At 45.9% G+C, this 72,089-nt stretch overlaps 1 protein-coding gene and 1 long non-coding RNA gene across 4 annotated transcripts; both read left to right on the top strand.

Moving 5' to 3' along the window:
- The first annotated feature begins 36,184 nt into the window (after positions 1-36,184).
- On the top strand, positions 36,185-49,788 carry VCAM1 (vascular cell adhesion molecule 1). 3 transcript variants are annotated; one of them, XM_075003171.1, is made up of 8 exons: positions 36,185-36,342; positions 37,082-37,357; positions 38,747-39,067; positions 40,013-40,285; positions 42,516-42,782; positions 43,952-44,218; positions 47,210-47,464; positions 48,770-49,788. In XM_075003171.1, exons 1-8 carry the CDS (start codon positions 36,291-36,293, stop codon positions 48,928-48,930), a joined length of 1,872 nt encoding a protein of 623 aa, XP_074859272.1. In that variant the 5' UTR covers positions 36,185-36,290; the 3' UTR covers positions 48,931-49,788. The 3 variants fall into 3 exon arrangements, with proteins under 3 accessions (XP_074859272.1, XP_074859274.1, XP_074859273.1); XM_075003173.1 differs by lacking the exon at positions 40,013-40,285; XM_075003172.1 differs by lacking the exon at positions 47,210-47,464.
- Positions 49,789-63,338: 13,550 nt separating this feature from the next.
- On the top strand, positions 63,339-68,294 carry LOC142018032 (uncharacterized). The gene is made up of 4 exons (XR_012646664.1): positions 63,339-63,474; positions 64,676-64,750; positions 67,437-67,558; positions 68,162-68,294. It is a non-coding gene; the product is annotated as an uncharacterized LOC142018032 (long non-coding RNA).
- Positions 68,295-72,089: the final 3,795 nt, after the last annotated feature.

Genomic DNA, 72,089 nt, shown 5'->3' with positions numbered 1-72,089 from the left:
GGAGACCGGGGAGGCAGGGGAAGTTGGAGATGAGAGGGCTGGCCAAGGGACCAGGGAGGCAGGGGAGGTCAGAGGTGAGGGGGCTGACCTGGGGGACAAGGGAGGCAGGGGAGGTCGGAGGAGGGGAGGCTGACCGGGGGACCGGGGAGGTGGGGAAGGTTGGAGGAGTGGGGAAGGGCGGGCAGCTGGGTGACGGAGGGATGGGGGGGTGTTGGGCAGGGTGGGCATAGGAGTGGCTTGTGATGGAGTGGTGGCTGGGTCCAGGCGGCCCACCACAGCCCGGGTCAGGGCTTCCATGTTCACCATGACCTGGTCCCAGGCCTGCCACTCCATGGCGAGCCACTCCGACAGCATGCCAGTAAGGTCCCGCAGTGCAGCATCCCCCACCCTGGTGGCGCCAGCAGATGGTCCAGTGGCAGCTCCGTGCTCGGGATCTGGGCCGCTCCCCCTCGCCCTGGGTCACGGGGCTGGTCTGGCTGCTGGCTGCAGGAGCTGTGGAGCCAGAAGGGAATGGGACATTAGTCCCAGGTGCAGGTCCCCTTGTCCCCACCCACCCCTACCGGGGTCCCTGCGGTGTCCATGCCCCTGGCTGCCCCGCCTGGGTGCCGAGTATGCCAGTAAGTGGTGCTGGCCCATCCGTGTGGTGCTGAGTGCCGCACATAGCCCCCACCCAGGCCTGGGGAACATAGCCGTCTGGGGTCCACTTGCATCAGGGCTGGTGGCCATGTGGGATGCCTGTGACCAACCCGGTCAGGTCCCAACACTCCCTCCCTGGGCACTGTTGTGATGGGGCTGGTGTGCACACCACCTACCTATGGGTCCCTCCAGGAGGTCGGGCAAGGCACGGGAGGAAGGGGTTTGGGTGGACAGCCCAGATGGGTTGTCAATGACAAGGACCCCTCACTTGAGCCCTCGTCATCACTGGTGGGGTCAGATTGCTGTACTGTCCGCAGGCTGCTGGTGCTGGATGATGGACCTGGGTTCTCCTTGGCTGCCATCTCTGGCTCAGTGTCTGCCATGGCCATGTCAACCACAGCAATGGGGGGTCTGGCCTCCTTCGTCCCCAGGAGGCAGTGGAGCTCCTTGTAATAGGGGCAGCTTGTGGGCACTGCCCCATAGCTTCTGGCTGCAACCCGGGCCCTGCAATACCCCTGCTGCAGTTCTTTCCCTTTTGACCATACTTGTTCCGGGGTGCAGGTGGGGTGGCTCGAAGGCCATGGTGTTGCGGCAATGAACCCCCATTTGTTGGCGCTCCTCCTCATCCTCCCATAGGGAGAGGAGGTCCTGGAGCTCGGTTTCTGTCCAGGAGGGGGCCTGGCACTTCAGGGCCTGGCTTTCCTCCTGGGACAACTCCTCACTGTCCTTGGAGGGCCCCTGGGGTGAGCAGGGGCCTGAGTGGCTGGCCATGGGTCCAGGTAGTGCGAGGGACTGGCTTTCCATCGTGGGGGGCTGGTGAGCTGGAGAACAGTGTGGGCTCCCTGCTGCCTGCACGCTCTCAGCTTCCTGCCTGAGGCTTTATGGGAGTCGGCATCCTCAAGCACGGCCAGATGCTGGAGCCATAGAGCTCCGCCTGTGCTGTGAGCGACACGCCGCCTGCCAAATGATCATGGCCATGGATAATTCCCTCTTTTGAAAGAGGGAGCCATGGAGCATCTACATTTTGGAAAGATGGGCTTAGTCAAGAAGACTGGCTAGAATGGGGTTTTAAATTCTGTAGGATGAAAATTCCTCAGGCAGGCCATGGTTTGTGCTAAAGACCCCCTATTCGATTCTTAAAGTCTGGAGTAGACCTATAACATAGAAACCCAGCAAGCGCAAGTGGAAACATACCTCACTGGGCCCCCTTCTCCCTTATGTCTCTCACAAGACCCAGAGAAGGACATCCCAGCTCAGGCAGGAAGGACCTTGAAGTCTGAAGGGAGGAACAGCTGCCTTAGCTAATACATTCCAAGGAGAGGCCCTGCATGTGGAAACCAATTGTTAGTGCTGTGTGCTGTTAATGTCTTGTGCTTTAAATCTTCCAGATCCCCACCCCAACCAGTGTGGAGGCATCACCACATCCTCTATCCTATCTTGACATGAACCCGTCATTGTGTATCTGTTTTGTTTAACATGTTGAGGAAACCACCTGTACTAGAGATAAGATGTGCTATAAACTATGGCTGGGGATACTCTGTAACCTTTTCATATTATTGGCTTATTGTTGCCATTTCATCTTGCTGCTAGAACCTATCCAGGCATGGGTGGCACCTATGTCATAGTTTCCCCCTGCCCATCACTAATCTATATAATCAATTGTAATCTATTGTCTGGCAGTGTTTTACTGAGTCCTGATGGGCGAAGTGACACTCCACCAGTGCTGTGTGTAATAAACCCTCCTGCTTGCTTCAGACACTGTGTCCAGACTTTGTTCCAACAATTCTAATTGGAAAACAAAATCATACAAGAGTCTAACAGTGACTGATAATAAACCATTCACCTGACTAAAATCTGTTTGAAGTTGTAGATTATGAATATGTTGTCTTCTGTGTTTATGTTTCATTATGTATTTCAGCGTCTGCTGTTTTGAATGTATTAACTATAATTTACTAACATATTTATATCTAATTTTCTATCATTTTATGCCTCCTTTTATTGACAGAGGCTCTTCTTTTGTTAGCTGTTCAATAATACTTCTCTAGACTTCTGACATTAATTGAAACTATAGCATTCAAGAAGATCATTAGTTTCTGCATTGCAGTCATTCCAACTTTTAGGTTGGTACAAACCTTAACCCTTCATTGGAGCTATGTTTTTCTTTTCCATCATTCTTCTTGGCAATCACTGATTCAAAAAGTCATACATTTAGGTCATATTCAAAGTACAGAATATTCCAACATGAACTAAATGCAGCCAGAGATGCATTTTTGTCAGATAAAGAAAAGCACACATTTTAATTCTGCAAAAGAAACCTCTCTCTCATTTCCAGTAAGTTTTATTCCTTGAATGAAATAAATTCTGTTTCATAACATCAGAATTTGTTTCCAGTAATCTCTCCCTTGTTAGTGATGTTTTTACTAATGGACAGATTTCATCCCACATTGGGAGAATTCCAGATTCTTTTAAGAAGAAATTGTGGAGCTTTGTGGAGAAGTACTTACTCCTATATTTAATACTCTCGGTAATTAATTCTGATTGTGCACATCTTTTACATTATTGAAGAAAGAAATCAATAGCAAAATAAACTAAGGAATGGGAAAAAAATCAGATCTCATGCTCAGGGACATATTCCTGTCTCCTTAGGAGATAATTTGTAGCATTGCACAGTAAACAAAGTCCTTTGTGTGGGGCTTCGCTTCCCTCTGAAGCAGCAGCTGTTGACTATTGCTAGAAGCAGGATATGGGTTGAATGGTCATTGTACTGGTATGACAAACCACCTATTCCTCAGACAAACCCTGCCAGATAGGGTATCTCTTTGTCTCAGTGATCAATATTTGTCAAGATAACAAACTGATGTTCTTTCTTCACTGCCTTGAGGAAGCATGTGTAGGGAAGGGGGGGGTGGTCTCTCTTCCAAAGGATAATCACCTTCTGGCATAAATATGTCTAGTGACAGATAATGCAGAAGAATAAATCAACCAGGGAAACATAACAGGAGGGTCAGAAATATGATGGCAAAGGAAAAAAAAACAATGAGAATATTGTATATGTCAGGATTTTGATTGCACTTTCATAAACAAACTTCTTCCCATTGTATATTTTACTTGGACATCCTGTCTCTTTCATTGTGCCCTGTGTAACAGTAAGATTTTTGAAAAGGACAAAAAGCTTTCACTTATGATATATTTGGAAAACAAAAAGACTTCTGCTGAAGTCTAGAAATGCCTAAATGTCATAATGGATCCCATTGAAATACTACCTGGCATCTTTGGCCATATGTGCAAAGCAGCAAGAAATATAGAGAAGGGAGAATGTCTCCTTAGACATTCTTTAAACAATTCAACAGTCCAGCTAAAAGTTCTCTGTATTCTGTGTGATTGGTTGTAAACAGGCCAGGGCAGGAGGAAGTAGGGGAAGGCAGGGGGCAGTTGCCCTGGGCCCAGCAATTCAAAAGCTGCATGGTGCTCCCAGCTACTGCCACTGCTACTGCAGGAATGGTGGTGGCTGGAGTCACGGGCCCTTTAAATTGCAAGTGGAGTACCATGCGGTGGGCTCCAGGCAGCTCCCATGGCTTGCTGAAGGGATGGGAGGCTAGTGTGATGCCTGTTCAAGCCTCTTCCCCTTTTGTCCAAGGCCCTGCCTCTTCCACCATGAGCCTACTCCTTCTAGAACTGCGAAGCCAGGCCTACCCTCCATCTTGCATAGGGGCATGCCAAGTCTGTCTCCCCGCCACAGTTATACACATTATACACATTACCTAGTTTTCTTGTAAATGCCCCTTTCACAGCTAATCTAAAGATTTAAGTTCCTCATGTAACGTGGTACACAAGCCTTCTTCACTATGTGAGAGACTCTCCTGGATTAAAAATATACGTTCCTAGAACGAATCTCAAGTGTTAGGTAGTGAAATGTGTTGAGAGACCACAACTGCTTTTTACAGACATCAGTTCCTCATCCTGCTCCTAATCTAGTCACATGGATCCCTGGGAACATAACTGTTATCAATTAGATGAGCATATTGTGATGGGGCAGTCCATATGCTTTCTGAAAATATGCCTATGAATATGACATAACTGGATATGCTTTATGTGAAATACTTCATGTGAGGTAACAGTGGAAAAATTATAACCTGTTCAATAAGATGTTCCCATTTGTATGCATGTATCTTCTTTGCATAACAAGTTGGGAATATGTTGCATAAACATGAGTTACTAATGTAGACACGCTAAGTGGGGGCTATTAGTGGTAGTGAAAGAATTTCATGGCCCAATACTCAGAGCTATGGTCTGTGATTAGACTTGTTTTTCCTATAAGCCTGTGAGGAGGGGCTATGATAGGTCCTGTGATGCATGTGATCTTATTACTTGATACTGGTATCCATTTTAAACCACGTACTTTTCCATGAAATGCTGGGAGAAAGTTTAAATGTAACACAAAGGATTCCTGCCTTTTGCAAAAACCTATATAGAAAACCAGACAATAACGGTTGCTGCCACTTTTCAGGACACTCCTGCTTACTACCCACTATGCCTACTGGAAACAACTGACACAGAACATATGGAAAGAACTCAGCCCAGACTGGAAGTGAGTCTAATCTGTAAAAATGATTATTAGAACAATTGTTAGTTTAAGATATTACATGTAACAAGTTTCTTTGTGTATCAAGCTTAGCTTGCATGTTCTCTTTTATTCTGTTTAGTAACATACCTTGTTCTATGTGCCAGCCCTTGTAACCACTTATTTCCTGCCTTTTATATTTACTAAAATAACTTTGTTTATTAACAAGCCCAGTATAAGTAATTGTTATATGGAGGTGTGTTATTTGGATGTGTGGTGTGGAGGTGTGGCAAGGAGACTGTACATGTTTCTCTTTATCCTGAGACAGCAGGAGAGCATGAGCTTACCTTGTATAAAACTTGTATAAAGACAGATTTAGCTGAGGTTCAGGTCCCATTGGGGCTGTGCATTTCAGTGCTGATGCAAGTCTCTATGTCTGTGCCTTCCCAGAGATGAGCTGATCTCAGGGTCTGTATTATACTTCAGAGAGCTGAGAGCCCTTCTCTATATCAGTGCTGGAAGAGGCCTGACAGCCTGGCTCAGCAGAACAGAGTTGAGGGATGCCCATGGGGGGCAAGAAGGTGGACTCAGTGGTAATTCAGCACATCAAGAGACCACCTCAATGGGATCCCAGTGACCAAATCCACACACACATTTCTAGTCTTTGCAGCTTGTCTGGAGGCATGTTAGCTGAGATTCATCTGGAAATCCACTAACCAGGATAGCTGACTTCTACTACTTGAGCCAGTTAAGGAAATCTATGAAATATGGCTTGTTATCAGAATGGGGCAAGCAAGATGCAGAATCCCAGTGCGAGAAAGATGATTTCTGTGACAGGGACACACATTAGTGGAAAGGAACCTCTTTGAACCCAGAGCTTCACCTCAAGCTTCACTATGAGTTGAGAACTAGAGAGCTTGAATGGGTTTACGACCTCTGAGATTTTAAACAAAATCACTAATGCTCTGGAAATCACTGGCAAAGTACACACTTTAGGGCTGGTCAGCAATAATCTATCAAAATTGTCAACAGAAAAAGGTTTTCAACAGAATGACAAAGTATTTGCCTTCAGTGGAAAATGCAGTTTTTGTCTCTAGATTTTGTTAGAAAATTATCCCCATCCCTACTCTTGAAGAGAATTGTAATGACTTTTCCATTGACAATTGTGACAAGAGTTATTTTTTTCCCCACATTGGCTAACTCTACATGCGAACGCTACATCGAAATAGCTTATTTCAATGTAGCGACATCGAAATAAGCTATTTCGATGAATAACGTCTACATGTCCTCCAGGACTGGTGCCGTCGACGTTCAACGTCGACGTTGGGCAGCACCACATTGAAGTAGGCGCTGCAGGGGAGCGTCTATACACCGAAGTAGCACACATCGAAATAAGGGTGCCAGGAACAGCTGCAGACAGGGTCACAGGGCGGACTAGCACTTCCAGGGCAACAGCTAGCTGCTCCCTTAAAGGGCCCCTCCCAGACACACTCAGCCTGCACAACACGCGGTCTGCAGAGCCATAGGCACTCACACCTCGGGCGACGCAGTCATGGACCCCCAGCAGCAGCAGCAGCAGCAGCCAGAGGTCCACCCAGCTGCCCCTGTAGAAGCGGTGCTCGCCCTGCTCAATGCCATGCAAAAGGCAGCTGATCACATCCTAGCCACAGAGGAGGAGCTGCCCGCAGGGGAGGAGGACTCAACCCCCAACCCTGCAGCCCCCCGCCCCCCACCCCCGCCTCACACACCGCCGGCTGTGGAGCTACCCCACGAGCACCTGGTGGGAGCGGCTGGTGCTCAGAGAGTGGGACGACGACTGCTGGCTCCAGAACTTTCGCATGAGCTGGCAGACATTTCTGAAGCGATGCCAGTGGCTCACCCCCACACTGAGGCACCAGGACACCGCCATGCGGCGTGCCCTCAGCATCGAGAAATGGGTCGGCATTGCTGTCTGGAAGCTGGCCACTCCAGACAGCTACCGATCCGTGGGCCAGCAGTTTGGCGTCGGCAAGGCCACCGTCGGGGCTGTCCTCATGGAGGTAAGAGGACCCACGGGGGCAGGGGGAGGCAGCCCTGGCAGGGCAGGAGAGGGGAGGGGAGGGGAGCCCTGGCAGGGGAGGGCCACACACACCCTGCACACCCCTCATTGGTGGTCTCCCATGTGCTTCCCCTGCAGGTCGTCCACGCCTTCAATGCCCTGCTCCTCCACAGGCTCATGTGGCTTGGGGACCCGGATGCTGCCATCGCAGGGTTTGCCACCCTGGGCTTCCCCAGTTGCTTCGGGGCTCTGGATGGGACCCACATCCCCATCCATGCCCCGGAGCACAGTGGAGGACACTACTTAAACAGGAAGGGCTACCACTCAGTGGTCCTCCAGGCCTTGGTGGACAGCCAGGGCCGCTTCCTGGACATATATATGGGCTGGCCTGGCAGCACCCACGACGCCCGGGTATTCCGGAATTCAAGCCTGTGCCGCTGGCTGGAGGCGGGGACCTACATCCCCCAGCGGGAGAACCCTGTGGGGGACAACACCATCCCCCTCTGCATCATCGCAGACGCGGCATACCCCCTCCGGCCCTGGCTCATGCACCCTTACATGCGCCACCTGTCAGCCAGCCAGGAGCACTTCAACATGCTCCTGAACCATGCGCACCAGGTGGTGGAGCGCACATTTGGCCGCCTCAAAGGGCGCTGGAGGTGTCTCCTCAACCACCTTGATGCGGGCCCCACCAACATCCCCCAGATTGTGGGCACGTGCAGCACCCTCCACAACCTCGGCGAGAGCAAGGGGGAGGCATTCTTTCAGGGCTGGGCTGTGGAGGCTGGCAGGGCCGATGTGCAGCCACCCGCTGGCCCCAGTCGCCAGGTGGACCCCGAAGGGACCCGGGTCCGGGAGGCCCTGCGGGCCCAGTTTAACGAGACTGCAGGGTGAATGCTGGCAGGCCCCCCACTGCACCCCCCCATCCTCCACAACACTCCCTGCCCCTACGCCCACACCTCAGAGCACCCAAGAGCACACCCTCCCCAACTTTTCCTGTAAATAAAAACAGACATGCTGTTCGTCAAACCAGAATATATGTTGAACTCTTATTATTATTATCATAACTATTTACAGGCAAAATAAATATTTTTATATATACATATATATATATATATATATGTATGTATGTATTATAAATAAGATAAGATGACAGGAAAAAAAAGGGGAAGACAAGGAAGGGGAGAACTATTTACATGGGGGGGCAGGTATCATCATAACAACATAACAGGGGTCTAATACAAACTATTTACAAAAGAGAACTGAAGGGGATATATACAAAGGGCGGGGGGCCACGTCCTGGGCCCCACACCCCCTAATGTCCAGCGCTGGGGGTGGGCGGCTGCGCCCCGCGCCTCAGCCTCAGTCCTGGCCAGGGCTGGCTGGGGGCCGGGCGGACCGGTAGATATGGCCGACGGGTGTCAGCTGGCCCCAGGTCCCCCTCGGCGGAAGGGCCCTCGGTGGCAGATGGCGGTGCGACAGCGGGTGGAGCGGCAGGTGGAGCAGGCAGGGTGGGCAGAGCGGCAGCCGGCGCGGCATGGGGGGGGCCAGGTAGTCCGCGACACGCTCAAACCTGCACATAAAGGCCCCCTATGCCTCCTGGCGCCACGCCAGCACCCGCTCCTGTAGGTCGAGGCACCACTCCTCCACCCTCAGGCGCTGCTCGGAGACCTCCAGCTGCCGACGGAGGATCGCCAGCAGCTGGGGGTCCGTCGCCGTCCTGGAGTGCTGGCTCCGCCGTCGTCCCCCCCCGGGGCCGGTCAGTGCTCTGCCGAGGGGCTGGCCTGGACTGATGGCCCCGGTGGGCTCTCTGGGACCACTGACACCTCACTGGCGCTCTCCGGTCCTTGCGATGGTGCAGCTGCGGAACACGGGGGGGAAGAAGAGTGGAGACAGCCGTTAGTGTGGGCCCCGAGCCGTGGCCCTTGTCCCCCCACCCCTCTGCTGCTGGTTCACCATCCCCGTCCCCGGGAGATGCTGCTGATGATGATGGGTGTCCCACCCCCTCCCCCTGGGGGACCCTAGGTTCCGCTCCCCCCATCCCCAGGGATGGGGCATGGCACTGTCGTGCTGGGGGGGGCAGGGGCTGATGCACTCCTGTGAGAGACATGCCACTGCTGTCCTTGGGGCCATGGTCATCTGGGCATGTGGAGGGCCCTGGTCATGTCTGTTACCCCTGCCCCTCAACCCCAGGGGTGTGCACTGGGGGGGTACATACCTGATGGTCCGCTCCCACGGTCGGGGGAGAGCCGGTGGGCGGACGCCCTGCTGGAGCTCTGGGACGGCAGGATTATTTGGAGCCCCCCATCGCTGGAGGAGGGGGGAAGGTTAACACATGATTTAAATCATGATGGGAACTTTCTGGGTCACTATAGGGGCTTGTCTGCATACTTGGCTCAGTCTAATTCTTGACCTTCCCCCCCACCCCTCCACTCTCCGATTTGCTCACCTTGATTATCTTTTTCTGATTTGTCCTCCTTGCTTACTGTTTTTGGTTCTCTGTGCCTTAAATATTGAGTCTGTTCTGGTCTGGCTATGGTCTGAAGAAGTGGGTCTGTCCCACGAAAGCTCACCTAATAAACCATTTTGCTAGTCTTTAAAGTGCTACTTGACTGCTTTTTGTTTCGATTGCTTTAAAAATATCTGAAAGAAATACAACTGAACTTCAGACATACCTAAAACCAAAGCAAACCAGCCCAGAGAAATGCCCACTGTGGTTTTCCTTTTTACCTTTCAGAATACGTCTCCTCTCAATCTACCATTTCTCAGACTTGTCTGAAGTCCTTGGAAACTGGGCACAGTGCTAAGAAGCCACATCAGCGGACAGGCAATGGTACTTTGAACTACTCCTCTTTAATATTATAGTGGGAGGGGAATTCCACTCCTGGGCACAGGGCATCCTGGGGTTCTCTCTCGATGGCTCTTAAAAGCACACTTTTGCTTTAAATCAAAGTTACTTTGTTTTTATTAAAATACCCAAGTTCCCATGCAGAGTATGATGTTATAAAGAGATCATTCTAAATTCAGAGCAGAAGTAGGCAGATAGCAACAGTAAAACCCATAAGGAACCAAGATCCCTTTTTGATGCAAGTAGCCAGAATCATCTTCTGTATACTTCAGTTTGTGCACCTGTCTGTGTGTCTGTCCATCCATCTGTGAGTCCATTTATTCAAAGACTCCTCCTAAATGGTTAAAGTGAGGACCACCAAATATGGCATACAGCTTCCACTTATTATAACTTAAAGCAAGGTCATGGTTTGCTTGTGCCAGAACAATGGGAGGTACCTGGAATGCAATTGTTTCTCCTCAAACAGAAAGGGAGGGCTCTGGTAGCAGGGACAGTTATACTCCAGCATGACCACAGGGGGCAGCAAGCCTGACAGCCCAGGAGAGCCTCCACCACCCGGGCCTGGCCCAGGGCAACAGCCTTCAGCCAGCCAGCATGGCTTGCACTGTCCTGGGTTAGCCCCAGGGAGCAACACCTGCCCCTGGGATGCATGGCCCCACCTTTCCAAGCTGACCCTGGGAATCAATAGCTCTGGATGCCCTCCACCCCCTGCCCTGACTCCTGCACCCCCACCTCCCCCTGTCATGCAGGACCTGAGCAATGCTGGGTAAATCTTCTAGTAATAAATGAGGGAAGAACTGCAGCCCTAGAATATATTTGACCTATTAGAAGAAATGTTTTAAAATATGCTTTCCATCATCAGGTTTTTAAATTTGAAGTGGCAGCAACTTTTGATCTTCCAGAGTTTTAAAGACAACAAGACTTCTTGTGGCACCTTATAGACAAACAAATATTTTGGAACATAAGCTTTCGTGGGCGAAGACCTGCTTCAACAGAAATAGCTATTAGTCTATAAGGTGCCATAGGACTTCTTGTTTTTGCAGACACAGACTAACATGCAGATTTTTAAAAAAATTTCTGATTGGTTTTCAGCCCAAGTGTTAGTCAATTTCCACAAAATATCCCTTCTCTCATCTCTTCCTCCCTTAGCATGATTTATCGTGACGTGGAGTGTTTGTAAATGATATTTCTATCCACCAACCTGAGATTTGTCTGGAAACATCTGGAGCAGTTGTGGAAGAGGGAATCACTCTGGCTGTACACTCACTTTTCTTGAGATTTTCTCCAGCCTTTCTCCATGAACCATGAACCGTACTACAAAGACTGAGCCAAATATCATACTCCTGACCCAAGCAGAAGGTCTATGTGCTTCAGGGGGAATGTTGCCTGAGTCACTGGCAATGAGCAGAATTGGCTCCCTCACATGTCCTTCGGGCCAACTTTTGACTCAGGTGAAGCATCTATTCAGGAAAGTCAGAGGATGTAAGAACCCCTCTGTGTTCTTACACAGGCTATTCAGACATTGCTATGGACAAGGACTAAACAGAGCGATGTGCCGTTTAGTCTGGAGCAGGCAGGCAAGGAAATGTCAGAAATGGGCAGGGGCTTGGCTCCACCTTGAGCTGTTGCTGGCCACAGTAGGGCTGTGTCTACACTATGAGATAACGCTGGGTTTTATCCTTTCAATTTTGAGCACCTTCATCTTCCCACTTGCTCCCCACAAAATCGAGTTACTGCTGCCACACACAAGTAGCTTAAATCAAGTGCTGCTGCAGTGTATTGTGGCAACCTATCTCACAGTTCCCTGAGCCCCATTGCATTCTAGCCCCACAAGTAGATGTGGGTATATGACACCATCTTCCCCCATTTAATTCCCTCTTTCTCTTGTCATGTTAAGTATGTTTAAGTAGAGACAGCGTGCCTAGGCTTTATTTTGGGCTTGGATGTTGATTTACATCTCCTGGGAAAGAGGACTCTTAAGTAGACATAGGTGCTACACTGAAACTTGAATGAATCATCAGTAATGGGCCAGGGGACCTAAAAGCTGCACTGTTGTTAGCCACGAAAATTGTGACCGCCCATGGAGGGCCCTTCAGGACATTGAACCTGGATTTAGGCCAGCTGGGAAAGAAGATCCTTCTGTTTAAGCAGACATGGTTGCTCCATTGAAACACGAATGCTTCATCAGGCTAAAAGACGCCAGACTACAGCCAGGTGTAAAAAAGGAGACCCTTAGGACAAAAACATTCCTGACTGCAAGCCTTACTTCAACAACTGTGGCAATTGTATAGCTAATACATTGCCTTCATGGAGACATATATGGCTCAGGGCAGCTAAAACAGCCCTGGTTACAGCCAGCCCCTGAAAATCATGACCACCGAGGGAAACTTCCCTTGGGTGGCTACAAGACCCCTGGCCATAGCCAGCCCCAAAAATCATGACCACTAAGAGAGATGTCCCCCAGGCAGCCACAAGACCCCTGGCTACAGCCAGGCCCAGAAAATTGTGACCACCAAGGGAAATATCCACCAGATGGCTACAAGACCCCCGGCTACAATCAGGCCCCAAAAATCGTGACTCTGACCGTGCACAGTCTGCCTGGCTCCTTGCGCAGCATGTCCTTTTTTTGGTTTGGGGTCAAGCCACGTGATGTGGTGGGGCACAGGAATGTTCCAGACTGTGCGGCACCTCTGGGGAAGGGGAAGAAGGGGATATCACGGTCAGGACAACATGTAAATGGCTGAAAAGAAGTTTCTCATACTACAGATAAGCACGACCCCTACCACAGCCTAGCTGACACATGGTACAGGGGGCCAGCGGCTGGCGCCAGGCAGCTCACAAAAAAACGGGCAGGTAGCAGGGGTATACACAGAAGCATGGACCCCACAGCTGTGCTCCTAGCAAAGAAAAAGAAAGAAGATTTTTCAAAGCCAGAAGTAATCTGCATCAGACCCCTGCATACTAGATAGGTGTCCAGGTCCTCATCTGTGTCCTGAGCAGCCAGCACTGCTTGAGCCAGTAATTAATTCTGTTTTGCCCATCTGTGTGCCAAAAGTGGCCATTGCATCTAGTAAGCTAGTTAGTTATTTATTCCACACTGCTCCATGAATGCTCATGTGCCTATCTAGGAACTGTAAAAAGACAAGGTCCAGTTTCTGCCACCTATACTCATGTGGAACAGCAGCTCATGCATTTCTCCTGCATTCAGCTGTTTCCTTTCTGCTAAATGTTGGCACGTGACCTTGTGAAATTCTCCCTTTTCAGTACTCCCAGCCAGTTTGTTGTAGTGTGCAACTCGGTAGTAGATGCAGGGATAGTAGTGAGAGCTGTTGTCAGTCTTCCACTGGGGCTAACTGTTAGTGTTTCTCACTTGATAGCAGCCACAGTGCTTCCTAATGTGCCTACTGCCGCTGTGGCCAGGGAAATGCTGTCCAGCTTTTGCTGTCAGGCTCTTTCCCTATATTCTCAGGGATACCTTTCCAGCCTCCCGAGATGACTGCAGCTCCCTGACATACAAAAATTTCAGTTTCTGTCCTAGGTTTTTAATGATTGCTCTACAATTGACTAAGATGTATTCTAAGGGAAACCTTCTTTGTTCTAAAGTTAATTTTTATAAACCCCTTGTAGAACTCAATTCTCTTTTTCTAACTTTTCCCCTTTACTTGTCAATTCCTGTAACTCATGATTTTGTTGTTTTAGTTCCTTCGTTCTTGCCATAAAATATTGGACTTGGCTTTGTGCCCCATTACACATAAGCTGCGTCTACACGTGCACGCTACTTCGAAGTAGCGGCAGTAACTTCGAAATAGCGCCCGTCACGTCTACACGTGTTGGGCGCTATTTCGAAGTTGAAATCGACGTTAGGCGGCGAGACGTCGAAGTCGCTAACCCCATGAGGGGATGGGAATAGCGCCCTACTTCGACGTTCAACATCGAAGTAGGGACGTGTAGACGATCCGCGTCCCGCAACATCGAAATAGCGGGGTCCTCCATGGCGGCCATCAGCTGGGGGGTTGAGAGATACTCTCTCTCCAGCCCTTGCGGGGCTCTGTGATCACCGTGGGCAGCAGCCCTTAGCCCAGGGCTTCTGGCTGCTGCTGCTGCAGCTGGGGGTCCGTGCTGCATATACAGGGTCTGCAACTAGTTGTTGGCTCTGTGTATCTTGCACTGTTTAATGAAAGTGTGTCTGGGAGGGGCCCTTTAAGGGAGCGACTTGCTGTTGAGTCCGCCCCGTGACCCTGTCTGCAGCTGTGCCTGGCTCCCTTATTTCGATGTGTGCTACTTTGCCGTGTAGACGTTCCCTCGCTGTGCCTATTTCGATGTTGGGCTGAGCAACGTCGAAGTTGAACATCGACGTTGCCAGCCCTGGAGGACGTGTAGACGTTATTCATCGAAATAGCCTATTTCGATGTCGCAACATCGAAATAAACTATTTCGAAGTTGGGTGCACGTGTAGACGTAGCCATAGTGTTCCAGTTCCTTCCACACAGTGGAAGGTTTCATTTTCAGTTTTGCTATCTGCTACATGGAGAAACATCTCATTCCAAGCTTTCCATAGTAACTGGATTGCAGCTGACTCCTTTTTACTAGAGGAGGGAGGTTTGTATATCATAAAAGGTGTTTGGCAAATTTGTCTTCTAGATCTGCAATAGTGTAGACATCAGTAAGAGCCTGTCCCATCCAAGGGTTTTGCCCAAATGTATGCACGATTTGTTTAAAAGGAGTCACTTCTTTTACATAATTCAATTTTTCCTCTTCTCCCTCCCTTTTAGGGGTTACAGCACTCTCACTTACCCAGAAGTCCCTTTTCCTAAACATTATTGAGACTATTCCCAGCCCATGTTACAGAATATATCCCACAGCATACAAGCCTCCCACAAAACAGTGCAATAAGCAAATATTTTCAATGCACAGTGCTTATAAGAAAAATATCTGCAATGCACAGTGGTGTAAATCCATGCTATGACTGGAGATGTGAGCTTGGTCCTTGTCGCCTGACTTGACAGCCGAGGGTCTCTTATACAATTACAATACCCGCTAAACTGCTTTTCTTCTTTCAAAAGAAGCTCTTTTGAAAGAATATGCAAATAAGGCATCAGATATGTAAATCTGCACCTCATTTTCATGCCTCTTTTGAAAGAGGAATGCAAATGTACACAGCCTAAATCTACCCAATTCTCAGGGCTCTGCGCCTGAGGGGATAGCTATCTACAAACACTTTCTTTACCATCCACCCTTGTCACCATGGATGTAGAGGCTCTCTACACTAATATTCCACATGAAGATGGACTACAAGTGATCAGGAATATCATCCCTGATGTTACCCCAGCCACTCTGGTGTCTGACTTCTGTAACTTTGTTTTCACCCACAAGTATTTCCAATTTGGGCACAACTTATATCTCCAGATTAGTGGCACTGTTATGGGCACCTGCATGGCCCCACCATGTGCTAATATATGTATGGCTGACTTGAACAACAATTCCTCAGCTCTTGTCCCGTATTACCCCTCCTTTACTTACGATATGTCAATGATATCTTCATCATTTAGACCCATGGTGAAGAGACTCCAGAACAATTCCACAGAGACTTTAACAGCCTGCACCCCACCATCAACTTATGCCTTGACCACTCCACACAAGAGGTACATTTCCTGGATACTACTGTACAAATCGCTGATGGCCTGATCAATACTACACTCCACCTACACACTTCTAACTTCCATCCTGCACACATGACACGATCCATCGTTTACAATCAAGCCCTTAGATACAATTGCATCTACTCTGATCCTACTGACAGAGACCAAAAACTACAAGATCTCTACCAAACATTTGTAAACCTGAATTACCCACTGGGAGAAGTAAAAAAAACAAAACTGACAGGGCCAGATGAATATCCAGAAACCAGCTACTCCAAGATAGGCCCAAAAAAAGACAGTAACAGAACACCACTGGCCATTACCTACAGCCCCCAACTCAAACCACTGCAACACATCATTAAAGACCTACAACCTATCCTTAATCAGGATACCACACTCCAGAAGGCCCTAGGTGACAGGCCTGTTATTTCCTATAGACAACCTCCCAATCTTATGACAATTCTCACTAGCAACCACAGGTTATATCACAATAATACCAATCCTGGAACTTTTCCTTGCAACGAGCCCCATTGCCAACTTTGTCCACGTATCTATTCTGGAGATACCATCACTGGACCTAACCATGTTACTCACAGAATCACAGGCACATTCTCCTGTTCCTCAACTAACATCATATATGCCATCATGTACCAACAATGCCCACATGCCATGTAGATAGGACAGACTGCAAACACTCTTCGACAAAGAATGAATGGACACAAAACAGACATAAAAAAACTCCAAACATACAAACCAATCGGGCAGCACTTTAAAGAAGTGGGCGACACACAAAGTCTGTGTTTTACTGAAAAGGAACTTTAGCAACCATCTACAGAGGGAATGCTCAGAACTGTCACTTACATTCAAAATTGACACATTAATACATGGTTTGAACTGGGACAGCAATCACCCCATCCATTAAAAGGACTCTTTTACATACTTTGATGTTTTATCTAACTCTTAACTTCTCCACCCCATACCCCCCTCCCACCGCCCCTCTGCTCTTCTGATTTGCCAACCTTGATAACAACTTTTGTGATTTGTCAAACTTGATAGCAACTTTTCAACCTCTGTGCTTTATATATTGAGTTTGTTCTGGTAAGGCTATGATCTGAGGAAGTGGGTGTGTCCCACAAAATCTCATCACCCAATAAGTTATTTTGTTAGTCTTTAAAGTTCTACTTGACTGAGTGATTGGGCAGCAAAATGGCAAATGGCAAATTAATTTAATGTGGGTAACTATAAGGTAATGCATGTTGGAAAAAATAACCCAAATTACACGTACTACATGATGGGGTCAAATTTAGCTACGACAGATCAGGAAAGGGATCTTGGAGTTATAGTGGATAGTTCTCTGAAGACATCCACGCAGTGTGCAGCGGCAGTTAGTAAGGCAAATAGGATGTTAGGAATTATTAAAAAAGGGATCGATAATAAGACAAAAGATATCATACTTCCCCTATATAAAACTATGGTACGCTCACATCTTGAGTACTGCGTGCAGATGTGGTCTCCTCACCTCAAAAAAGATATATTGGCATTAGAAAAGGTTCAGAAAAGGGCGACTAAGATGATTAGGGGCTTGGAACGGGTCCCATATGGGGAGAGGCTAGAGAGACTGGGACTTTTCAGTTTGGAAAAGAGGCGATTGAGGAGTGATATGATAGAGGTATATAAAATCATGAATGGTGTGGAGAAAGTGAATATAGAAAAAGTATTTACCTTTTCCCATAATACAAGAACTAGGGGACACCAAATGAAATTGATGGGTAGTAGGTTCAAAACTAATAAAAGGAAATTTTTCTTCACACAGCGCACAGTCAACCTGTGGAACTCCTTGTTCGAGGAGGCTGTGAAGGCCAGGACTCTATTGGGGTTTAAAAAAGAGCTTGATAAATTTTTGCAGGTTAGGTCCATAAATGGCTATTAGCCAGGGATAAAGTATGGTGCCCCTAGCCTTCAGAACAAGGGCAGGAGATGGATGGCAGGAGATAAATCACTTGATCATTGTCTTCTGTTCTCCTTCTCTGGGGCACCTGGCATTGGCCACCGTCGGCAGATGGGATGCTGGGCTGGATGGACCTTTGGTCTGACCCAGTATGGCCATTCTTATGTTCTTATGACTGCTTTTTTGTGTTTCTTTACCAATTTCTCTTAGCACTCTCACGCTGTGAGGGGAAAGGAAGAACTCAAATCCTTTTGCCTAGCCCTGGGATTCTACAGCCTGGGATGTGCACAGTTAATAGATCAATCACTTCTGAATATGGTTTGTAATCACTTTTTCACATTTCTCAACATTTACGCTTTGCTACTAAGTAAATGCTTCTGGTACCCTTTCCCCTTTCACAATTCTCTACCAAAAGGTTGTACTTTAAAGAATTATGCAGTGTATTTTGCAGGGGGGGAAGGCAAAATGCCATATTCATTGGTAATACATATACAAATCACTATTTTATCGTATTCATATCATATATTACACACACATTCATTTTTTTATTACCAATTAATTGTTCCCTCTAACTTCACTGACCAAGTGAGTTACATGTGGGAGAGGTCGAGACAAGCTTCTGCCAAACTAGATCAATGCTCTAATGTTGACAAGATGAAATCCAAGGTGCCCCTGCAAAATACCTTAGATTTACAGCAGCTTCCCTCCCCAGCAGCTTGTGACAGGGCTAGGCTAGAAAGCTAGCTCAGCGAGAAAGAGCTGAGCTGAGGAAGCAGCCAAGGAGAGGCTGCTACAAATCAATTTGAGCCATCTGAGCCCATTTAGGGCTGCCCTAGAAGTGTTTGAAGGTCTCCCCTCCAAGGAACAGGGGAGAAGAGGCTGGAGCAATGAGAACAGAGAGGGTGAGATTGAGTTAGAGAGCAGAGGTAGAACTTCAGAGGTGCTAGAGACAACAGGGAAATGTTTCTGCCCAAAGAATTTGGGAACATCTCTCTCCCTGGGCAACGGGGGCAGGGTGGGGGCCTACTCCACAGCCCCTTCAGCTCCAGACTCTTGGGGCAAACTGCTGCTAGAGTACATGGGGCCCAGGCTACCTGGGGGAAGCTGAGTTTGGCAAGGGGCCTGGTGCTCCGGAGCAAAGCTGACTCTATTGCAAGATATATAGTGATTAGTCATCACATGCATATACAGAATCTGTGATACCTTATTCTGGGGCTGGGTCTACATGTGCCCTTTCCTTTTGAAAGGGGCATGTTAATGAGTGGGTTTGAAAGATGCTAATGAGGCACTGCAATGAATATGCAGTGCCTCATTAGCATAATGGCAGCCACGGCGATTTGAAAGTGCGGCTTTTTGAATCGCATGCCGCCCGTGGAGATGGGACCTTCTGAAAGGACCCCCCCCAGTTTTCAGAAGCCCTTCTTCCTATCTGGTGATGGGAAGAAAGGCTTTCGAAAACTGGGGGTCCTTTCAGAAGGTCCTGTCTCCATGGGCGGCGCATGATTTGAAAATCTGCACTTTTGAATCACCGTGGCTGCTATAATGCTAATGAGGCACTGCATATTGATTGTAGCACCTCATTAGCATCTTTCAAACACACTCATTAACATGCCCCTTTTGAAAGGAATGGGCACGTGTAGACAGAGGGTGAGTGTTGTCTTAATGATGCCACGCCTCAAAGAGGCAGCTTCCAAAACAGTGACTGGCTACTGACTCCCAAGGCCCTCCACAAATCTAGTATTCCTTTCAAGAGCCCATTTCGCAGGTCTGATTGTCCTTGGATATGGCTTGCATCCCCTCACCAAACATTGCAGCTGATGCTGGGGGTGCTTGCCTTTCATGTCTTATCCATTCACACCTCATTCATTCAACAGGGCCAAGCAATTAAGTAAAAAGGGAGAGATCAAGTCTGGTATAAACACATTTTCTTTACCTTAATACAAAATATTCAATACAAAGTCATAAGAAGTTTGTGTACAAGGACTTAATAAAAAGTTACATGAAAATGAAGGTTATCTATACAGAGACAATACTGAGGTTGTATGAAAATGATTAATACAGAGATTTATCTAATGGATTACCTAGAGTGGAGGCTGGGCAGCAGAGGTTAGCCACAGCCTCACTCCCCCCACCCCCACTGTGCTCTACTTTGGCCTCCCAGCCCCCTGAGCCCCACTTCTCTTTGGGCGCTGGGCGGTCTCCAGTCACCCAGCAGGGCTCAGCGGGCTGGGAGGATGTGGCGGAGCACCATGGTGAGTACAGGTTGCAGGGGAGAGAGGCTTCAGGGAGGTGAGCCTCTGAAGCTGCTGCTGCCATCTGCATGCTCACACCCTGCCCTGGTAATTCCCAGCCAGGCTAGTGAGGGTGGGGAAAGAGAGGGGAACATGTGGAGTGGCCCATAGGAGGGTGCATTCACACCCCTCCCACCCACCAGTTACGGACCTATATATATCCCATTAATATGACAATTTCCACCATAACCTCTAGCCGCTTTTACTGAGCTCTGCTACATGTTGTAATCCCAGAGGTGACGAGTAACAGAGAGGGAGCCATGCTCGTCTATATACTATCAAAACAAAAAAGCAGTCAAGTAGCACTTTAAAGACTAACAACATAATTTATTAGGTGAGCTTTCATGGGACAGACCCACTTCTTCAGACCATAGCCAGACCAGAACAGACTCAATATGTAAGACACAGAGAACCAAAATAGTAATCAAGGTTAACAAATCAGAAAAAAAAATATCAACGTGCGTAATCAGAGAGTAGAGGGGCCGGGGAGGGAGGAAGTCAAGAATTAGATCAAGCCAAGTTTTGCAAATCTTGGCTTGATCTAATTCTTGACTCCTCACCCCCCCCCACCCCACTACTCTCTGATTTGCTTGCCTTGATAATTTTTTTTCTGATTTGTCAACTTTGATTACTGTTTTTGGTTCTCTATGCCTTAAATATTCAGTTTGTTCTGGTATGACTATGGTCTGAAGAAGTGGGTCTGTCCCACGAAAGCTCACCTAATAAATTATGTTGTTAGTCTTTAAAGTGCTACTTGACTGCTTTCCAGAGGTGACAGTATAAGTTGTACTCTGTTTCATTCCAGCTTCTTAAGATGCCAGGGCCTTTCCAACATGACGAGATCTCTGCTTAGGCTATGTTTTTTCCATTTGAGAGAGGGGAAAAAATTAAAGCCAAGATAAACCTGGAAGGGCTCTATCAAATGGTACAGCAGGTCTTTGTTTCGTATTGCTGTTTCATATACTGCAATAAATGTTTATTGTTAGACAATTAGATCTGATAGAATTTAATTACTAACCATCAATTTCCTCAGCAACTTCAGTTGACCTTTTCCAGATTAGTCCTGCAGACTGGATCCTGCCCAGGGTTTCCTGGTATTCAGTCTTTTCCTCTGTGACTTTACACATGCCAGTAAAGTACAATTTTTGATCAGCACTGATCAAACAGTAAAAACAAATCTGATGAAGAAATACTTTTATGAGCCAAAGTACTGGGTAACTCGCACATGAATAGTCAGATGACCACCACGTCTATACGAAAATGTTTGCAACTCTTCATAGCCAAAAACCAATTGTATTAGAATTGTGTTGCTGTTCTTTATTCTCTTGTTCAAAAATTCTCAGTCATCCAGTTAGGGAGAAGAAAAAACCCCATATGAGCAGATGCCTACCACTGTTCTCTCTAATTTTTCAATCCATGGGCAGAATAAATTTTAAGATGTGGAGAAGTGCACCACCAGCAGAAACACATACTCCTAAGCACTATGGGCACTCTGCTAATTAGCTGGTTGGCATTCAGATCTCTCCTGGGTGGCTACCCCAGTGCTCAGTTTACAGAGAACACTGATGCCTGTTTATACAGCATGAGTAATGAACACTCTGTGCAAGCAGCATACAACCTTTGAGCTGAAAAGGATCTGTCAAAAGTATTTAAAAAGAAACAAAAAAAAAAATCCATGTAAAGAAAACCAGGCTCAATTCACAAATAACATTGTAATCAATGTTACCCAAAATGAAAAATTCAGTCAGCTTTATGAATCATGATAATCTCCAATTTTATTTCAAATTAATAATCCTTTCTCAAATTTGTGGCTACCCAAATAGTCTCTAGTCATTCAGTCATATGGGTTGAATAACAGTGATATGGAACTTCTGATCAAAAGCAATCCAATCCACCCCCTCACTCACCTGTCTCTCGCCTGTGAATTAGGTCCACTAAAAGGAAAGAAAAAACAGAGTCAAATTAAGGGTGAAAAACAAGGTAAACTCTACTAGGGATTCTATACAATAAAACGAGAAAGCAGGGGAAATCCTGACATGACCTAGTAATCTTTAACCAAGCCATGGGAGCAAGCAGAAAACCCTTAAGTTCCCAATTGGACTATGTAGCAGAGTCAGAGGTGTTGCCCAGGACCTTTGGGCTTATTAAGAGCCTGGGGGGAGGAACCATGGGAGTCCCTAGTAGATGGAACAGGAACTCACAGAGGACTGCAGGCAGGTGACACGGAGATGGTAGGCAGTAAATGGGATGAGCTCTTCTCTTTCCCTGAATGCTTGCAGCTGGATTGGATCCTTCTGTGGTTTCAGATGAGAACTGGTGACCGGCACAAACACTGCCACTCAGGTGGACAGCACTCCTCAGGGGCTGAGCCCAGACTCATAAAGTCTCAAGGGTGGAAAACTTCTGAGGTGATTTTTGCCACCAAGTGTCGGAAGATAAAAAGGTAGGAAATTCCAGCCAGTGCTGGTTCTGCTTTATCATGTTGAGGAGAGCCCTTTCCCTGCTCTGAGGTCACATGGTATACCAACTCCATTTTGTTTTTCATAAACAGCCCAGGGATGTCAATTAACATATTTACATAACTGATCATTTTTACCAAGAAGTCAGCCTACAATGTAACTCCCATAAAATACCCAATATCAGTAGCAGATCACACATCTGTGGTCCAAAGGAAATTAGTAGCTACTTCTCACAAAAATCTCACGTGTGGTGCCTGCTGTATGATTTTTAAAATATTATTATTTATGTATGTGTTTATTAATCAGTGGACCAATTTACCAAAGGTTGTTATGGATCCTTTATTTCTGTAAATTTTTAAATCAAGACTGGATGTTTTCTAAAAGAGCTACTCTAACACAACAGTTCTCAAGCGTGAAGAAGCTGAGGACCCCTCTTTTGATTGAATGTTTTTCAATTCCCCTGAGCCCAGAAGCCCTACCACCCCTTCCCCCATGGCCCCACCCTATCCCCACTCTTCTCCTCTTCCATCATGCCACTTGCACATTATTGAACAGCTATTCCCCTGCATACAGAAGGCACGGTGAGGAAGTGGAATAGTTGGACCAGTGGCCTTAAACATGCTTCTGCACACTCCACTGAGCACACCCCATCCCCACACACGTGCATGTGCACATGAACCCCCCCGCTGGACTTCTTGTATGCTGCAGAACAGCTGTTCCGTGGTTACAGGAAGTACTAGGAGGCAGAGGGGGAAGCTAAAGATGGGGAGGAAGTAGTTGTTCAGCCGTGCTGGTGGACGCCCTGGAGTAATCTCGCCAACCCCAAGGGATCCACGGACTCCATTCTGAGAAATGCTGCTCGAGAAACTATTTCTGGCATATTCTGTTATCTGCATTATAGAGCAGATCAGACTGGATGATCACAATGTCCTTTCTGGCTTTGCAATCTCTGAATCTAGAGCATGGTGAAATTTTTTTTAGCCAAAAATGTTTTTGGTGAAAATGGCAATTCAAACTGACCAAGTTATTTTGCAAATTCACATTCATATAATCAAATCATTTTTGTTTATTGATTGGGAATAGGAACAGAAAATACCCCTTAAACTTATGATTTCAGTATTTTCAAAATAAAACATTGTGATTTTCTGATTCAAAACAACATTTTCTTTTGAATTTTACCTCAGTTTTACTGAAAAAAAAATTTCAACTTGATAATGTAGGTGAAACATTTGATTTAAAATTGAACCACAATTTGGGTCAACCTGAAACAATTTCTTTTTCAATTTTTCAATCAAGCCAGTGAACCAAAAAATCAGTTACTCATGCTGCAAGAATTATGACCTACAATATAAAGAAACTGCTTATTTTATTGATTAGTTAAGAAGTTTTTGCTTCCTGTTTCTCCAGTCATTGTGAACCATGTATGCAATGAAAGAAGATAGGGTAAGGCCATGCACATTAATCTTTCCTCATTTATGTTACATGCTGTGAACTTCTTGTATTATTCTTGAGCAAAATTTTATTATTCACACTTTTCCACTTTAAAGGGGAACTAAAATACTCTATAAAATAGCACAATTTTTCAAAATTGAGATCCAGAACCATTAAACAAATATATTTATAGATTAAAAATTATACTCATACATATTTCTCCCCAATTAAGAAGTGATCAGCAGCAACCCTACACTGACCCCGAGACAGGGTTACTTCACAGAATTCTTATAATTACTTCATAGAATTCAGCATGCTCATGGAACAAGCCACTCAGCAATTGCAACTTGGAACCATGGACAGGAACTGTACTTCCCAGTTACTACAGAGGAAATGGCAGATTATGCAGAGGCTAAAACCTTGCCATAATCAAACTGAAGATCTCTATACAAATATGAAATCAAATGATGACTATAAACAATATAAAAACTGAAGGCGGCCAAATAAATTTGAAATGGCTATCTGGTTTGATGATCTTAGGGTTTTCAAGTCATAATACCATATGAGATGTTGAAAGTATAAAGAACATTATAGAAGTCTGTTTGCAAGTTTGGGTTCCTGCACTTTGCACGAAAGTCTAACCGTACTTTAAGGGAGCAATATATAGGAATAGACAGTGTTTCTTTACATAGTTTGGTATCACTCTAGTGGTACACACAGTATTCAATGTTTTTGAAATCAGCCAGAGCAGCACTGTCTGTTTGTTGCTAGACCTTCCAGGTTTTGTATATTTAGTAGATACAGAATCAATTATGTGCATATGGTTCCTTCATATAATGTTTTTTGGGTCAAGAGCAGATGACAGACAAAGGGCCAGTGAAATTTTAATGAAACCATTTAATCAATACAAATGTGCTTTCTCCTTCCACAGAAGTGTCCAACAACCAGGCTCACCTCTTTACTTCTCCGAATCCAGCACACTCATGGACAAGCCACTCCTGAAGTGTAGAAGGAAATCCAAGAAATCGGCTACGGCTTGGAAGCACAGAATAGCAACCGTGTTTCTCTTTAGGACTAGAAAGAACAGCAGAACAAGTAAATGCTAATACCTATCAAAAATCTGTGCTGAGGGTTCCCATAGGAAAACAAAATCAAATGTTCGCTATAAATACAAATAAGTTAGATTAAATCTCTTCTGTTCCATAAGCATATGTTATATAGGTTTAGCATATTTGAACTTTTCAAAAATTTGGGTGAAATCAAAGCAGTGAACTTGATGAATTCACCCATTAATGTTAAAACAGGCTGCCAACTGGAACTTCAAATGGCCATTTGGTCTTGGGGATATCAAGTCATCATACCATATGAGACGTTAAATGCATAAAGAACAGTTAGGCTGTGTCTACACTAGCTCCCAACTATGAAGGGAGAATCGCAAGTGGGGTGTCGGGAGATTACTAATGAAGCACTGCGGTGCATATGCAGCACTTCATTAAGCTAATTCTCCCCCACACAACTTCAAAGCGGCAAACTTCAAAGTGCCAGCTTGTGTGTAGCTGCAGCTAACTGGCTGGCACTTTGAAGTGGCGGGGCTACTTCGAAGTACCTGCGGGTTAGCCATGGCTATGCACAAGCCAGTACTTCAAAGTTTCCCGCCTTGAAGTTGCTGCAGGGGAGAATTAGCTTTATGAAGTGCTGCATATGCACCACAGCGCTTATTAGTAATCTCCTGACACCCCACTTGCCATTCTCCCTTTGAAGTTGGGAGCTAGTGTACACACAGCCTTAGAGAAGAGTGGTTGCAAGGTCAGATTAATAGCAGTTGCAACAAAGCTTAACTATATTTAGAGGTGAAGTTTCAGGTGTTACCCTTTAGCATGTCCCCCAAAGACACTGAACAAATCCTGTGATCATTTAAACTGGTACACATCCTGAATAATCCTGTTGACTTCAGGGGAACTACTTGGGGCTTACCAAGGTGCCAGCGAGGGCAGAATTTGTCCCACTAAGTGATTCTTCAGACCAATCTGTTCTTTAAGAATTAACATTCCAAAATCCTTTAGAGAATGTTTCCTTGCTAAGAATTGTGGTGATTTTAAAAGCCAGACACTCTTTTTGAGCTAATTCAGCACAAAGCTTCATAGTGCCTGCCAACAATTTCAGACATGCATCAGATTTCTCAAGCTACCTTTCTTATCACTTAAAAAGGACCATGGCCTCTAAGAGAGGGTGACACAACCATGAAAGTCATTCTTGCTTGACAGTCTATCTCTAGCAATAAGCATTCTTGGCTTTGAAGCCTGGCCAAATAATTCTCTTGAAAGGAAGAATAAATCCCAACTATTCATGTCTCAGCTAACATGGCTTGTCTGACTGATTACTTATTGTTCTTATCTGGTTGTTAAGTACCCATACCAGCTTGTTATTGCTACCCAAGTGCTAACAGAACAAGGTGCTGGCATCATACTTCTTGCTGAAAAATGCATAGTCATTTAGACTAGATTAAAGTATGGAATTTTGCTGATTTGAACACTAATGCCATGATAATCATGCAGGAAAAAGCTCCAAGATAATCATAGACTAGCATATGGGTTTTAAAATTGCTGTATTTTCATTATGCATAAACTTAATGCACTCCCTGTTGAAATGGTGTCATGACTTTGGTGTTTGTTTCTCTGCATGAGTTGGCAGAAACAAAACCAAATGGGTTTATTTTCTTTTTCTAGTTGGAGTGGGATATTCTGGAAAAGGGTTTCCGGCTCATTCCCTTGGGAGAAAAAAGCAAGTGTTCATCTGGTCAAAGAATAGTCCTGTTCCCCTCATTGGGGAAGTGGTACAATCAAAACCTCCTCCCTGGTTTTAATCAGTTAGGAAGTCCTGAACTTATGGAGGGTCAAACCATTTTAAAGTTCCACCTCCCTGTGCTTATTTCTTCTATATAGGTGACTCTCTGCATACAGTTGTGTTTGTGCGTTATGGGGTTTCTAACTAGCTAAGCGCCCAGCACAGCTTTCCAGAGCAGGGGCATTATAAGAGAATGAAGAAAATAGTGTGTGGTGCCCAGCTGGTAGGATATTTATGTCGTGTGGTATTTTATATGTTGTCTTGGCTTCATAACTCCAACTGACATTTATGAAGTAAACTGCAGTGTAGCTGGGGGCGCCAACGCAGGATTTTTTCTTTTTCTTTTGTTTTTTTGCACTTATATCTATTGTGTGATGTTTGACTTGTAATGTAACACAAGCCATTTGTTACAATGGCTACTCTCAGCCATTGTCTTCGTCACGTTTGTGGAGCCCCATGTTTCTTGGAGAAGTAGCAGTAGCAGAAGTTGGTCACAAAGCTCCCCCTGCACCTTCTCCGTGATTGACTCTACCACTGGAGACCAGGCAGTAATCCTGGCTATATTGGAGTCAAAGGCAAAAGTCCTATTGACATCCATTGTGACAGCGTTGTATCCTAAGTATCAATTTCAGTGGCTATGGTTGCACTACAGAGCTCTCTCAACAGAAGTCACTGTCAGAAGAGATTTCCCAGCAAAACTGCTCTTGACAGAGTGCAGCCATGCACAAAGGCCAATCAGAATAGCACTCCTGGCTGCTCTCTCAACACAACAGGCACCCAGAAGCACAGCAGACAGGGCTGTCTATTGTTGTGGGTGCCTTCCTGTTGAGAGAAGGCCTCCCAGAGCAACCACACGTCTTTTTTGTTGACAGAATCTGTTGACAGCAGCATTCTACCTCAAAGCTTTGAGGCACAACGCGGCTGGTGAAAGTGCTGTGTTTTGTCCAGATACTGTCGACAAATCCTATTTTGTGTGCATGCTCCTTGAGTTTTGTGAACAAAACTGGGGTTTTGCCATCAAAACTTTCTATTGTAACTGTAGCCAGTGAGAACTGCCCTGTGTGGGTGCTGGTGCTCCAGGAGGGAAGCAGCTTGTTCATAAGTCTTTGCTAAATGTTTTTAACTTGTTTTATGTGTATTCTTGCACATATGCTGATCCTGTTGTCTGCCCTAAGCCAAGATCCAATGTCCATTCATTCTTTGTCGAAGAGTGTTTGCAGTCTGTCCTATATACATGGCGTGTGGGCATTGTTGGTACATTGTGGCATATATGATGTTAGTTGAGGAACAGGAGAATGTGCCTGTGATTCTGTGAGTAACATGGTTAGGTCCAGTGATGGTATCTCCAGAATAGATATGTGGACAAAGTTGGCAATGGGGCTCGTTGCAAGGAAAAGTTCCAGGATTGGTATTATTGTGATATAGCCTGTGTTTGCTAGTGAGAATCATCATAAGGTTGGGAGGTTGTGTACAGGAGAGAACAGGCCTGTCACCTAAAGCCTTCTGGAGTGTGGCATCCTGATTTAGGATAGGTTATAGGTCTTTAATGATGTGTTGCTGTGGTTTGAGTTGGGGGCTGTAGGTGATGACCAGTGGTGTTCTGTTCTTGGCTTTTTTGGGCCTATCTTGGAGTAGTTGGTTTCTGGGTATTCGTCTGGCCCTGTCAATTCTCCTTTTCCTCAGCTAACATCATGTATGCCATCATGTGCCAATAATGCCCACACACCCTGTATATAGGACAGACTGCAAACACTCTTCGACAAAGAATGAATGGACACAAAGCAGACATCAACAAAACTCCAAAAACGCAAACCTGTCAGCCAGTAGTTTAACTGAGTGGACCATTCTGTCAATGACCTGAAAGTCTGTGTTTTACTGAAAAGGAACTTTAACAACCATTTACAGAGGGAATGCTCAGAACTGTCATTTATATTCAAATTTGACACATTAACACATGGTTTGAACCGGGACAGCAATTACCTGGCCCATTATAAGGACTCTTTTACATACGTTGATATTTTATCTAATTCTTAACTTCCCCACCCCACACCCCTCTCCTGCTGCTCTTCTGATTTGCCAACCTTGATAACAATTTTTTGGACCTCCTATGCTTTATATATTGAGTCTTTTCTGGTATGGCTATGATCTGCAGAAGTGGGTCTGTCCCACGAAAGCGTCTAATAAATTGTTAGTCTTTGAAGTGCTACATGACTGCTTTTTTGTTTTTACGAGGAGAACAAAATCTGTAATTTAGAATGAGTGTTGTCTCTTAGTTTATAATTTTGGGAGGAGTCATTTAGGATTGTCTTCAGTGGGGACAAGAGGCTTTGGCATGTTTGAATACATTTGGCTCATCAACAAAAATGTAGATACTGAGAAGGCTCAAGCTGCAAAATTTTAATCAAGGTTTGAACACCCAAATATTTAGCAGTGTTTGGATTTGGACCTTAAAGACCAGAGCTACTTGCAAAATTCAGGTCTGAATCTGGAGTGTTAGATTTTATAACACCCTTAATTTAGAGAGTATTTTGATCCATGTATTTGCTTTTAGCCCAGCCTTCATTATAGGTAGAGATCTAAAATTTTCTAATAGTTTTATGTGGCAAGTTTTGCAATATTTTCCAGATCAACTGTTTTCACACTTTTTTTTTTTCTATTGTGAAATCAGTCCTACAGATGAGCTATTGGGAATGATCTAGTATCAAGTACAATACCACTGCTGCTTTTTAACATGCACTTCGTACAGAAACCAAGACAAAACTGTACTGAACACCTACACACATGTGTGCTAAGTACATTTCCCCCATTTCTTGACTCTTTAAAACATTTATGATTTCTAAAACCAAACCAAACCCCTTTGTGTTCCATCTAAAACAAAAATGCAATTTAAGTTGCCCAAATTCATAAAATTTCCCCTTTAAATTAACTTTTAATCTCAATTGTGTTTATCCTGGCAAAGTGGAATTAAAAACAGGATATGAACCGGAAGGCCAATTTTAGAGACAGCCCTGTTAATGAAAGTCATTACTCTCTCTCTTTCAAACCTAAAACTTGGAATTTCTATGCCCTGCACTCTCTGACAACAATAATATTTTAAGAAAGTGACAGGGGATTTTGGGGGTGGTGGTGATGGCAAGACTTATTTAGTCTATGCAGACTGAAGGATGCCTACTACTAAGTATAAACTTCTATGATTCTTAAAGCCAAATAAAAAGTGTCTCTGAACAGAAGCAAATTGGGAATTATTTATTGTTTCCTCTATACAAATGCCTAAAATTTATTTTCTTTTTGATAGTGCCTTTTCTTGTGCTTGGACTTCCTCAGAGGTTTCTTCATGAAAATGGTAGGAATGGAAAATGCAACAACTAGTATGTGCTGATGAGGATGATGTACCAGCCAACTATGTCACTTGCACATATCTTGGAATTTCCAAAGGGAGTAAAGGGAGTGGAATAGGCCAGAAAACTGTTTCAGAATTTTTAAATAGGTGATAAATTACAACCTGGAATACAATGCCACAGCAAAGGGTAGATTCCAGATCATTGCATAGGCCATGTCCATTTACATAGAGCACTGTTAAGTTTGTCTAAAACATCTAATTAACTCTAATTGATCTAGGTGTGGATCTCAGCAAAAATGGGAGATCAAAGGGGACTAGGTTACTCAGCAACAATGTACTACAGTTCCCTTTCTTGGAACCATAGAGAGAGCAGTATCAGGGTCTGGGTGTGGAGCCAGAAGACAGCCCTGCACTGGGAGGCAGCAGGAGTAGGGAGATTGGCACATCATCCACGCACCAGCCCATGGTGATGAGTCTGAGCAAATAACACAGCTGCAATGGAGATTGGAGGCTGTGGGGGGAGAAGGGATTAGAAGTGCCAGTGGCTGAATTCAGTGAGACAGTGCAGGTACTTAATGGCATGCACATGCTCAAGTGATTTGCTGGATTTGAGCTTCATTTATTAATTTAGTTAAGTACTTCAACGCTGGTTATTTCTAGCAGAAATACCAAGTGAGTGCACATATCCCTTGTTGGTGGATATAGGGATAGATGCTGCTGTAAGGTCAGGTCCACATACGGGGAGACAAAGGGGCTTTGAATTATCAACAGAGTGCTGCTCCGCTGCTGTGGAGCAGGGCTGCCCACAAAATTGCCAGCCCTCTAGGCAAGGTGGGAGGCAGGGCCTTGGCTGGAAGGGGTGGGGCAGTGGGGGGCCATCCTCCCCAGGCAGCTCTTCATTGGCTACCAGGAACCACAGACCTTTTTTAAATTGCTGGGTCCAGGGGCAGCTGCCCCCGCTACTCTCCCTGTTACTGCCAGCAGCTCTGCTGTCAATGGCTACTGGAAGGAAAACAAGGAATTTTAAATCAGCTCGTGTGTCTCATGTTTGAAGTCGCTTCTGTTCCTGGAAAAAGGGAGAGAGAGAGGGAGATTAATTCCCTCTTCAATGCAAAAAATCTCAGCTGTACCCTGGAATCTGAAGTGAGAAGCCACCTCCCAGGCTGTTTGGAATGCTGCCATCTCAACCTACCCCTAACCCATGCACTGTTCCTGCTCATCTTTTCCATCCCTGTGCAGATTTTTTCCATCCTTGTGCAGAATAAATTTTTATGGGCACTGTGATATGTGTGAATGTGAACCACCAGTAGCAATGAGCTGCACAATTTAGAAGGACCACTGCCCTCTAGGCAAACCCAGTGGCTTTCCCCTGAAACCTTGCCACAAAGCAACAATGGGTTATAAAACAAAGCTCTGCAGCACACCGAAATCATGGGGACAGAGTAAAATACATCGGTGATAAATTAAGCATAAAGCCATATGTGTGGTAAGAGGGAGAAAACATGCTAAAGGGTGGAATACAGGTTGAACTTCTCTAGGCTGGAGTAGATGTCCCAGTGGCTGAAGTCAGTGAGACAATACTGATGCTTAATGTTATGCATATGCTTAAGTGATTTTGCTGGATTTGGGTTTTATTTATTAATTTAGGTCGGGGCCTTAGATGGTAAGGGTGGGGCTGGGGCCTAGGCTCACCAGCCAGCCCTACAGTAGCAACCAGGAACCCTGGGCCATTTTTAAATCACTGGGACCTGAGGGAGCTGCCCCTTCTCTCTCCCCAGCCCCACCAGTGGCACTGCTGTCAATGGCTAGTGCAAGGAAAACAAGCAATTTTAACTTGGAACACACTTCTCCTATTTGAAGTCACTTCTGTTCCTGGAAAAAGGGAGAGATGGAAGGAGATTAATTCCCTCCTAACTGCTAAAAATCTCAGCTGTACCCTGGAAATTGAAGCAACAAACCACCTCCCAGGCTATTTGGAATGCTGCCGTCTCAACCTCCCCCTACCCCAGCACTGTTCCTGCTCATCTTTTCTGTCCCGGAGCGGATTTTTTCCATCCATGTGCAGCATAAATGTTTTATGGGTACTGAGGTATGTGTGAATGTGAACCACCAGTAGAAACGAGCTGCACAATTTACAGGGACCATTGCCCCCTGCAAAAGCGTGGGGAGTGCAGTAGAGGTTGAACCTCTCAAGTCCAGAACTCTCTCCTCTGGCAACATCCATAAACCAGAATGATTTCAGTGAATTTACCAAGGTTCCTGTGGTTCCATAGAGTTCGTTTTCAGCCACCAGTTCTGGCTCTCAGCGTTCCATGCTGTTGTTTACCTGTAGTTTACCCCTAAATGTCTTCTAAGAGCTCGGTAAGCAGCAGAAGTGATGGTAATGCTGTTAAACAATATTGACCTTTTGTATTTTGGCAATTTCTCTTGTCTGGCACCTGTCCGGTCTCAAGGGTGCTGGTTAGAGCAGTCCAAGCTGTATTGCTAACCCCAAATTTTCAAAAATCACTAGTCAGCCTCATAAATAAATAAATAAATAAATAAATAAATGTTGGGTTCTTTTTCTTTTCCTTGTGATTTGCAAGCTCCAAGGGTGAAACTGGCTCCCATTTTCAGGCATTTCTCCACAACCAGGAGGGACAGAAACACATTTTTAGAAAAATCTGAGCTTTTCACATAATCACTTCACTCCAGATGCTGGGAGCTAAATAAAACAACAAATATAATGAATGAAGTGAAAAAATTGTGAGAGTTGTTAACATGGGGAGTGCCCAGTTTTCCCTCTAACCTCTTCCATATGGGGCAGAATAAATTTTGTTGTGTGCATTGAGACATGTGAGGATGTGCGCCACGAATAGAAGCACATGCTGCTGGCTGTGGATGGTTCTGGGCGCTCTGATAATCAGCTGCACAGCACCAGAATCTCTGTTAGGTGGCTGCCCAAGTGCTCAGCTTACAGTGAACACTGGGGTGCCATATAATTCTGTGGTCCCTGTCCAATAAGCTTTAAGCCTTTAGTCATGGCCAACTTTGAAATTTTAACACAAAACAATAAAGGGACTAACTCCCTTCCCATGCAGACTGCAAAAATAGTTGATCAAATAAGTTTGTCTCCTGTGATTTATTAATATCTTATGCAAATTGGCCAACTGAACTCCATCAACAAAGTTACAGAAGCATAAAATGAATTTAAGACTGAATCTTTACTACAGAAGCAGTTTTCTTTTCCTTCTCACTGCCTGCCAAAAACATCTCACATTAGTTTCGCTTTCCTGGAAAGCAGCTTTACATCCTCTCTTCAGATCAGAGATAAAATGCCTGTGTGCTTTCCGAGTCACGGCAACCCTCTGAGATTCCCCTCCAAAATGTTAGTAAAACAAATTTCAGTTATTGGAAAGAGCAGAAAAACACATCAATCCCAGGCTTTAACATTTTCAGTGTTTTGCCAGGCAGCTCGCTAGCAAAGAGGAACGGAAAAAAAACATCCAGCAAACAGATGAGAACTAAAATCTTGTGCCACATTGGTGCTCCTCAGATTCACAAAACGCTATAGAAAATGTTTTCAGATAAAGTTGCTTCTCCATCTCTCTTTGCAGTGCCATGACCTTCTGGTGTTTTCCTGGCTTCCTTCTACTGTAACGTAGTTCTGCAGCTGGGGGAGTGCGGAGGGGGTGGGTGGGGGACACAACAGCTTTAGCCATGGGCCTAGGTGCAAGGTGGACTCATGCTTTCTGACAGAGCTGCATACAAAAATGTGAAGAGTTGCACACTTGAGCACTATCAACTGGCCTTTTTCTCTCTTTTAATCACATGTATGCAGACATTCCTATTACATTGCACTCCTGTAATGCTTAACGCATATGATCCCATTATACTCTGCCTGCTGAGCATCAGAATTTCTGCCAGTGTTTTCTGCGGTTGTCAGATTCGTTGTGAATTTGTAAATAAACACCCTTTCTCTTTTTTACCTCACTGCTGTCAAAGTCAATCAAAGATATCTTCCTGAGTTCAAGGGCAGTTGAATCAGGCTGACACTTCCCAGTCCATGTTACTTGATAAAAAATGCCGCTGCAAGTGTGGCTTTCCATGGCAGCGTCCTCAGGATGCAGACAGGCCCTACCATGTCTGACCAGTCCAAACTTCAGTATCACCATATGTATGACCTCCCTCTACTCTTGTGATGACAAAGTCCATATCAGCAATTTTATTAAAATGGGGAATTTTGTATGCCCTTCAAAACCCTTTTGTATGTGCTGAGTCGAAGCACCACTCCTCAGCCTGTACACTCCACAGATTCTGTGTTCTGTGATTTGAGTGATTTCTGTTCTGCTAAACAGATGGTCTCTAAGGACCAACCGATGCACATTACATGACACGTTTTCCTTTTATGTCCTGCTACTGGTCTCACCCGTACACAGATGACTTGTGGTAGCACTCAAAGGGCTCACCACCTCCCTGGGCCCTCACTAGAATTTTGAGTGCCCCCTCATGCCATCATCTTCCTGTTAGTCTGAGTGACCCTCCCTGCCCACCCTCTCTGCACAGCACCTATGCATCTGAATGCGGTCAAATGAAACTATTATTAATTCCAATGGATAATGTGCTAACAACACAAGCTACCTGACTGTAAGACGTCCATGTGGTACCTTCCTTTGTTCACTGTTCTTTATATTTAGAGTTTATGGATTTGTGTTCATTTTTTCTATATTTTCTTATTTATTTTATCCAAATTTTTACTTGAAACCGGGATCAGGCCCAAAGGTGAAATAAGCAATACATAACTGCCACAGTTTATAGCAGTCAGCATGTCAGTTAAATGATCACATATCAAATTTAATAATCCATCTAGACATTTTTAAACCGTGTTTTATGTTTTATGTTTTTTTCCTTGATTAGTTCCACTTCAGCTTGGCAGTTCGGGACATGTCCTCTGAATAAAAAAAGGAATGCTACACAAATTATTAAGCTGTATCTGCTTTATATTCTGCAAACTCTGTTTCCCACTTTAAATGGAGGCAGAAAATCTGCGTTTTCTTTGTTTCAAATAACAGCTTCCTACCAGCCACTGTTAGTCCCCAAAAATATCCTTTATTCCAGACTGGCATGATATAAACCCTGGTCAGAAACCACTGAAAATACAAACATTGTCTCCATTCCTTCACACATATTCATTCTTCCCCTATTACTGAGTAAGGGCATGAAAGCTAAAAAATGTTAGTGTAAATTGCTTTTTTAAAAGGACAAAGACAACTTTTTTTTCAATCCAACTATAGTTTAATGATCTAAATTTTTTCAGCTCTTTTGACTCCATTATTTAAACAGAACAATATAAGATTGCAGAAATAGGTTGACAATCTAGGGACAAATTAGTCACTGATATTGCAGGGAAAAAAAGAGCTCTTTTTAGGTTCAATTGCCTTTAAGATGCCATTACAACTAATGTTGTGGAACTAGCAGACTCAGACCAACAGTCATTCTGTTTAGCTGTAGGTCAATGGTGTGACGCTCAAAGACTGGATCTGGATCTGAGGTGTTGGGATCCATGATTTTGATTTGAGTTCAGCTCTAGTCCTGCATTTCCAGCCTTTGAGATGTTTTTCCTTATTTTATAGATATATTCCCCCAAACTACTGTTGTTTGGGTAGCTTTATTCATGTGAGTTGTTGTCCCATTGATTTGAAAGGAAAATTACACAAGGGTTTGTAGGCTTCTCCCCATAAAACTCAATCATGCAAAAAATACACGAGTAATGGCCCTATTCACTTCAGCAAGAACTGCACACATGAATAGCTTCTTTCATATAACTAACCATGTCCATAGCAAGTCTTTATTTTGCTCCTTATGCTTGAAATATGAAATAACAATGCAAAATAATTAATTTTTATCCTGGACTTTAAAAGATTTTTCTTGTCAAAACAAGATTTTTCTTGATGTTCTCCATCTCTGATATATTTATTTTGCCAGTTCTGTTTTGGAATTTGTTTTTAAGAGATCTTTTAGTCTTGTATCTGAAACCAACAGAGGGCGCTGAAAACAGCCTGCAGAGGGGATTTTCCTAACTGCACTGTGGGTTTCCCCATCCAGGAATTTCCTACTCTGTGTCCCAGACAGAATGGTTATAAAAAGCTGAGTAACTCTTACAACTGTCATTTTCAAAGCTTCAGACTCAGACGGTGTTTCTAAAGAGAGAACAGAGATCCAGGACTTGGAGCTTACTTTCTTTTCGTAATATAACAGTTGCAAAATTTTAGACAAATGGGAAGGATAATTCCATCAGTGACTGGGCTGTTACTGGTGTTTGTGACTTGTGAGTTTTTGTTTTTGTTTTGGGGTTTTTTTTGCTAATTAATTTAATTTTAATTGTATTTTATAATCATTTTCCTTTATTGCAAATGATTTTACATTTCAGTACATAAAATTTTATTATTCTCAGTTAAGACATTTAAATATCAAGAGCAATTTTATTCAGCACTATTAGTAAAGCAGTTATGTTGTAATTTTGTTTGCTACAAGATGTATTTGCACTGTTGAATCACAGAATTGTTAAGGTTAGAAAAGATCTGTAGCAGATCACTTTGGGTTTGACTGTTATTGCCCCGAAGCATCCTTAATAGAGATCAGTCAAGTATAATACTAAATATGTGCAGTAAAGGTGATTCTATAACCTCTTATGGTAACATATTTACCTATTAGTCTGCTGAGAAGTTTTAGAGACAGATTTGAGATGGTGTAAACTAGAGTCTCTCCATCAACTTCAATGGATTTACATTGTTCTCCAGGTAAAGATGAGACCCATAGTATCATCTGAATCTTAATTCTCGTTTTAAAGAATAATTACCTTCGTTAACCTTTGTAGAGGGGTTCAGAAAAGTAAAGAAATACGTAAATGCTAAATATTAGTTGTTTAACATTCCAACATGATCTGTTAGTTTAAAAGTAGTAAAACAAGAGCTGAGCTCCAGTAATCTCACATAATATATGCGTGAACAAGAGGGTATGAACAAAAGCAATGCTGCTCTAAGTTTGCATTTTTCTCCCTTTTACAGCTCACACTTTCAAAGTTCATCTTGTACCTGAAAACAAAGTGGCTGCTCAGATTGGAGATAAACTTGAATTAATCTGCAGTACTATTGACTGCAAGTCCCCAACTTTCTCCTGGAGAACCCAGCTGGACAACCCATTAGGTGGGACAGTGAACAATAATGGGAGCCGCTCCATCTTGACTATGGATCCTGTTGGCTTTTCAAATGAGCATGAATATCTGTGCACTGCATCCTGTGACAATGAGAAGAAAGAAAAATCCACCACGATTGATATTTACTGTGAGTGATTTATTCCTTTTATATGTGACATTGGGACAATGCTCACTGGTAATGAAATTGATGAATCATTCTGAAAACTGGAGTTTGAGTAGAGTGTGTGTGGTGGGGGAGTCAATCATACCCCTAGCATAGCCGTTCTGACAGGGTTTAAACATGTATTTCCTAGTAGGACTCTCATATTGGTGCAGGGATTTCTCAATAGTGGGGCCCTATGAAATTCAAAGTCCAGTTTGATCAATTTCACAGCCAAGGGATTTTCAAAATCTGAAGTTTCATGATTTCAAATATTTGAATATGAAATTTCAAAGTAATGTATTTGTAGGGGTTCTGATCCAACAGAAGTTGTGTGCGGCTGCAAGGTTATTGTAGGGGTGGGAATTGCGGCACAGCTACCCTTATTTCTGTGCTGGTGCTGGTGGTGGTGCTGCCTTCAGGGCTGGGCAGCTGGAGCTTGGTGGTCACTGGGTGGGAGCCCAGCTTGGAAGACAGAGACACCACTTAAGCAGAAGTGTGTGCATCATGGTATGGTATCGCCAACCTTACTTCTGTGCTGCTGCCGCTGCTGACAGAGCTCTGCCTGCAGAGATGAGTATATCGCCAAAAATCACGGTGTCTGGCAACACAGCTCTGAAGGCAGCACAGAAACAAGGGTGGCAATATTGTTACCTCCACCGCTAAAACAACCTTGAGCCCCACCTGCAACTCCCTTTTCAGGTCAAGACCCCAGTTGGAGAAAGATGATCTCTTCCATGAAAGCTGAGTAGCAAAGGATAAAGGCACACAAAAGACCAGACTTCATGGCCAGATTTCAAGATCCATGATGCATTTTTCATGGCTCTGAATTTGGGAGGGTCCTAAATAGCAGACATCTTGAACTAGGCTACCTGGAATGAATTTAGCCTTCCTGGTTTTAGTTGTTCTTGGTGTTTTCCACAAACTATGTGAAAGGGAGAAAACATTTTTCCTAGTGTTCAAAAAGCTGAAATGTATGGGAAAAATGTGAGTATAAGGAGCCTGATCAAAGCCCATGGAAGTCAATGAAATTCTTTAGATTTGGATCCAGCCCTTGTGGCTAATCCTGCCCATTTTACTCATGACAATTGTTCCATTGACCTCAAGAGGTTCTTTCCTGTGATGCATGCAGGAGTTGGCCCACATTGCAAGGACTTGCTAAATTCAATCTGCCTGCCACTCTGTTAGGTGCAAATACAAAGCATGCTTCCACACCACGGAAAGCAATGGAACCTTTGAAAGGGAGTTCACTGAGAACAAATCAGTCTTATATACCTTGATCTTTTGGCTTGGTATGGGAATGCATTCACTGTATTTTTTAATCATAACTGTCATCATTTGGGACCCACATTCAAGTAACTGGGATTGTTCTTTTAGCTTTTCCTAGTGATCCGATCATCGAGTTCAACACATCACTGTATGTCGGGGAAAAAGCCAGTGTCACCTGCACAATTCCCAATGTGTATCCTTCAGATCTTCTGACAATGCAGCTGGAGAAAGATGGATCTGTTCTTGACATGAAAGAGTTTTATAATGAACCAAGAACCGAAACAACAGAGACAAAACGTCTGATGTGGACATTTATCCCCACCTTTGAAGACGCAGGGAAAGAGATTGCTTGTGTGGCTGAATTACCAATGGAAGAGGTGGACTTTGAACCTAAAAAAAGACAAACTTCACAGAGACTGAGTGTAAACTGTAAGTATATTTATGTTAGGAGTTTTAACTTAGATTAAATTCTGCAATAGAATTCATGGCATAGGGATATACACAATATTATACTCCTGATCTGCACTGGATCTCACACTGATGTCAATGACTGTATTACAGAAAGATCAATGATCTAACATGGCCCTTAGGTAGTATCATCTCCGGGCACAATGTTGTACGTCTTTCCTGTGTTGGATAATGAGTGACTTCAATAAGCGTGCTCCATACTGAGTACTCTCCATAATGCAATTAAGTATTGTACTGATTAGTGTCAGAGAGGTAGCTGTGTTAGTCTGTCTTAACAAAAAAAAAGCAGTCCTGCAGCACTATAAAGACTAAGAATAATATTTATTAAGTTTTGAGCTTTCTGTGATCGGAAGAAAGGCCTTCGAAAACTGGGGGGGTCCTTTCGGCAGGTTCCATCTCCACGGGTGGCACGATTTGAAAACCCACACTTTCGAATTGCCGTGGCCACCATTATGCTAATGAGGCGCTGCATATTCATTGCAGCATCTCATTAGCATCTTTCGAACCCGCTCATTAATATGCCCCTTTCGAAAGCAAGGGGCACATGTAGACCCAGCCACAGTGACTCATCTTTTCTCTGGTAGTTGGTGCAGAACACACATATCCTCAGTCAGAAAGATCAATAACTGCTTGACTGCTCATGTAACTCCCATTCTAGTCACTGGGATCCACATGCATATATCAGGAGGATGAAATTGGCTCTAAGCAATTTCTCTTGAAAAACCTCTACTCTTGATTCTTCCCTGAGCTCACTGGGGAAATTGTTCCACTATCCTATTGACATCCAGTTTCAGAAACGTTTCCCAGTATTGGAAGTGTTTCATTCAGCTCATTTAGCCTCAGAGATGTGGATAAAACGTCTCATTCCTTTAGCTCATTGAACCTTTCTCTTCTATTTCCTTCCAGTTGGTCCACAAAATACTAACATTGTCGTGTCACCAAGCAATACAATTATGCAGGGGGAAACTCTGATGCTTACTTGTAAGACTACAAGTAATCCGCTAGCAAGAGTTGTTTGGAAAAAAGAGCTGGCCAATTCAAGTGCTCAGCATGTTATAGACAATGATACCATTATAATTCCACATGCCCAGATGAGTGATTCTGGCCTGTTCATCTGTGAAGCCATGAATGAAGAAATGAATAAAACAGAGAGAGCAACAGTGGTCATTTCTGTGCAAGGTATGAGTCTGCAAGACTTTGTCTTGGCTGGTTCCGTGAAGCATAGAATTTCAGCTAATCTACAGATGACTCCTGAATGAACGAGAGGGAGAGGACCCAGAAATAATGAAAATGAGAAGTTTTAATATTGTATTTTCAGAAGTCAACTGTAGATACATTACCTCTAGTGGGGAGTTGTGTTTGTCATTTTAGTGTCTGATTCTTTGTTATTACAATGCCTGATACTTAATTGCTTCTCTCTTTACTCTCATATACGTATAGATACATCCATCCATCCCCCAATTAATGGCCCAGTGTGGGTAAGACTTACCCCAAACCACATATAGGTATGCCCTCCAAACAGGCACTTAACAGCCTCACTAGCCCCAGGTGAGTAGAGTAGGAACCCTGACCTCATAAGGGACAATATCCTCCTTTAGGACTGGAAAGCCGCTGTCCTGCACGTACCCCAGGAGCCCTGTGTTGCTCCCCAAATCTGCCCACTAATTACATTTCCAGGTGGTTTCTGTGGGTAGTCAGGCTACTAACACACCTCAAATTATCTTAAGAAATTTGCTCAGCCATCTGACAATTAAATAAATATTGCGTCAAATGTAATCATTGCAATCTATGAATTTCTGAGCCCAGAACGGTCTTTTAAAGGCCATTTCCTCTGGCAAAGCTTAAACTGTAGGTGTGATCTGATGTCTGTTTCACTGACCACCTCTTTGAAATCTCATCTGAAAACTCATCTTTGTGCCTTTAGATATTTTCTCCTTTTCCCTATTCTAACCGTGTTCTATAATTCTCTCCTTTCATGCGCAGTTCTGTAGGTCCTGCCTTTGGCAAAACTCAAATTCAGATTAAATCACCGAAAAAGAACTTTAGAATTATCTCCTGTGGCATTTATTTGTAATATAACTTTGTTGCAACGATATCTAAGTCCATTGCATCAATAAAAACAACCAGTCAATGACAAGTCAGAATTCCTTGTTTCACCATTAATCAGTAGTTATTTCTCAACCCTATAGAACACTATTAGTAAATTTTGTGATGTGATTCAGCTGGATGAAGAATCTTGGTGATGAGGTGTATACAAGAACAAGATCCCTGTGAGGAATCCAGTTCAATTGTATCTGGACAGCCTCTTTAGACAAACCGCTCGACAATAGAATCCCTGGCCAAAGTTCCAAAGAGGTGTCATTATAGCCCCTATGGCCCCATTTCTGTAATGAGTATTCTGAGGGCCGCATCCCTGTATTGCGTGGCTGGAAGCACCAGGGACCACTCTGGTACTTGCAATTGACGGCAGGCACACATGTGTTGATATAAGGGCCGGTCCCCATTGCGCCCTTATGCACTGAACATAGGGACAACTGCCATCATCTTTTCTCCATCCCCTATAAGGGCCACTTATTCCCCACCACTGAACTTAGGGGATGTTATAGGATGTGACTGTATTACTTCCCTGATCAGGTGAAAGCATGACTCTGTTCTGTACTTCATGCTGGCCAGACACACTGTGAGAGGAATTAGTTCCACACAAATTACTGGTCTCCTTCCAGATCAGCTCTGCAGTTCCAGGTGGCAAAGAGACAATGGGCTGTCCCACTTCCCATTTTACTATGGGCTGTTCCTAACTAGAGCAGGTCATTTCTTAGCCTTGGTTTGTTCTGAGCATTATATCCATCACACAAGCAAATGAGCACTTCACAGAAAGAACTATTCTACTGCTTCATAGGAAATGCATAAGTCACACTCACATTCCACGCTAAGTGTTGCTGTCATTATGCTGTTCCCCAGTGCATTGTCTGCTTCACATTCATAGTTTCCTGCATGTCAGAATGTCACAGGTGAAATATGCACAACTCCATCCTCACCGTGAAGCACAGTGTCTCCACTGGCTGATTTTCTCCTTAAGATTGACTTAGATATCTTAGCAGCAAATTTATATTCCAGATAAATGCAACAGGGGATAACCATTGTGCTCTTGAAGGGATGGCAGTCTCAGGTCAAGGGCCAAATGAGGATTAAGACTGAACTGTCCTCCCACTCATATAAACAGACCCTCTGGGTCAGGACTGAAGCACATTGGCTAAGGAGGAATTGGACTGAAGCTCAGAAACTTTCTGTGCTGTGTTTTAATTATAAATTGAGGGTTTCGTTGTCCAGGGCTGACAATCTAGCACCTAATAAAGAATCATATCACTGATAATGTTTTTAATAAATAACAATGGATCCCTCATTTTAGATGGACCAAGAAACACGACAGTCTCTGTCACCCCCTCCAACACAGTGAGAGAAGGAGACACTGTGATAATGACATGCACTAGCAATGGTAATCCATCCCCAGAGGTATCCTGGACAAAGCATTTGATCAGTGGAGAGTCGCAGTTTCTTTCAAAAGATGCAACTTTGACTATAAAGAATGCAAAGGCTGATGATCTGGGACTTTATGTGTGTGCTGGAGTTAACCAGTTTGGAAGAGAGAAAAAAACTGTGGAATTAATTGTTCAAGGTGAGTACAGCCTCATACACTGTAAGCGTGGCTTCCAAATGTTAGGGCAAATCTTGCTCAGACTGAAGACTGAGAATTTTGCCTTTGACTTCTGTATGCTCAAGAACAGCTGGTAGTCATTCAGGTTAAAATTTACCACCATGCAGATAGCTGATGCAAAGTTGTCTGAATCACTGCAGCCCTACCAGGTGCATTGATAGAGCCTGTGGCAGCCTGCAGAGTGCCTGCAAGCCTGGATCCACACACTTGGGCTCACAAGGTTTGAGTTGCTGCACTAAAATTAGCCATGTAAGCAGCACATTTGAGTAGTGGCTTGGCCTGGAGCATGGGCTCTTACATCTTGGAGGGATGTGGCTTCAAAGCCCCACAAGCCTGAAGCTCTTGTCCAGGATCAAAGGCTCACTGACAAAGGCTGCATAGACACACCTGTAATGCCTCTGCCTTTCTGTCTGTGGTTGTGCTAAGCAACCGCAAGGGGAGTTTCCACATTCCCTGCACAAAGCAGCTGGAGTTTTGGGTTGGCTTCAAGTCCCTGCATGTGAAAGAGTCAAGGGGATTCTGGTTCTAAATGGCTAGTCTGCAGGCAGTACCCATGAACTGGGACTCTGAATCCCATTCTCTCACACCCTGCTTCATTTCATACTGTAAAGCTGACTCTTCAGTGCAGGGAGAGATTAATTTCACCTTTAGGGAATATCTTTCTTGGTTTTTTCTTGGAATGAAGGACCCCTTATGAAGAAAACATCATCTGACCCTGACATATGTCAGAGAGGCCAAGGAAAGCAAACTCTGAACTTGCTTAAGGTTAAAAAAAATTATTTAAACTGCATAGCTCTGCTTCGCATAACTTTGTGATGCCTAATGAGGTAAGTACACACACACACACACAAACACAAATATGTTAATGAATGTAGTAAATGTGAAAGGTGCCAATTTGACAGTGCTGATATGTAAGTGTGTGGTATTGTTGCTTATTGTTAATTAATAACATGTAGTTGATGTATGATGTTACTAGCCATTTACAGAAATGTCACAAGTGCACTTTACGTACTATGTGGGTTTCCCTGCCTTTGCTCTCCCACTTGTGAATACTGACAGTACTACCGTATTGTTCTGGGAGCACATCTGTTTACTAATCTGCATTCCTCACATTCTTTACTTTTGTGCAGTTCCACCAAAAGACACAGTGCTTTCAGTTTTTCCTTCTGACACTGTAAAAGAAGGAGAAAATGTTACCTTCACTTGCACAGCAGAAGGCGTTCCAGCTGTTCAGATTATCCTGAAGAAGAAAACACAAGGTGCAGACACGATGATTGTGTCTGAAAGTGGCAGCTATCACATATACAGGGCTCAGCTAGAGGATGCAGGACTGTATGAATGTGAATCCAGAAACAAGCTTGGACAGCAATTTCAAAACCAAATCCTTGAAGTCAAAGGTCAGTTAAAATATGTTTTGTATGTTAATGACATGGGGGGTTTTTGTGTTAGAGGCATAAAACACGGTCTAAAATATCAGCCAGTCTCTTCAGAATCCAGTGTTAAGGATCATTCTTTGTCATTCCCTAAGATTTTAATGCCATGTGTTTCATATAGGCTATGTCTACACTAGCACCCTCCTTTCAAAAGGGAAATGCTATTGAGACATATTGGGATATGCTAATGAGGCGCTGCAATGAATATGCATGCAGAACCTCATTAGCATAATGGAAGCCGCAGCACTTTGAAAGGGCCGCTTTTGATCACACATGGCTCATCTACACAGGGTCTTTTTCGAAAGGACCCTATAGACATCAAAACCCGCTTATTCCTATTTGGTTATAAAAATAAGGGGATTTCGATGTCTTCAGGGCCCATTTGAAAAGGACCCAGTGTAGACAAGCCACACGCGATCACAAGCAGCACTTTTGAATTGCTGCGCCCACCATTATGCTAATGAGGTGCTGCAATGAATATGCAGCGCCTCATTAGCATATCTCAAAGAATCTCATTAGCAACCCTCTTTTGAAAGGGGGGGTGCTAATGTAGACATAGCCATAGTGAGTTAGCCAGGGGCTTGTCATATATAACTAGAAAGAACAGAAAAACAGCTAGGACTGTTCTTCAGAAGGATACAGACAGTGATTTTTATGTGCCGGTACTTGCCAGTATTGAGTACTGGCATCCCATCAGTCCCTGCCATGGGATTGGTTGGGGTGGGGGAAACCAACTGAGCACTGGCTCCTCTGTTTTTTTTTACATATATAACACTGAATACAGACATCAGCAAACAATTGTTCTCCAAAATCTTTTAGCAGGTACCTTGCAATGGATTCCCTCAAAATGCCATTTCAAATGTTGGATCCTAATGATTTTCTCAGAGAAATGTCACATGTCTCAAAGCCGGGCAAACGTTCTTTTTTTTTAAGTCTGATTCTTCATCTTTGCCCTTGCTATGCCCATTCTGTAGAACAAGCACTTCAGAGGCCAGGCCTGTCTCTTTCCCTCCTTTCATGAATATACATAATCTCTTTGAATAATAAAAAAGGTTGGTATAAAGTGAAGGATGCTACGTGCATCATTAATAAAATATCCACCACAGAATCGCAGATGATGAGGATTGGAAGGGAGTTCAGAAGGTCATCTCGTCCAACCCTATTCAAAGCATGACCAAGTTCAACTAAATCTTTCCAGCCAGGGCTTATCAAGAGTGGCGTTCAAAACCTGTAAGGATGGCAAATCCACCAGCTCCCTAAGTAACCCATTCTAGTGCTTTGCCAACATCCTAGTGAAGTAGATTTTCCTAATATTCAACCTCCCCCTCTGTAACCTGCGACCATTGCCTCTTTTTTCTGTCACCCGTCACCACTGAGAGCAGCCTGGCTCCATCCTCTCTGGAAACCCCCTTTGGGCAGTTGAAGGCTGCTATCAAGTCTTCCCCCTCACTCTTCTCTTCTGCAGACTACATAAGTCCAGTTCCCTTAGCCTCTCCTCATAGGTCATGTGCTCTCGACCCCTAATCATTTTCATTCCCCTCTATTGGACTCTCTTCAATTTGTCCACATCGTTTCTGTTGTCGGGGGCACAAACTTGGATGAAGTACTCCAGTATTGAATAGCAGGGAATAATCACTTCCCTAGATCTTCTTGCAGTGCTTCTACTAATGCACCCCAATATGCCGTTAGCCTTCTTGGCTGCAAGTGCACACTGTTGACTCATATCCAGCATCTCATCTATTGTAATTGCCAAGTCCTTTTCTGCAGAACTGCCATTTAGCCAGTAGGTCCCCAACCTGCAACAGAGCGTGTGTGGGATTCTTCCATCCTAAGTGCAGAACACGGCACTTGTTCATGTTGAACCTCATCAGACTGGGAAATTGTCCCAATCCTCCAAATTGTCAAGGTCACTCTGGAGCCCACCCCTCTGCTCCAGCATATGTAACTCTCCTGAACTTCAAAATTATCTGCACACTTGCTGAGGGCGCAATCCATTCTGCCATCCAGATCATTAACAAAGATGCAAACAAAACCAGTTCCAGGACCAGCCTCCACAGCATGATACTTGACACTGGCTGCCAACTCCACATTAAGCTGTAGATTGCTACCCACTGAGCCCATTGATCTAGCCAGCTGTCTATCCAACTTATGGTCCATTCATTCACATCAGACTTCTTAACTTGCTGGCAAAAAAACTGTGGGAAATCATATCAAAGGCTTTGCTAAAAGTCAAGGTATATCACGTCCACCGCTTTCCATCTACAGAGCCACAGACCCACTCCTGATCTGAATGCCATTTTGCTTTTTTAGAATACAGACTAACACAGCTACTTCTCTGTTATTGCTTCAGAAGAGTTTGCCATGGCCATACTAGCACCCTCCTTTCGAAAGGGGGATGCTAATGAGCTACTTCGGCAGATGTTAACGAGGTGCTTCCATGCATATGCAGCGTCTCATTAGTATAATGGCCAATGCGCGCGTTTCGAAAGTGCCGCTTTCGAAACGCGTGCTGCCAGTGTCGACAGGGGCCTTTAAAAAAGACCCCCAGACTTCGAAAGCCCCTTCTTGCCATTTGGTTTTGGGAAGAAAGGGCTTTCAAAATCTGGGGGGTCCTTTTGAAAGGCCCCTGGCCACACTGGCGGTGTGTGTTTAGAAAGCGGCACTTTTGAAACGCGTGCGGTGGCCATTATGCTGATTAGGCACTGCATATGCAAGGCAGCACCTCATTAGCATCTGCCCAAGTGGCTCATTAGCATCCCCCTGTTGAAAAGGGGGTGCTAATGTAGCCACGGCCTACAGGACTAGAGAGTGTACCATTAGCTAGTGGTTAAATAGATTATAAAGAAAGGATTGTGATCAATCATTTAACTGAATTAAGGCCCTGAGAGTCAGTTGTAGATTGTAAAGTCTCTATATTTGCATTTGGATCTTACTCAATATTTTCTTTCTTTTTAGTTTCCCCCCAAAATACTGCAGAGTTCACATATCTATCAGATCATACTGATGAACAGGAAAAGACCACTATTCTAAGTACAACCTATAATCACCCACTACCACACACTGGCCAACCAAGCAACACACCCAGCCTCTCATCACAGAATAGCATGTCTACACTCTATAGTGACATAAAAAATGACACAGGCACATATTTGATTGTTGTTTACAATGAAGCTGGAAATAACACTGATGTGATTGATACAGCTTCTGTAGGTATGTATATACTTTGCTTTGAACTTTCTTGTATTGTTACGTTTTAATGAATCAAAAGTTGTTGCTGGCTCAGTTAATGTGCTGTTCGCCCACGTATAGATATGCCATGGTCAATGGTGAAAAACAGAGCAGTTCACTCGAGACTATCAGTAATGTAATAGCAACCTATACACCCCTGCTACTGTTAGTTCTATTATCCAGAAGTGTCACCGTGGTTCAAGAGAGGTGGGGAGAAGGTGGATATAGTCCCACCTCCTCTCTGCACCAGGCTGCAGAGTGAGACAGGCACCTAGGGAGAAGCAACCTACACACCACAACAGGAGATGGAAGGGTGCCATTGCTGTGTGCTGTGGAGCTGCTGGTGGCACTTGCTCTGCATGGGGGAGAATCCCTCCTGCTCCTCCCTGGAGCAGTCAGCTTCCAGCACTCTGTACTTCATACTATGCCAAACACTGACCCTATTAAGACAAACAAACCCAAGACAAATACTCTGAACAACAATTTAAGCTGACTGGGGCAGTGGGGGTGGGCCTGTTTATTGAAGAGAATGTAAATCAGTGGTTTGAAGAAGAGGGCAGAGATTTGAAGGAGGATGGAGAGCACATGGCTGATGAGAGCTGGGAGAGAGTTCAGGTTCAAGGCAGTGGGGTCTGCAATAGCTATTTTCCACTCAGAAAAATGTGAAATTAAAACCACAATAAAGTCAGTTCTCCCATTTGTATTTGTTCAGATTAGCGAGAGCTCTTTCAGAGCAGAATCCGTGTGGAGCAGCTGCTCCAGTGCCCCAGGCTAGGTCATGCACGTGTTCATGTTCATTTTGGAGTTCCTGGGGAGAATGTCATGTAGCTCTGTACTGAGGGGCACTTTCTAAGACACCCTGAATTAGTGAGCAAAAGTGGAGTTCCAGAAAGCTAGGGTTCTACCTATGCAAATCGTGGTCCGACAGACCCCACTGGGCCAAGGGAACTGCACAGTGAAAAGAGTGAACTCAGTGTCGGGGGATCAGGCAGTGACAGCAACAGAAAGAAGAAAAGATGAGAAAGAGGATAGGGAAGGTGAATGGGGAGAAATGGGATCCTATGCAGCTGTACTAAGATTACAAAAGGCTCAGTATGTGTGGACACGACCTTGGTGTGGTGTTGTAAGAGCTCGGGATCCAGTGAAAGCATTCAGAGAGGTCAGCTAAGATGCTCAAAGCTGGAAAAGTGGAAGATAACAGTATCATTGCTTCCCCAGTGATGTTCATATGTCTATTTGTAACAGTTTTTAATCAATTTCTATTTCTTTTTCCCCCTCATTTTGCAGCAATAGTGAAAAGAAATGGTTTTCTGATTCCTGTGATTGTTGTGCTCTCTTGTTTATCAATAATGGCAATCCCTGCACTTGCCGTGTGGGTTTATGTGTCAAGGAAAGGAAGGGTAAACGGATCCTACAGCATTGTAAATGCACCGAAACCTAATGTTTAATCGAGTGACTTTCTTCATTCCCTGACGTAACATGATACAGAAGTGACTTTTTCTAATACTCTTGCAAAAACATGAAAAATGGTCTGTACAGTGATAACTGCTACAGTCTTTATATTAAAGGCAAAAATAAGACAATGCCTTAGAAAGAAGTGAACCACTTCCCTGTTGAAGCATGTTCAACAAGAAGAGTTCTTTGAGGTGCTAAATTTGTAGATAGTGCACCATTTGCTGTACATATGTATTATAAACACATTCAAGTGAACACCAGATTGGAAATTCCAATATCCTATTGCAGATGTACATAGAAATGTTGTTTTCTGAGATACAACTCAACAATGAACTGATTAGACTTTTGGCATTATTTAATAGTGAGTATTTTAAATCTAATGGGTGTAAATGTTTGCTTGTGGTACTTTCTTACTGTGTGTAATGTGGTCTGGGTCCTCCTCTCATTAATGCCACCATAACTCCACTGGCTCCAACAAAACTGTACAGTATAAATGAGAAGAGAATTTGGCTTTGTGTTCATAATTAATTCTCACAAATGCGATTCACTCAAAGTCAGTTTATTGTAAAATGTTTTAACTTTTGTTTAATATACGTGTTAAAGTTTCTGAAATGCTTGTAACAGTTAGAATTGTTTTTCAGCACATACCTCTTTGGGCTTAAGGTAAAATCAAGTATTGTAGAAATGGTATGGTATTTATTTGGGGGTCTTGTCACTTTAAAGTAATGGCAAGATTTCCATGGTCTTCACTGTGAACAGAATCAGGCCCACAATTTAGAAGTTAACTGTAAATAGACATGCTTTATGGCCCTTAACTCCAAAATAAATCTACCTTAGGGTATTGCTGTTAATGTTGTGCGGTGCCTTTTTTGTAACAAAAAATAAAAACAAAAACCTCAGTTGGCTCCCCATCCCCCGCTCCAGACAATGCTGTGGCTGGGGCTGCCAAGGTGCCGGTAATCAGTACCGGCAAGTACAATCACAAAAAAAGCACAGATCTTGTGTCTGGTACATGTGCCAACAATGGGATCCAGGACACAGATTGGGCTGTATAAGGGAAATCTAAGGGAGTTAATATGCACATTTTATACAGATGTCAGCTCCAGACCCCCCAAAAAGCTGCAGCAGTACTGGACTTAGTAAGTATTATGGGCTAATTGTCACAAAGCAGTATAAGGTCTTGGATATTAGAAATTTCTGTCAGGAGAATAAATGAAGTGATTCCCATCTGTAAATCTATCATAAAAGGCACCAAACTCATTTCTTCTATCAGTCCCAAGGAGCGAAAGATTTTTCCTAGTTCAGGAAGCATATGATAAAGCAAGACTCAGGATCTGGAATGCAACTCCAAGGGAGAAAAGGGTGTGCCAGGGTCATCTCTTCTTACAAATACTTTGGGCCTGGCTGGGCCTTTCAGTCCTCTCCCTTCTGCTTGGAAAAGGGGAATTTATATTGAAACCCCACATTTACCTGCCACATAGATGTTTATTGCAGACCGTGGCTGTTTTTTTCTTTAGTGCTGCTTTTTGAAAACAAAACAAAACAAAACAAAATAGAGAATATGCTGTAACTCAAAAGAATCCGCAAGAAACAATAAACTTGTTGGCCCTAGACATGACTCTGCTCGCTCCACTGAGCACATGCCATCCCGGCACACGTGGGTGCACACAGGCACCCCCATCCCACACTTCTTGTATGCTGTGGAACAGCTGTTCTGCAGTTACAGAAAGTACAAGGAGGTATGGGAAGAAGCTGAGGCAGAGAGAGGAAGTACGTGTTCAGTGAAGCTGGTGGACCCCTCGATAATACACAGGGAACCACGGACTCCAGCAGCAAATTGGAAATTATTTATTTTGTCATCTATGCAAATGCCTAAAATTTATTTTCATTTTGACACTGCTTTTCCTGGTGTCTGGACACCTCCCGAGATTTCTTAGTTAAACTGGTAGGAATGGAAAGTGGAACAATTAGATTGTGCTGGTGAGGATGATGTACAAGGCACCTATGTTACTGACACACATCTTGGAATTGCCATGGGAAGTAACAGGAGTGAAATAGGCCAGAAAAATGGCCACAGAATTTTTAAATAGATGATCGCTTACAACCTGGAATACAATGCCACAAGAAGGGGTGTGGAAGTATAAGATGTGACACTGTACATAAAAGAGTTACATTGTAAAAAGAAATTAAATCACACGATGATACAATGTTACTTCTGAGCTCAAGAAGGGGAAGTTATGTTGATACTGTGTGTAGGAATGTAGGGTGGGTTTGGATGGAGCCAGGTGTGCCTGGGAAAGCAGGAACCAGAGCAGTAGGTGCTAGACAGTAATTAATTAAAGTAACCAGGGAGTCATTGGCAGGGGATTGCTGAGGGTGATATGGAAATAAAGGTACGTGACTGGTCTCAGGGACTGTGTGGGGTGGGTGTGTGTCTGGTTTTTTTTCCTTTTTTTCCTTTGTCTATTAACTTGCCTTCTTGATCTGTATAAATTAAGAGACCTGAGCCCTGGGAGGGGACTCACTTTTCTGAATGTATTAGCAGAGCAGCTTTGCTAATAAACAGATTGATCTGACAAATTGTGAGTCTTGAGTCTAACTTTGACAGGGGTCAGTGCATGGGCCCTGCCCATATACATAGGAACATGGTTAAGTTTGTCTAAAACATCTAATTAACTCTAATTGATCTAGGTGTGGATCTCAGCAAAAATGGGAGGTCAAAGGGGACTAGGTTACTCAGCAACAATGTACCACAGTTCCCTTTCTTGGAACCATAGAGAGAGCAGTATCAGGGTCTGGGTGTGGAGCCAGGAGACAGCCCTGCACTGGGAGGCAGCAGGAGTAGGGAGAGTGGCACATCATCCACGCACCAGCCCATGGTGATGAGTCTGAGCAAATAACACAGCTGCAATGGAGATTGGAGGCTGTGGGGGGAGAAGGGATTAGAAGTGCCAGTGGCTGAATTCAGTGAGACAGTGCAGGTACTTAATGTCATGCACATGCTCAAGTGATTTGCTGGATTTGAGCTTAATTTATTAATTTAGTTAAGTATTTCAACGCTGGTTATTTCTAGCAGAAATACCAAGTGAGTGCACATATCCCTTGTTGGTGGATATAGGGATAGATGCTGCTGTAAGGTCAGGTCCACATATGGGGAGACAAAGGGGCTTTGAATTATCAACAGAGTGCTGCTCTGCTGCTGTGGAGCAGGGCTGCCCACAAAATTGCCAGCCCTCTAGGCAAGGTGGGAGGCAGGGCCTTGGCTGGAAGGGGTGGAGCGGGGGGGGGGGCATCCTCCCCAGGCAGCTCTTCATTGGCTACCAGGAACCACAGACCTTTTTTAAATTGCTGGGTCCAGGGGCAGCTGCCCCCGCTACTCTCCCTGTTACTGCCAGCAGCTCTGCTGTCAATGGCTACTGGAAGGAAAACAAAGAATTTTAAATCAGCTCGTGTGTCTCATGTTTGAAGTCGCTTCTGTTCCTGGAAAAAGGGAGAGAGAGAGGGAGATTAATTCCCTCTTCAATGCAAAAAATCTCAGCTGTACCCTGGAATCTGAAGTGAGAAGCCACCTCCCAGGCTGTTTGGAATGCTGCCATCTCAACCTCCCCATACCCCCATCACTGTACCTGCTCATCTTTTCCATCCCTGTGCAGAATAAATTTTTATGGGCACTGTGATAGGTGTGAATGTGAACCACCAGTAGCAATGAGCTGCACAATTTACAAGGACCACTGCCCCCTAGGCAAACCCAGTGGCTTTCCCCTGAAACCTTGCCACAAAGCAACAATGGGTTATAAAACAAAGCTCTGCAGCACACCAAAATCATGGGGACAGAGTAAAATACATCGGTGATAAATTAAGCCATTAAACCATGTGGGCGGTAAGAGGGAGAAAACATGCTAGAGGGCGGATTACAGGTTGAACTTCTCTAGGCTGGAACTCTCACCTCTGGGAACATTTATAATCTGACCTGATTTGTAGTTAGCTGGACAACCCTTTATCATGGGTGTGGCCAAGTTTCCCATGGGCCCATAAACTTTATTTATAGCCACCAGTCCTGCCTCTCTGTTCTGTGTTGTTATTTAGCTGTAATTTACCCCTAAATGTCTTCTACGGGCTCAGTAAACAAGTGTCAGTAATGTGCTAGAAAATAGTGACCTTCCGTGGTATGGCAATCATCTGGCACCTGTCAGGTCCCGAGGGTGGTGGACAAGATAGGTTCAGCCTTTAGTGCCAAACTCAAATTTTCAAAAATCACAAGTCAGCCTCATAAGTAAATAAATAATTATTGAGTTCTTTTGCTTTTCCTTGTGGTTTGCAAGCCCCAAGGGTGAAACTGGGTACCATATTCAAGCATTTCTCCACAGACCTTTTGGACAGAAACACATTTTGAGAAAAATCTGAGATTTTCACCTAATCACGATTCCAGATGCTGGGAGTTAAATAAAACAACAAATATCATGAGTGAGATGAAAAAATTGTGAGAGTTGTTAACATGGGGAGTGTCTAGTGTTCCCACTAACCTTTTCCATCTGGGGCAGAATAAATTTTGTTGTGTGCACTGAGGCATGTGAGGGTGTGCACCACCAATAGAAATAAATACCCAGTGGGGGGATGGGGGACCTCTGCTAATCAGTTGGGTGGCACCAGAATCTCTCTTAGGAGGCTGCCCAAGTGCTTAGCTTACAGTGAACACTGGGGTGCCATATAATTCCATGGTCCCTGTCCAATAAGCTTTAAGCCTTTAGTTATGGCCAATTTTGAAATTTTAACACAAAAACAATAAAGGGACTAACTCCCTTCCCATGCAGACTGCAAAAATAGTTGATCAAATAAGTTGGTCTCCTGTGATTTATTAATATCTTGTGCAAATTGGCCAAATGAACTTCATCAACAAAGTTACAGAAGCATAAAATGAACTTAATACTGAATCTTTATTACACAAGCAGTTTTTTTTCCCTTCTCACCACCTGCCAAAAAATCTCATGTCAGTTTTGCTTTCCTGGAAAGCAGCTTTCTATCCACTTTTCGGATCAGAGATAAAATGCCTGTGTGCTTTCTGAGTCACGGCAACCATCTGCGATTCCCCTCCAAAATGTTTATTACACAAATTTCAATTAGTGGAAAGAGTAGAAAACCACATCAATCCCAGACTTTAACACTTTCAGGCTGTGTCTACAGGTGTCATATCTTCCGGAAGACAGCAGCTACACTCAAAGCGGCATCCGAAAGAGCTGCCCACTCTTCCGGAAGATCGCGTCCACACATGCGCAAATGGTCTTCCAGAAGAACAGGGCAGGAAACTCCTCAGACGGGGTCACAAATTGGGAGAACACTTCCGGGGCACCAGCCACACAGCCTGTTAAAGGGCCCCCCCAACAGCCCCTCCCTGCACTAGCTGCCAAGGCCCATTGTGCTGCTCCCAGCATAGCTCGTCATCCCATTCCTCTTGCAACAACCCACGGGCCGGCCATGGACCCCGAGGTTAGCAGCACAGGCTCGCCCTGACATGGGTGCTGGGATCCTCCTGGCCACCCTCTTCAGCCAGATGCATGAATGCAACATGAGCACCGGGGCCCGCGACTCACCCCTGCCCCAGCCAGGCCCCTGACAGCCCATCCACCATGTCTGGACCCAGGCTGCCAGCAGTGACTGGTGGGACCAGGTGGTTATGGTGCAGTGGGATGATGAACAGCAGCAGTGGAATGTGTGCATGCAGAAGGACATGCTTTGTGAGATCTGTGCCTGGCTGCCACCCCTGCTTCACTGCCAGGACATGGGGATGCAGCCAGCCCTCCCACTGGAGAAGCGTTCAGCCATTGCCATCTGGAAGCTGGCCACCTCAGCTAACTACCGCTCTGTGGGGCAGCAATTTGGGTGGCAAGTCCACCGTTGGGGCCATCTTTACTGGAGGTAAGCCACACGCTGGGCCCCAGCACAGCACGGGAAGTGGGGGATGGTGTCAGGCAATGGGAGCCCCGGGGACCAGGGTGGGGCCTGGACACAGGGGCCAGGGGGACTGCCACAGGGGACTCCAATACCCCACCCTAACACAAGCCCGCTCCCAGAGGGGCACCTTGCTGGGGGTGGCAAAGGGAGGGAGGGATGGAGAGAGGGAGGGGGAAGCCAGGGACCAGCTGGGGTACCCCTGGGCACACACGTGAGCGTGCACGCCCCTTGTCCCCTGCAGGTCATGAGGGCTATCAATCACGTGCTCGTGCAGTGGCTCGTTCACCTCAGGGACCTGGATGCAGCCGTGCATTCTTCGTGGACTCAGCTTCTCCCAGTGCTTCAGGGCATTGGATGGCACCCATATCCCTATCAGGGCCCTGGGCCAGCACATCAGCCAATACATCAGCACCGCAAGGGGTACCACTCAGTCATGCTCCAGGCAGTGGTGGATGCTTGGGGCCAGTTCACCAATATCTATGTCGGCTGGCCTGGCCAGACACACAATGCCTGCATCCTTTGGGTCACCATGACCACAATCCTGTGCCACTGGGTGGCGGTGGGCACATACATTGCCCAATGGGACCTCATCATTGGTGACATCGCTATCCCATTATGCCTGGTAGCCAACCCAGCATACTCCTTGCAGCCCTGGCTGCAGCTCCCCTGCACAGAGAACCTGACCCTATAGCAAGAGCTCTTCAGCACCCTGCTGGGACTCTCCCATAACATGGTGGAGTGTGCCTTCCAGCACCTAAAGACAGGGTTCAAATGCCTTCTCACGCACCTCCGTGTGGGGGTGGAGAACAACCTGCAGCTCGTGGCTGCCTGCTGTGCTCTCCACAACCTCACTGAGGCGTATGAGGGAACACAGCACCAGGGTGGGCCGGCCTTGCTGATGCTGGAGTGAGGGCAGCCACCCATGGCCCCTAAATGGCAGTTCCACCAGGAAGGGGTCCACACCCAGAAGGCCCTCCAGGAGGCCTTTGCCCACGGGGACCTTTGAGCCAGGCCCCCAATGCAGGCTCCCCAATGAACAGGGACACAGAGGTGCCAAACAAAGCTGTGTTCTGGAAATGGCTAACTAGTGTAACAGGTATATACAAACATTAAAAATGTGCTTCAACAAAATGCATGGGAGTGGGGCCAACTATTTAGGAGAGTGGGGCATCTAGGCAGAGGGTTTGTACTAACTGGGTGTGGAGGGGGAGGGGAGGGACCCCCTACTTGAGGGATGGGGTGGAGTGCCATGAGCCCCAGTTCCCACGGCTGCCTCTCCTGCCCCAGGTGCATGGTCCCCGATGGGGCAGGGAGCATTGGGAGGAGACGGTGGGCAGCTGATGTCAACTCCTTGGTAGGGGATACAGAAGGGGTGGTTCCTGGGGCAGGGGGCTTTCCATGGGGCTCACCATGACCACAATCCAGACCCTTAGGTCAAGAAGGGCTGCCATGGGAAGATCCCAGGAAAGAAGGGCAGCTAGGGCCTTGGGATGGCGATCCCAGGGGGGCCAGGAGCACAGGTGTTGGAGGAGGAGGGAAGGGGGTACAGGGCAGGAGGAAGGAGGGAAGGGGGGATGGCAGGTGGAACAGCAGTGGGCAGGGGGGAGGGTGCTTGGTGGGGCAGAAGGTGGGGTGGTGGGGAGTGCCAGGAGGGCCCTGCAGACCTCCCGGAGCATCCCCACCACCTCCCCCCAGGTTTCCCAGCACCACCGGAGGGCCTCCGCCTCCAGGGCCAGCTGCCTCTCCACCACATCATTTTGGTGGTGGAGGGCAGTTGCATATGCCTCTGCCTTCTCCACCAGGCTCCAACGAAGGGACCGCTGGGCCCACCGGGCTGCAGCCAAGTGTGTGGGTCATGCTCTGCCGGGGGATTGCCAGCACCACCGGCCTTTGCACTGCTAGCTGGGCCTGGGCTCCTCTGGTGCCTCTCCTGTCCCTGGGATTGGGCCATTGCAAGAAAAGAGGTGGGGCAGAGGGAATTAGGGCCCCAGCCAAGCCCCATGTGGTGGTCCCCTGGCTCCTGGGCACCTCCCCTGGGCCAGACCCAGGAAGCCTTTGTATTAAAAGCCATGGTCCTGGCATAGCGGCCTGGGCAGTCCCTCACCTTAGGGATGCTGCCACCTGTTAGGGCCCCACCTGGGAACAGGGCACTGAATTAGGGGGGTGCAGTCAGGCACAGGGGAGACCTTGCCTGGGGCACTGGTAAGCTGGGCGCAGCTGTGTACCCTGGGTTCCCCCCTGCATGGACCTCTCTGTGCAGGGACTCCGCAGGGAGGGGAGGGTGTGTGGGGTGCCCTGTGGCTTGCCTGCGACCCTGGGGTCCACTCCAGGGTGGGGCATGGGAGGGGCATGGTGTGCCGCCACTGGGGATGTTCTGTGCCATGCACTTACCTGATGGGACCTCATATAGGTCTGGGGATGCCCAGCTGGACATGGTCCAGCTGCTCAGGTCCAAGGCTGGGGCTATCAAGAGGGATCCTGGGGCTGGCCAGTGGTCTGACCCTCCTCCCTGGCCACTTCAGAGGAGCTGCTGTCCTCCCCCTCCGGTGCAGCGGGGGGGGTCCGTGGCTGCCCTGTCCACGACGTGGTGCAGTGGTGAGGTGTCATCGCCTGCCAGGATGTCCCGCAGCTCCCTATAACAGGGCCACTTGGCTGGGCTGGTCCTGGAGTGACAGCGACCGTCCCTTGCCCATGTATATCCCTGGCGCAGTTCCTTTACCGTGCACTGAACCTGGTCTGTGGTCTGGGCAGGGTGGCCAGGGCTGTGGCCAGTCAGGTGCAGGCAGTGGCGGTTTGCCGGTGACCCGATGTGTCCCTGAGGACGTTGTCCTCTTGCCAGAGTGCGAGGAGGTCCTGCAGCTCTAGCTCAGTCCAGGCAGGGGCCCTCTTCCTCCAGGGCCGCTCCCCCTCCAGACTGCCATCCTCTGACACCCCGGGGCTGCCCAGAGGAGTGCAGGAGGGCTGGCTGCTGGCCATCAGGTCTGGGGTGGCAGGAGGCTGGGTGCTGCAATCCAGCATGTGCTGCCAGCCTCACAGCCCCTGCTTCCTGCTCCAGGGTTTCTAGGTCCTTGGAGCTTTAACTGCTGCTGGAAGCAGGACCATAGAGCCCCCAGCGGCTTGCTGGACTGTCTCCCGGCTCCAGCAGGGAGTCACCATGGTGAACCACTTCTTCCGGAAGAAGCAGTCCACAAGTGTCCACATGTGCTTTCTCCTGGAAGAATCTGCCAGAGGAAGGTCTTATTCCCCTTACAGAACTAGCGTTTGGTATCCGGAAGAAGTGGTGTGTTCTTCTCAATTCCTTCCGGAAGTGCACCTTACACGTATGGACGCTTCCGGAATCTTCCGGAAGAAGCCTGTGTTCTTCCAGAAGATCTGACACATGTAGACCCAGCCTCGGTGTTTTGCCAGGCAGCTCGCTAGCAAGAGGATCGGAAGAAAAGCAGCCAGCACACTGATGTGAAGAACTAAAATCTTGTGCCCACATTGGTGCTCCTCAGATTTGCAACAGGTTGTTGAAAATGTTTTCAGCTAAATTTGCTTCTCTGGCTCTCTCTCCAGTGTCACGACCTTCTGGCATTCCCTTGCCTTTTTCTACTGTAATGCAGGCCTACTGACAAAGTGAAGGAGGTAGGTGGGGGGCCTCCTGCCGGTTAGCTCTAGCCGTAGGCCTAGGTGCAAGGAGGACTCTTGCTTTTTGACACAGTATCAAGAGCTACATACAAATATGTAAGGAGCTGCAAATGAAGAAGCCATCTGCAGCAAGTTTTACTGCTCCTATAAAATCCAGGAACTCTGCTGCAGAAACTTGAGCACTATCTAGTGACCTTTTAATCTCTTTTATCACATACCTGCAGACATCTCTTTTATATTGCACTACAGCAGTGCTTGGTCTATACAGTCTCACTATACTCTGCCTGCTGAGCATCAGAATTCCTGCCAGTGTTTTCTGCAGTTCATCTTCTTTGTGACAAGTATCCGAGAGGTAGCCGTGTTAGACTGTATCTGCAAAAACAATGGGAAGTCCTGTGGAACCTTGTAGACTAACAGATATTTTGAAGCATAAGCTTTCGTGGGTAAACACCCACTTCGTCAGATGCATGAAGACTCATCTTCATTGTGAATTTGTAAATAAATGCCCCTTCTCTTTTTTACTATACCCTGTCAATGTCAATCAAAGGTGTCTTCCTGAGTATAATGGTAGTTGGATCAGGCTGACACTTCCCAGTCCCTGTTATTTGATAAAAATGCCACTGCAATTATGGCTTTCCATGGCAGCGGCCTCAGGGTGCAGACAGGCCCTACCACTTTTATGCTGTCTTGTTCCTGGGGGTTGAGAACATGCCCCTCCTGGAAATCCAAGTTAGAACTATCTACATGGTCCAGATTTCAGTATCACCATATATATGACCTTTCCCTACTCTTGTGATGACAAAGTCCATAGCAGCAATTTTGCTGAAGTGGGGAATTTTACATGCCCATCATAAACCTTTCATATTTGCCGAGTCAAAACACCACTCCTCAGCCTGTATACGCCACAGAGTCTGTGCTTCGTGATTTGAGGGTTTTCTAGCATAGCAACATAGTAACATCTTTTCTTTTTCCATTTCCTGAGAGGATTTTTTTTTATTGTCCACCATGACAATGACAAACTCCATGGTCTTTACTGTTGGTGCAGGATTCTGAGCTTCCTCCTTCTTCCAACATTTATGGGTTGTCTCTTTTACCTCTGCTATATTTCCGGTTTCCTTTATGTTTTTCACCTGGATTTCCATCTTTTTGGAGCTGCACTTTTTGCTTCATACTTGTCCTTCCCTGTTGGTGAATTTATTTGCCGTGAAGTTTATATGCAGTCTGAACACAGTATTGCCATTCTTAGTAAGGGTTCATAGAGTAAGCCCTTGATTTAACAGACTAATGGGGAGAAGGGGTGTCTGTTAATGCTGAAAGTCAGTTATATCGAATGGTTATACTGTATGATGATGCTGTTGGCAGGGGAAACGTTGTTATATTCTGTACTCATAGAAACAGTGTTTTGTAAATGAATGCTTACTGATGTTCCCATGAGGTTCAATATTGTATTTAGCATTGTTAGTGAATCCTCCTTAATTTTCTCATGAAATTCAGCATTGTTTTGTTACTGAAATCCTGTTCATGTTCTATACGACTGAATAACTCTACCTCCCTGTAACTTACATTCTGTTAATAATCTATTGGTACATTACCACCTGATTAATAGGGAATTACCAGAGCGGAATGTCATATGAGCAGTAGGAATTCAGTTTGAGCTGGAGGAATGGATAAAGGGAGTATGAGAAACTCTCCCCTGGTTTGTTGGTGGGGGGTGAACAAAGGAGGAGAGAGGTATAAGTATTGCTCACTGCTTGTTGCAAGGTGTGCAGGTTTTGAGGACAGATCCCCCTGCACCTTACTTGACATGCCAAATAAAGATTCTTCTTCCACTCTTGGTGTGTTATTGGGCCAGCGTTGCACACCGGGCACGAACTGCCACTGTGCCACCTTAAGAAGGAGGCAACAATGCACTGACATTCCCAGCCCATTACTCACTCCTGACCTCTACTCTGCTTCCTTCCCCCCTCGTCCCCTCACACCTCCATCTCCATGTCCCAGTTACCAGGAGAGGAGCTGAATGCTGACTTGGCTCCTTCCACAACAGTCCTCCAGCACCAGCGGCCCAGCTGCTCTCTGCTGACTCTTCCAGCCCTGGAGGCCCCACCAGCGTTGTCGGCTGTCTTGAGTTGCTGGTGTATATTTGAGGGGGAGGGGTCTGATGGTCAGTGTCCCTTATTTCCAAAGTCTCTTAAATCGGGGTCCATTAATCAAGGATTTACCATACATTTATTACAATGAATTACTTCTCTCTCCTGCTACTGGTCTCACCTGTGTACAGGTGACTTGTGGTAGCACTCGAAGGGTGCACCACTGTAGCCAGACAGAACCCCACCTTTTGCTCTACTCCATTTTGCCTTCCCTAGGTGCTTCAGAGCATGAAAGGGTTAAAAGGAATAGCCCAGCCCTGGAATGCCCAAGAGCACAGATCCATGGTCTTTGAAGCTCCGGAGCAAAGCTGATAAGAACAATGGGCTAATTAACAATGGACTAATTAACAGGCGGCCTGCGGACTGCCCTTGGCTGATTACCATCAGTTGATTCACCTGCAATGCTTGGTCCCAAACTTGAGAGGAAAATCTCCAGCCCATTAAGAAACAAATGCCCCTCAATTGTCTACCTTGCAGGTGTGAACTAAGCCCTTGAACTCCCTGTGAGAACGAGCATCAGACAGTTTAATTCAATTGGCTTTTTTTTATTTTTAAACCAAGGAAGAAGCCTACGTGACCCAATGGGTATAAAAGAAGGGTCCAGCAGACCCCCTATTTGAGTTCCAATCATCTTTCCTGCCTGACAGGAAGGTGGGGTCTCCCCAGGTCCCCGGGTACGCCCGACTCCTGGAGAAAAAGGGACAAAGTACTTCTTCCCAAGGGATTGAGAGAGAAACTGGCCAAGCCTCGTTGGTAATGCAGGGGTGAGAATAAGACCTGCTAGGTATTTTACTTTTTTTTTTTTGCGCGTATTTAACAAGTATAGATCTATGAATTAGAGTGTATGCTAGCTATTTGTGATCAAAGTATAAACCTTGTAACAATTGTAACCACAAGAGCTTAACTCTCTAGGTAAACAAACAAACATTGTAGCAGTAAGAAATTAACTTGTTAGATAAATAAACAAAGTAATTGATTAAGTGGTAACCTGACTCCTCCTGTTACTGTGCAAACTGAACACAAAACAAAGAACCCAGCTGCTTTCAGCTGCTCTAAGCCGCTCTAAGCCTGGTCACTCGTGGGCTCTGCCATAGCAGTTGAAATCTCATATTAAAACAAGGGCATAAGTGGCACCTCACCTGGCCATTGGCTAACAACCACCTCCCTGTGCCATTGCCAAAATTTTAATTGGCCCCTCATGCCATCTCCCTGTTTGTCTGAGTGACCCGGCCTAACCACCGTCTCCCCACAGCACCTGTGCACCTGAATGGGGTCAAATGAAACTATTATTAATTCCAATGGATAAAGTGCTAACAACACAAGCTACATGACTCAGAAAGTGAGACCTCCACGTGGTACCTTCCTTTGTTCACTGTTATTTATATTTATAGCTTATGGATTTTCCATATTTTCTCATGTACTTTATGCAAATTATTAGCTGACACCTGGATCAGGCCCACAGGTGAAATAAGCAATATGTAACAGCCACAGTTTACAGCACTCAGCATAGCAGTTAAATGATCAGCTATCAAATGTAATAATTCATCATAGACATTTTTTAACCACCCTTGTGCCAGCCACTGTTTGTCCCCAAAAATATCTTTTGCTCCAGACTGGTATCCTTTAAGCCCTGCTTAGAAATCACTGAAAATGTGAGCAATGTCTTCATTCATTCGTATAACATGTTCGTTCTTTCTGTATTACTAAGTAAGGGCATGAAAGCTGTAAGGTGTCAGGTTAAATTGCTTCTTTTAAAAGAACGCAGATAATTTTCACCCCTGCCCCCTATAGCTTAACTATCTAAAGTTTTTCAGCTGTTTTAGTTCCGTAATTTAAACAGGACAATATCAGACTGCAAAAACAGGTTGACAATCTACAGGGAAATAAATCATTGATATCACAGAAAAGAAATCCATATTTTAAGGTCAATTTGCTTTCAGATGTCATTATAAATAATGTTGTCCTCGTGGGACCAGCAGACTCAATCCAACAGTCATTCTGTTCAGCTGTAGGCCAATGGTCTGACCCTCAAACACTGGAGATGGATCTGAGGTGTTGGGATCCATGATTTTGATTTGACTTTCTCTAGTCCTACAAGTCCAGACTTTGATCTGTGTTTCCTTATTTTATGGCTAAAACCATTGTTGTTTGGGGAGCTTAATTCATGGGTGTTGTCCCATTGATTTGAAAGGGGCAACTCACTTGCGTAAAATTACTCACGTGTTTGTAGGATTGTCCCCATAAAACTCAATCATGCAAAAAATATGCATATCCGTAATAGTCCCATTGACTTCAGCAGAACAGCTCACATGAATGCCTTCTTTCATATGACTAACCATTTCCACAACAAGTCCTTATTTTGCTCCTTACACTTGTAACGTACAATAACAATGCTAAACTAATTAATTTTATCCTGGACTTTAAAAGACTTTTTCTTGTCTGAACTATTCCTGATATTCTGCATCTCAAGTATATATATTGTGCCAATTCTGTTTTGGAATTTGTTTTTAATATAGACCTTTTAGTCCTGATTCTGAAACAGCAGAGGATGGTGAAAACAGCCTACAGAGTGAGGTTTTGCCATCCAGGGATTTCCTACTCTGTGTCCCAACCAGAATGGTTATAAAAAGCCGAGTAACTCTTTCAATTGTCATTTTCAAAGCTGTAAACTCAGCCCGTGTTTCTTCAGGAAGAACAGAGATCCAGGACTTGGAGCTTTCTTTCTACTCATAATATAGCAGTTGCAACAATTTAGATAAATGGAAAGGTTAATTCCATCGGTGACAGTGCTTTTACTGGTGTTTGTGACTTGTGAGTTTTCCTTTTGTTACTAATTAATTTACTTTTTACTTTATTTTATAATCTTTTCCCTTTATTGCAAATTATTTACATTTCAGTGCATAAAAATTTGTTACTTTCAGTTAAGATATTTAAATATCAAGAGCAATTTTATTCAGCATTGACTATTAGTAAAGCAGCTATCTTGTAATTTAGTTTGCTACAAAATGTATTTGCACTTGTAAATCACAAAATTGTTAGGTTAGCAAAGATCTCTAGCAGATCACTTTAGGTTTTCTTTTTATTATCCCTGAAGCATCTGTGATAGAGATCAGTATAGTACTAAATATCTGCAATGACGATAATTGTATAATCTCTTGCGATAACTTATTTTTCTATTACTAGTTGAGCCTCTCCAGTCCAGCACCCTTGAGACCTCACCAGTGCTGAACGAGACAACTAGACAGACTACAGGAGGTTAATACTGTCTAGCCCATTAGCAACATTCCCACTGCTTATTGCAGTCTTAGAAGACATTCAGGGGTAAATTACAGGACAGAACAGTGAGAACCAGGTCTAGTGTCGCTAAACAAACTTTTTTATGGGACCACAGGAAACTTGCCACACCCATGATAAGTGGTAGTCTAGCTAACTAAAATCATGCTCGATTGTGGATGTTGCTGGACGAAAGGTTGTTTAATTAGAAAGGTTCAGCCTGTAGGCGGCTGAGATGTTTTCAGCGGATTCCCTCTGGTTTAAACAAGTGTAGCTCCACTTGAACATCAGACCCAGAGTATCATCTGAATCTTGTTTTAAAGAATAGTGACTTTCATTAATGTTTGCAGAAGAGTTTAGAGACGTAAAGAACTATGTAAGTGCTGAGTATAAGTTGTTTAACTTTCCTACATGACGATTAGTACAACAAGAGAAAAGAAGAGGCAACCTCTAATATTCTGACATGACATACAAGTGGAGGGGAGAATAAGGACAATGAGAATGCTGCTGAGTTGGTATTTTTCGGCCTTTTTCAGCTAACTCTTTCAAAGTTCAGTTTGCACCTGAAAACAAAGTGGCTGCTCAGACTGGAGATAAACTTGAATTAATCTGCAGTACTATTGACTGCGAGTCCCCAATTTTCTATTGGAGAGCCCAGGTGGACAACCCATTAGGTGGGACAGTGAACAATAATGGGAGCCACGCTCCATCTTGACTATGGATCCTGTTGGCTTTTCAGATGAGCATGAATATCTGTGCACTGCATCCTGTGACAATGGGAAGAAAGAAAAATCCACCACGATTGATATTTACTGTGAGTGATTTATTCCTTTTATATGTGACATTGGGACAATGCTCACTGGTAATGAAATTGATGAATCATTCTGAAAACTGGAGTTTGGGGTGGTAGAGTGTGTGTGGTGGGGGAGTCAATTATACCCCTAGCATAGCAATTCTGACAGGGTTTAAACATATATTTCCTAGTAGGACTCTCATATTGGTGCAGGGATTTCTCATTAGTGGGGCCCTATGAAATTCAAATTCCAGTTTGATCAATTTCACAGCCAAGGGATTTTCAAAATCTGAAGTTTCATGATTTCAAATATTTGAATATGAAATTTCAAAGTAATGTATTTGTAGGGCTTCTGATCCAACAGAAGTTGTGTGCGGCTGCAAGGTTATTGTAGGGGTGGGAATTGCAGCACAGCTACCCTTCCTTCTGTGCTGGTGCTGGTGGTGGTGCTGCCTTCAGAGCTGGGCAGCTGGAGCTTGGTGGTCACTGGGTGGGAGCCCAGCTTGGAAGACAGAGACACCACTTATGCAGAAGTGTGTGCATCATGGTATTGCCAACCTTACTTCTGTGCTGCTGCCGCTGCTGACAGAGCTCTGCCTGCAGAGATGAGTATATCGCCAAAAATCACGGTGTCTGGCAACACAGCTCTGAAGGCAGCACAGAAACAAGGGTGGCAATATTGTTACCTCCACCGCTAAAATAACCTTGAGCCCCACCTGCAATTCCCCTTTCAGGTCAGGACCCCCAGTTGGAGAAAGATGATCTCTTCCATGAAAGCTGAGTAGCAAAGGATAAAGGCACACAAAAGACCAGACTTCATGGCCAGATTTCAAGATCCATGATGCATTTTTCATGGCTCTGAATTTGGGAGGGTCCTAAATAGCAGACATCTTGAACTAGGCTACCTGGAATGAATTTAGCCTTCCTGGTTTTAGTTGTTCTTGGTGTTTTCCACAAACTATGTGAAAGGGAGAAAACATTTTTCCTAGTGTTCAAAAAGCTGAAATGTATGGGAAAAATGTGAGTATAAGGAGCCTGATCAAAGCCCATGGAAGTCAATGAAACTCTTTAGGTTTGGATCCAGCCCTTGTGGCTAATCCTGCCCAGTTTACTCATGACAATCGTTCCATTGACCTCAACAGGCTCTTTCCTGTGATGCATGCAGGAGTTAGCCCACATTGCAAGGACTTGCTAAATTCAATCTGCCTGCCACTCTGTTAGGTGCAAATACAAAGCATGCTTCCACACCATGGAAAGCAATGGAACCTTTGAAAGGGAGTTCACTGAGACCAAATCAGTCTTATATACCTTGAAATATGCAAACAGGAGCAGTAACAGGGAGTTTGCCTGGGAAAGCATCCTAGAGGAGGTCGGGTGAGTGTAGCGTTTGGGGGGCTGCGTTGTGAGCTGGTGGGTTAAATTTCTGTTTGTGCATTTGTTTTATTTTGCAGGGAGGGGCAGTTTGCATAGCTGCCTGTGTGCCTGAGCATCTGTTTTGCAGAGAGGGGCAGTTAGAAAGCACGTTTGGCAGTTTGGCAAGTTTGCAAGGTTTATATTGGGAGAGCTGCCTTCAAGGGCTGATTAGACTGGAGGCAAAGGCTTTGAGTGGGGCCTAACCAGCTAGCAGCTCTATAAGAAGACTGCCACAGCGAACCCTGTGAGCAGTGAACAGGAGCAGCTAACAGGGAGTTTGCCACGGAGTTTGCCTTAGGGAGGAGCCCCATACCTGTTTTCCCCTTTCTTATATGGTATTTCTCTTGTGTCCTTCAAGGCGGCACTAGACACAAATAAGGGATCTCTGAAAAGGGAAAAAATGGAGAGTGATATGGCTGGTGAGAGGTCTGTTGTTGTGACCTGCATGTCATGTGCCATGTTTGTCTTCCTCCTGGATGATAGAAAGTATTTTCAATGTACCAAGTGCAAGCTGGTAGCCATTTTAGAAGAGAAGGTTAAAGGACTTGAGGCGCAAATATCAACCCTCAGGTCCATCAGAGAGGTTGAAGACTTTCTGGATAGAAGGCAACAGATAATACTGCAGGAATAGCAGGCTGCTCAAAACAAGGAGGAGAACTGGAAGCATGTTACCTCCAGGAGCAGAAAACCAGTTCAGGTCTCTCCAATTCCAGTGGAGTTAAGTAACTGCTTTCAGCCTCTCTCCACAGGTGATATGGCGGAGATAACTGGGGCTGATACCTCACAGAGATTGGATCTGAAGGCATCCCCATGGTTTCTAAGGCATGGCATGCGCAGTGCTAGGGAAGGGAGTTCTATGACCACCACCCCTAAGAGAAAAAGACACGTAGTGGTGGCTGGGGACTCCCTCCTAAGAGGCACAGAGTCATCCATCTGCCAGCCAGACCTAGAATCCCGGCAAGTTTGCTGCTTGCCTGGAGCTAGAATCTGGAATATTGCAGAGACCCTGCCAAAAATCGTTAAACCTGAAGACTATTACCCCTTCCTACTTCTCCGTGTAGGAACCAATGATACAGCTAAGAGCAACTTTGAAGAGATCACGGTGCATTACTTAACCCTAGGAAGGAAGATCAAGGAATACAGAGCACAAGTGGTGTTCTTGTCTATCTTCCCTGTGGAAGCAAGGGGTCCAGGAAGGCATTGTCAAATCACGGAGGTAAATGCATGGATGTGTAGGTGGTATAGCAGGGAAGGATTTGGTTTCTCTGACCATGGGATTCTCTTTCATGAACAGAGATTGCTGGGAGGAGATGGGATCCACCTCAAGAAGAGAAGAAAAAGCACTTTGCGGGCAGGAGGGCTAGTGAGGAGGGCTTTAAATTAGGTTCATCAGGGGAAGATGACACAAGCCCTAAGGTAAGTGGGAAAGGAGGAGGTAACAATCGAGCAGGTTTCCTGGGTGAAGAGGAGAAAGTGGGCCAATTGGCCCCTTCTCTAAGATGCTTGTACACTAATGCCAGAAGCCTAGGAAACAAACAGGAAGAATTAGAGGCCCTGGCACAGTCAGGCTACGTCTACACTACGACACTACATCGAAATAGGCTATTTAGTAGTAACGACATCGAAATAGGCTACTTCGACTCTTATTGTCCACACATCCTCCAGGGCTGGTGCCGTCAATGTACAATGTCAAAGTAGCGATGAGGAGCTTTGAAAAGGGCCACCCCAGAAGGAAAAGCAGAGCGTCCACACACACAAGCACCCCCTCTCAAAATAAGGGGCCAAGAAAGCCTGCGGACAGGGTTGCAGAGCAGACTAGCCCTTCTGGGGCAACAGCAAGCTGCTCCCTTAAAGGGCTCCTCCGAGACACACCCAGACTGCACTACACGGCCCCTGTGTTGGTGACACAAGCGTCGCAGACCTTGAGGGGGGCCTGGGGAGGGGGGCCTGGGTGGGGGCCCAGGTGCGGGGGGGCATACTCTGCATACCTTCACAGGCACCCATGTCTACTCCCTGCAGGTGGTGCGTGCACTCAATGCCCTGCTGCTGCAGAGGGTCATCCAAGTTGGGGACCTGGACGTGGCTTTCATGGGATTCGCCACCATGGGGTTCCCTAACTGCTTTGGGGCCCTCGATGGGACCCACATCCCCATCCACGCCTCGGACCACTGTGGTGGGTGCTATATAAACAAGAAGGGCTATCACTCTGTGGTCCTGCAGGCCATGGTCAACAGCCGTGGCCACTTCCAGGACGCATATGTGGGCTGGCCTGGCCATGCCCATGACACTTGCGTGTTCCGCAGTTTGTGACTATGCTGCTGACTGAAGGCAGGGACCTACATCCCCCAGAGGGAAATCCCTGTGGGGGACACCACCGTAACCCTCTGCCTCGTGGCAGATGTGGCTTACCCCCTCCAGTCCTGGCTTATGCAGCCCTATACAGGCCACCTCAATGCCAGCCAGGAGCACAACAACGCATGACTCAACCACTCCTGCCAAGAGGTCAAGCGGGCCTTCGGGTGCCTGAAGGGCCAGTGGCATTGCCTCCTGGCCCGTCTGGACGTGGGCCTCCCGAACATCCCCCAGGCTGTGGGTGCCTGCTGCACGCTCCACAACCTGGTGGAAAGCAAGGGGGGGCCTTCATGCAGGGCTGGGCACTGGAGGCCAGAAGAGGCTACCCCAAGCTGGCCACAGGCCCTAGCCGCCCAGGCCCACCGGGACGGGGTCCAGGTCTGGGAGGCCTTGCGGGACTACTTTGACCAGGGGGCTTAGTGAGCACCACCCAGGCCACCCCTGGTGGGTCCCCTGCACACCGTCCCAGCACCTGCACCCCGCCCTCACTGAAAGCACACAGGACACGGGTTTTTGAAAAATAAAACTGCCTCATTGTTTAAATAACCACAAACCTCACCTCTGTGCATATAAAACTAATACAAACAGCATCATGGAAAATAACTATATACAGGTGGGGACAACTATAATAAACTATATATGGGGGGGGCAACTATAAATAACTATATACAGGGCAGGGACAACTATATACATGGGAGAGAAGTGGGTAGGCCAGACATCGGCCCATCATTCCAGGGCGGGGGTGGAAGGGTGCGACCCTTGCTGTGTTCAGGTGGCCATTCCCTGACTCAGCCAGGGTCCCCAGAGAGGCTGGCTGGGGGCCGGGAGGACGGGGAGGTACGGCCGAGGCAGGTCCTCGGCCCGGTCATCGGCCCCAGTGGCCTTCTGCCCTGTGGAGCTGGTGGATGGGGTGGCAGGTGCGACGTCAGACGGGGCAGTAGGCGGGACGTCAGGCGGGGAAGCAGGGAGGGCAGCACAGAGAACAATGCGCGGGGACAGCCGGGCCACCAGCTCCTTGAATGTGGCGGCCACCCAGTTAAAGGTGGCCATAAAGTCCTGCCAGGCCTCCTGGCGCCAGGCGGCCTCCCACTCCTCACAGTGGAGTCTCTGCTCCATGACGTCTGCCTGGCACCAGAGGGCATCAGCCACCTCAGGGTTGTGCATGGTGCGCCTCTGGCCCCAGCGGGGGTGGGCCCGTCCCAGCACAAGCAGTGACCCTGGGTGGTGGTGGTCCGGGGGTCTCAGAGGGCTGTCTGGGACCACGGATGATGCGGCTGCAGAAACAGGGGGGAAGGAGGGAGGGGAGCCATGAGTACACAGCCCTGACCAGTGGCCCACCCCCCCATCCCCCCAAGGGCATCTGGTCCCCATCCCCTGTCCCCCATTAGTACATGCAATGACCCTTTGGGTGGCCCCTTCCAGTGGTCTGCCCCTCCCACCTCCCACCAGTGGTGGGGCACAGCACTGTCCATGGGTGAAGGTGCTGATGGGCACTCGTGGCTGTGACACCATCCCTGGGCTGTGGTCTGCCCAGACCATGGCAGGCTGGAGTCTTCTGGGGATGCGAGGGGCCCCTGGTCAAGTGGTGTCCCCACCCCATGCCCTGGGAATGTGTGCCCTGTGGGGTACGTACCCGATGGTCCACTGCCATGGTCAGAGGAGGCTTGTCTGGTGGACGCCTGGCTGGAACTGTAGGAAGGGATGTCCAGCACAAGCCCCCCTCCTCACTGGACCACTCCGTGGCTGAGTGGAGGGTCCCGGCTCTAGCCCTGGGGGTGCAGGGCTGGCCTCCGGACCCGACCCTGGCTCCGAGGCCTGCTGGGGCTCGTTGGCCATGGTGTCATGGGTGGCTGGCAGGGAAGAGGTGTCCTGAGGGCCCAGGATAGCCCTGATCTCCCAGTAATATGGGCAAGCAGCAGGGGCAGCCCCAGACCGGCTGACCAAGTCCCAGGCCTGGGCGTAACCCTGCCACAATTCCTTGACCTTACTCCTGACATGGTCAGGAGTGGGGGCAGGGTGACCCCGGGTGGCCAGGCCCTCGGCCAGCTGGGTGAACGCCTCCACATTCCGCCGCTTGCTCCCCATTACGAGGGGCACCTCCTCCTCGCCCCAGAGCCCCAGCAGGTCATGGAGCTCAGAGTTGGTCCAGGAGGGGCCCCGCGTCCTGCCCCACTGGCTGGAGGCCTGGGAGCCCTGGGATGGCCTGGTGGGGGGAACTCTGTGGGCGCTCAGGGGGCTGGCTCGTTCCCATGGTCTCCCTCTGGGCCGTGCAGGGGCACCTTGTGGCACGGCTGCTGCCTGAATGGTGTCAGCTTCCTGCTACGGGGTCTCCGGGTCCATGCAGCTTTAAGAACCGCTGGGCGCAGAGATCATAAAGCCCTGCAGGGGCTGGACAGCACGTGTCCACCTAACAGCTGATGGCCACCATGGTGGACCTCGCTATTTCAAAGTAGCGGGACGCGGAACGTCTACACAAGTCCTATGTCAATGTTAGACAACGATGTAGGGTGCTATTCCCATCTTCTGATAGGAATAGCGATTTCAACGTCTTGCCGTCTAACTTCAATTTCAACTTTGAAGTAGCGTGTGCCATGTGTAGACGCGGCACTCGCTATTTCGAAGTTGGGCTTGCTACTTCGATGTTGCATTCTAGTGTAGACACACCTTCAAAGAAGTATGAGGTGGTTGGAATAATGGAGACTTGGTGGGATGGTTCGCATAACTGGAGCACGGTCACGGAAGGTTATAAACTGTTCAGGGGAGAAAAGGAGGAGGAATTGTGCTCTGTGTGAGGGAGGGAGCAGTGTGATTGCTCAGAGCTCCAGTATATGGAGGGAGAAAATCCAGTTGAGTGTCTTTGGGTTAAGCTTAGAGGCAGAAGTAACAGAGGTGATGATATAGTTGGTGTCTGCTATAGACTGCCAGATCAGGGAGATGAGGCTTTCTTCATGCAGCTAAGTGAAGCTTCCAAATCACAGACCCTGATTCTCATGGGAGACTTTAATCATCCGGACATTGGTTGGGAGACCACACAGACAATCCAGGAAGTTTTTGGAGACTACTGGGGATAACTTCTTGGTACAAGTGCTGAAGGAACCGACCAGGGGCCGTGCACAACTTGACCTGTTGTTCACAAACAGGGAAGAACTAGTAGAAGAAATAGAAGTGGGAGGGAACCTGGGCTGCAGCGACCATGAGATCGTAGATTTCAGGATCCGGACAAAAGGAAGAAGGGTGAACAGTAACATACAGACCCTTGATTTCAGAAGAGCAGACTTGGACTCCCTAAGAGACCAGATGAGCAGGATCCCTTGGGAAATGAAGATGAAGGGGAAAAGAGTTGAAGAGAACTGGAATTATTTTAAAGAAGTCTTACTGAAGGCACAGGAACAAACAATCCCGCTGCGTAGTAAGAAATGCAAAAATGGTAGGCAACCAGCTTGGCTTAACAGGGAAATCATTAGTCAGCTTAAACTCAAAAAGGATGCATACAAGAAATGGAAAAGTGGACAGTTGACTAAGGAGGAGTATAAACATATGGCTGGAGAATGCCGGGCAGTAATCAGGAAAGCGAAAGCACAATTGGAACTGCAGG

Source organism: Carettochelys insculpta, chromosome 9 (genome assembly GCF_033958435.1).
Source record: "Carettochelys insculpta isolate YL-2023 chromosome 9, ASM3395843v1, whole genome shotgun sequence".
NCBI lineage: Eukaryota > Metazoa > Chordata > Testudines > Carettochelyidae > Carettochelys > Carettochelys insculpta.
This window is presented reverse-complemented; position numbering and strand designations above follow the sequence as displayed.

Bases quoted from the DNA above. Each gene is read 5' to 3' on its own strand.
- VCAM1 (XM_075003171.1), top strand. From the start codon at position 36,291: ATGGGAAGGATAATTCCATCAGTGACTGGGCTGTTACTGGTGTTTGTG. The intron at 36,343-37,081 runs GTGAGTTTTTGT...TCCCTTTTACAG, and splicing joins GTTACTGGTGTTTGTGACTT to CTCACACTTTCAAAGTTCAT. The intron at 40,286-42,515 runs GTATGAGTCTGC...CCCTCATTTTAG, and splicing joins AGTGGTCATTTCTGTGCAAG to ATGGACCAAGAAACACGACA.